General features: G+C 41.1%; 1 pseudogene; it reads right to left on the bottom strand.

Annotated features, from left to right (window-relative positions):
- Nucleotides 1–39,124: 39,124 nt before the first annotated feature.
- Nucleotides 39,125–43,118, bottom strand: LOC148033618 (triose phosphate/phosphate translocator, chloroplastic pseudogene; annotated as a pseudogene).
- Nucleotides 43,119–72,089: the final 28,971 nt, after the last annotated feature.

Genomic DNA, 72,089 nt, shown 5'->3' with positions numbered 1-72,089 from the left:
TAGAATTAGATCTGGGATCAATTGCGACTTGGCAAGATCCTCAAGGGTTTTGTTGTTAGTTTACCCTTTTATCTTGGGTTAGGTTTTATACCCTATTAACCGAAATTAACCAACACCTTAGGTTCCTTAAATTAAGACTGTAAATCCTAGGCAACCTTGTCGCCCTTACTTGATTGGTCGATTTCTTGCTAGATGATAAAAAACTTCCCTAATTTGGCAAATCGGCCTCAAGGGAAGGTGATCTAGCAGGATGACTACTCATCCTCAAGATGGTTTGACTTGAACTTAGGACTTGCCAACCTCGTTCTAAGGAGTGGAAATTCTATTTTGTGATTTAACACAAAACCATGTGACGTCAAAGCTTGTTACTCATCCTCAAGATGGTTTGACTTGAACTTAGGACTTGCCAACCTCGTTCTAAGGAGTGGAAATTCTATTTTGTGATTTAACACAAAACCATGTGACGTCAAAGCTTGTTGCATAGGAGTCACATCTGACTTACGGGATCATCTCTCCCATCAAACGGCGTTCCTTGGTCTAGAAATACGTTTGGTCAAGATTTAGGGTTTGGAAGTCCTCTTGACCCAACCCACTAGGCCGACAACGTTTGGCCTTAAGGTTCTCAAATCGAAAGTCTAGTATAAGGCCAATTTATCCTAGGGTAAAAACCCTAGATCATTATTGTATGGGCGTCTAACTAACCCTAACATTCCATGAATATGGGTAGGATCTTGGGATCGAAAGTCTTGGCTTGGCATCCCAAGTGCGATACTAGGAAAAACTTTTAGCATACTAAACTCTACCTGGCGCATTGGGGTAATCATCGTTTGAGTTACACAATTGCAAGTGAATTACCTAATCGAACTAATTGTCTTGCGACAAGAGGGGATCTTTCCTTAGAAGAGATGAAAATCCTTTTCCTAAGAGATGTAAATAATTGCAAAACATAACATTCCATGCAAATATGCGACTCATAGTGTTTTCCTTTCAATGCAACTATAAAATGTAAAATTACAATTTCTTTTTCTTGCCTAATCTATAATGATAGACAATTCACAGCTAACTCATATAAAAATCTACGTTGAATTTCCTACAAGAACTGTGCTCATAACCCCTCGCTTAATGCATTGAATTCTAGCTTTAATATGAAATTTCATCCATTCCTAAATCCAACTTTGATAAACGAAGTCCATGCATGAATGATATGGAACCATTATTGATTTAATTTGTTCTTCAGCACTTAGCGAACCCAGGATGCAATTAACATTACATGCAATATGCATGGTACATAAATCCCTTCCATGCAATGCAACTGCTTGGACAACATTTTTATGGACGTCAATGATTAATTCTTATGAATCACATTTAGGAAATCATTGCCTAAATGCATTATGCGCTTGTTCTTTCTTGCGAGGAAGACAAGGATGCATTTAAACAATTTCATCTTTTTAACCTATGCAATATACGTTTAGGATTGTGACTTGGAAATGCAAGCAACCCCAAATGCATGAAATGCACTGACTCTTGTAAATCGTCTAAGGAAATAAATTTCGCAATGTAATTTAACTTGACTACGTGAATTAAAGACATGCTTAAATGCATTCTTTTCATGTGAGAATCAATTTTAAAAACTTGGGTATTGAGGTTCGAGGTGTTGTCGACACGCGAACTTGGGTTGGAGGCTCCCGCGTGTGCGCCTCGTGTCTTTAGCTTTGGAGCCATCGATGACATAGATCCGTGACTCTGCAAACTTGTCCTTGCCTTTATGAAATCTCCGAACTCCCTCTAGCCTTTGGGAAATCAGCCTCAAAATTTGCCTACTCCCCCTCATGCATAATTTACCTTTACGAGGAGTAGTTATAAAAACCTAGGGAAAGGCCGTGTGTACAAGCCTTATGGAAGCCTTATTGTTAAGAAGCTTCTGTTCCACAACAAAATGACGTGGAAGGGGGGAATATGATTGGAAAGGGAGGAAGATGAAGATGAAGAAGACGACGATGATGATGGTGGTGAGGACGAAGGTGGCATGGCGTAGCGTGGCAGGCGGCAGAATGGCGTAGGCGGTAGCTCCTCTGACTTCCCCCTCCAAGCTTAAGGGGAAGTTTATATAGGCTTTTAAGGGGGGGGATCCACACACGTGGAGGGAGGCATGATCCCCCCCCCCAACTCCTCTCAACTCCATTTAACTCACTCCCTCTCACACTCCCCTCCCTGCCATGCATCGGCTGAGGGGAGGGGGTTAATAGTAAAAAAATTAGCAAAAAATTTAACATTATTCTTTTGCCTTTCCCGTAAAGGGTGTTCTCGTGCGGCCTTGCGGTCTTCAAGGCGCGGCCTCTTATGCACCATGCGGGTGGAGTTTATTAACGTGTGAGGGTGGAACATTTAGCCCAGGGTTCTTCTAGTTGCGGGCAGATTATTTTAAGCTGCTCTTACGCGGGGCGTGTAGTGGTCAAAATTTATTAATATTTCGTGTGAAAATATTACACCTTGCATGATGGCCAAACAAAGAGTCTGGCAAATGTATTACATGTACCTTCAATCACAAATAATCTAGTTTTTGTTGGCCAAATGGTAGAGCAAGGATTGCGGGTCCAATTCAATGCAAAATGTTGTTTTGTAGAAGACTTTAAATAAGTGCAAGTTGATTGCAAAAGGAAGTAGAGTTGATCACATGTTCACTTTAGATTCTAGAATTTCTACAATGGATGCTGCTATGTATGATGCTAAAGGAAAAGGAGTGGTTGCAGACATTGAAATATGGCATAAACATATTGGACACGTAAATGTGCAAAGGATGAAATTAATGCAATCTCCAAACAATTGGTTGTAAGGTTACCTTTATGTGGAGTTAAAAATTTCATAAAGTCTATGAAGCATGCTAGTTTCATAAGCGAGTGAGACAACCCTTCTCACATGATAGAGAAATGAGTAGAAATATACTTGATGTAGTGCATATAGATGTTTGGGAGCCTACACAAAATGTATCTCTTGATGGCAGCAAATACTTTGTCACATTTATTGATGACTATTTAAGGAAGCTATGGGTATATTTCATGAAGGAAAAGAGTGATGTACTTGAGCACTTAAAATCTTTCAAAGCAGATATTGAACCAGAAACATACTTGAAAGTGAAGTGCTTGAGATAATATGGAGGGGGAGAGCACCTCTCTAATGAGTTTAGTGGCTTCTTGAGGACTCATGAGATGAAGAGGCAATTTACTTGTAGGTATACCCCACAGTGTAATGGGGTTGCAGAAAGAAAAAATAGGCATATTGCAAAAGTTGCATGGGCATTAATGACTGAAAAGAAAATGCCAAAATATTTTTGGTCTAAAGCTATCCATACTGTTGTCTATATTAACTCCCATAGCTTCAATTCATGGGATGACTCCTGAAGATTGCTTTATTGGCAAGAAGTCCAATGTATCACACTTGAAGATATTTGGCTATGTTGCATATGTTCATGTGCCAAATGAGCTATAGAAAATGCTTGATGCAAAGAATAAAAATTGTATTTTTATTGGATACTCTTTAGAGAGTAGAAAGGGTATCATTGTTATAACCCTATCATAGGTGAGTTCAAAGTGAGCAAGGATGTTATTTTATATGAGATGAGTAGTTGGTATGCACCCTTTGGTGATGTATTGGATGATGACAATGATCACGATAGCTATGTGCAGAAAGAAAAGCAAGAATCACGGAGTCTTAGTGGACCAAAAACATCATCTACTAATACACCTACAATGAGCCCTAGACTAAGGAGTAGCCCCACATCTTCAGGTTGATCTATAAGTGTTGCAAGCAAAGAAAAAGGAAAGAAGTGTTGGATGGTAATGATGCATCTACAAGTCATTTGGGATTCGATGGAGATTCTAGTGGTTAAGAGAGTTTGGATGATGATCTTGGTATTCCTTCAGTTCAGGACACCAGGTATATAGAGAGCTCATACATTGAGTGATCTAGTGGTACGAAGGTCTAGCATTGTCAAATACCCTATCAAAAGGTTTGGCTTTGAAGGCTATATAGCTAACCATTATGCTTATACGCTGAAGGTAGTTGAGGATGTTGAGCCCACTTGTTTTGACGATGCTATTGATCATGCTCATTGCATTAGGACTTAAAACATTTTAAAACAACACTCGTAAGAAAATGATTAAGTTGCTAATTATAAGAGGTTTAGAAAAGAAAAACCCTCAAAATTTGGCTACTTGGACGTTATTAATGAGAGAATATGTGATTCAATTAAGAGGTCAAGTATTAAATATCTTCAATATTTCATTGACGTTAAGTGTCACCTTTTCAATCTTATTCTCTTGAAAATTGCAAAATCTTTTATTTTTGAATTTTCACACCAAAAGATGTCGCTCGTTTGTGTTTCTTGACATTCATTTTATGCACCTCTCTTTCCTATGGTTTTTATTTCCTTCTTTGTGATATTGTTGTCCCGTTTAGGGTTCCCTACCAAAATGTTTATGAGCACCTCTTCTAGCAATACAAGAGCAGCCCCACCATGCAAGTATAAACTTACTATTCAGTTAGATCATGTCTATTCATCTTGAAGGAGTGTACACCATCGAGCATTGTTGGACAAGGATGAAGCTAATAGGCTACGATTACAAGGAGAGAAGCATGTAGACTTATGGATGGATGGAAATATTTATCCTCGGGACCCTTCTACAGGTAAGCATCCTCCTTTTTACAATATTCACAACTTCATAAGGTATGTTGGAGATGGTTGTGATGGGATTCTTGGCTATTGCATGAGGTTATATTCTACATCTTTCACATTTACAGAACAAATGCATGAAATGAAGGAAGCACTAACATTGGCACAAAAAACTATTTTTGAGCTCACGGACAAGGTTGATTATCTTGAAAACTCTAATCAGTCATTGCAAGAAAAATTACTGCACTTGAAAGAAACTCTAATAAGGTTTAGATAAAGAAAAAGACCACTTAAAAATATAATGGACTTGTGTAGTCGGGTGAAGAAAAGGAGACTAAATATTGCAAAGAGATGTGTCTCTAATATTTCAGGTATTAATATTTAAGAGAACGATGAGAGGATTAAGCTTATTAAAGAAACCATGATAAAGAAGGACATTATAAGGATTCTTAAATCATCTGAAAATGTAGACTTGAGAAGCCAAACTTCGAAAGAGTTAGGGAAAGATTTAAAAGGAACATTTAAACCATATGAAATATTGGAGATATGTGACAGTATGGGTATCAGTCGTAGAGGTTATCGTACTCTCTCTAAATTGTGGTTTACAAATCTAAAATGTCATTGAATAAGTGCATTTGGTTTGCCTTGGCCTCTTGCAGTTTCAATTGCTAGGACAACTATGAATCGTAGGATTCCAAATGTTTTTGGGGAGTAAATTCATATAGAAAGATCTATGCCCTATGAAAAACATAAAACAAATTCCTTTTTTGAATACAATACATTTAATAATATTTGGATTGATCTTAAAAGATTCCAAATTTCAATGGTCCATATGTATAAATTTACTATCCAAGAATGTTGTGGCATTAAAATTGGATAAAGCACAAATTCAAAAGGGACAAAAGATGGAAAGAGTTAGCATCTCTATCATGAACAGGGCATTGGATTATAATACTAGCAAGGAGCCAGAACAACAATTTAAGATATAATCCAAGATGGAGCTTTGGTGGATTGGTGCAGCCCAAGTACCAACTAAAAGTTATGAAATCTTGAAATTGTTATTCTATCATATAGGTATTCATGATATTATAAAGTCTTAAAGTGAAGGTGAAATGTTGATAGTCCATGGTGTTGGTAGTTTTAATGTTGAATGGCATATGAGCACTGACTTAAAAACTATCAAATGTATGATAGGAGTAAGTAATGGGGCCAACGCAAAATATCATTGTATTTATTGCATAGAGAGTTTGGGATCCAAAGAATGGAGTACTTTGCGGCCAACAAGAAGAGCCCAGACTTGAAACTCTATAGATTTGAGTAAGTTCAAAAACGTGGATGGCTTATGGGATCATATTCTCTCAATCTCTCTAAGGAACATTCATATTTATACATTACATGCAGAGATTAGAATAATTGATAAGTTGCTTAGATTGCATCTTGACTATGCATATTCAATAAAACCAGTACCTTTGTCAGATGACTATATTGATAAATGTGAGGCTTTACTGTCAAAAATGGATTCTCATAGAGGTCAAGTTCACCTAAGAAAGGATCCAAAAGCCTCAGAGAAAAAAAGAGAGGTCTTTGCATATGTCTCTATGGGGGGTGCAAAAGATAAACGATTTCTAAGAAATCATACTAGTAAACAAATGAATGCACTGTGGGAGTGTTGGAGAGAGCTGTGTGCAATCACAACAAATGTGGCTAGCACACCACAAATTGCAGACATATTGACATATTTTTAAAAATACTCAGGGAACAAAAGATAACATCTAACTATTCGGAATAGTACAAACGTTCAATTGTGAATCTTGTTCAAGCAATCAAACAAGCTTGGGGAGAAAAGGATATTACTTTCTACTTGTTAAGATGAACATAAATTTGAACCTTTCTGTTTTGAAAACAAGGTTTAATGATTTAAATTGATTATTGCTTGTTGGGTTGTCACGGCATATTCTTCTTATTCATGGGCCTTTTTTTATGGAAGAGCAAGGGCCCCTAGCAACTTACAATAGCCAAGGTATGGAGAAATCTCACTACCAAGCATGCATGTGTTTCTTTCAGAGCACTAAACATGGAGGATGAGCAAAAAAAACCAATGCCCTTCAGGAGTTATTCAATTGGTTTTTTCAAAGACAACTTCAAATAAAACAATAAATACTATGGAATCTAAAATACCGATACTATTTTCAAAATGTTATATACATGGCTAGCTTTTCAGAGCCTTTACATCCTCTTCCTCCTCGGAAATTTGTCCTCTATAATGTAAAAACTTTCTTCTCTTGTATCGAGCTATGGATTTGATATCTGTTTTGTTTGCTGCTAAAACATAAGATGAGTAATCAAGGAAGTATCCAGCCGTGGAGGCAGAGAAGCCAGGACCATAACCAAATATTTGGATGGCTATTGTCTTTTCCAAAAACATAAATTTATGTGCATTGTATTGCAAACCTGAGTATCCAAGAAGCCTTGTATGTTCTTTAACATAGACAATTGGCAATGAGGCCTCCTCTAAGAAACTGCTATGAAAAATCAATAGAATATTGGGATCAATCCTCGATATGTAATGCCCAAGTGCAACATCCTTTAGGGATCTATTACCAAATCTCAATCCTTTGGCTCTTCCCAAGAAATTATCCTTATCTGCAATCTCCAACTGTAAAAGCAACAAACATAATGAAAAAAATGAAAATATGTATGTGAGTCCACAAAAACAAAAGAATGCATTACATTTGATTTTCATCACTCTCAAGTTTGCTTGGATTCCATAAGTTGATTGATATCTCCTTGATATCCTTGAGCTCCTTTACATATTCTCACTCCTCCCTTCCAAAATTGGAGATTCCAAGCTTCTCTTGAAATTGGTCAAACTCTTTGTTAGCAGCTAGTAACTCTCTCTCAGCATTTTTAACATTGCTTAAACATAAGGATAAAGAATTTGATGCATCTATAAACATATCATCAAACATTTGAGTATCTAATTTAAGTAAGTCCTCCTTGGACTCATTTTCAACATCCACTATGCCTTTTGCATCTACAGACGCCTCTGTAATAACTGCCAAGAAATAATCTTCTATCAAATTGAAAAGATTTTGTAGATCATAAAATAACATGTATTCCTTGTCTTTAATTGGGAAAGTAGGCAAAGATGGAACAACCAAGCTTGAAGGACTGTCAGATGGCTCATCAACCTCTATAGTGGTTTCTTCAATTACAGTCTCTGCTTTAAATTCAGTAACATCCAGGTCCTTTGGAACTAATGCTTCCATTTGGGTGTCTAGTTGCTCCTCAACATCAAATTCATCTATTATCTCTTTAAGAAGGCAACAACTAGATAATTTTGAGGTTTCTTTATGCTTTTCATCAGATTTTAGAGGGTATTTCACAAGGGCAAATACACTGAATGCAGTAGACTTAAGCATAAGTGTGCATGTTTTTGGATGTAAAGAGCATAACTCGCCTTACCTTCCAAAAGGGGTGTGAACATACTCCTTGGAATCCAACTAAACAATAGGATATGCCAGCACTTCAAACTCTGCAAAATCTTCATTGCAAAAGTCCTTTGAGAAATTAAGAACTTGATCAAGATCCCACTTTGGATTGAAAATCTCCCTAGTTGTTGGATAGAATGTAAGGTCAATATTATTTTCTATGAGAAAATCCAAGAGCTTCTTAGAGGCTATAACATCTATAATTTGAGAAAGCCTTGGACCCTCATAGGAGACTTTGAAGCCTTTTCCTTCTTTGAAGCCTTCTTTGAACCTTCACCTATCACTGACATATGAGATACTATTGAAACATCTAAAGCAATTGAATCCTTTGTCATTGTGGGCTAAAGGACTCTTTTCCCCTTTATAGATGTGGAGGTAGATATGTGTGACATTTCTGTTCCTGACATCTTGAATCAAGATCTTTGAACACTTCTTGCCTATACAAATCCGAATATAAAGGTATAGAGCTCTTGAAGTGCAACCCTCTCTCCCTTTTGGAAGATCCATTTGGCATTTACGAGCCTCAAAACTCCACCATCATGCCATTCCAGTTCTAAAGTCGATTGGGATTCTACACACACAACGCAAAACAAAGACACATGTGTGAGAAAACCTTGCAAGAGAAATAAAAACCTTGCGCAAGGTCTTTCCAATACGATGCGAGTAGAGAGAAATGAAAGCCTTGCTATTAACCCTATCGTGTTTTTTTGGTGGAGGATGACGTGAGTGCACGACAAAATGAAAGCCTTGCTATTAACCCTATCTCATTGTTTTGGTGGTGGACGATGCGAGTGGAGACGTGAATACAATGTGATAAAAACCTTGTGCAAGGTTTTTCCAATACAACGTGAGTGGAGAGAAATGAAAGCCTTGCTATTAATCTTATCACATTGTTTTGGTGGAGGATGACGCAAGTGGAGGACGAAATGAAAGCCTTGCTATTAAGACTATCGCATTGTTTTGGTGGTGGGCAACGCGACTGGAGATGTGAATACGAGAAGAGAAAGATAAAAACGTTGTTATTCACCTTATCGCGCTATTTTGGAAATTGCGGAAGAACTTTGCCTTCCTGAACTCGCTTGTTTTTATCTACATTGCCTTGGGGATGGACTTTGGGAATCAGCTCAAGCGTGCATGGAAGGTTACTTTGACAGGGGCGGGGGATGAGGAAGTTCTACGGCGGATCGCGTACGAAATGACGTGCGGGTTAGGAATGATATTGGACGTGGATTATGGATGGAGTACAGAATGTGGGGGCAACAGAGTGGTTGACGTCAAGGGAATGGGATTATGGATGGACGAGTGTTTGTGATTAAGCCTTAAGGGGACGGAGATGGAGACGGGCTTCTGTGATTAGCAAGGGAAAGGAGCCGAGGATAGAGGAAGAAATTTGGCATAGGAGGAAATGGGGAGAAAAAAGGTGTAAAATTTTTTGAGTGGGCTTAAATAGGCACAAGGGAAAGAATAAACTTTCCAGAAAAACCCTAATATCATGGCAAATGAGAACGTGACACGTGGACATCAACAACCCAAGTATATAAGAACTTCTCATTTGGCGGGAGCGCGAATTCAAAACTTGCGTCACCACTACCATTCATCCGACAAAACCTTACGTCACGACTATCGTACGACTGACAGTATTGACGTATCCCATCAATAGAGGTGCCATATGTCTGTGTTGCTCATTCACTCCCGGTTTGTTGAAGCCCCCAATATGAAGCGATTAGAAGAAAGAAGGAAATCAAATTTACCAATTTGCCTTGTATTGGGAAATTTTTTGTGAAGGAAGGAAGACAGGTCCAAGGCCTTATACAAAGCGATAACGTCAATGCAGGGTGTCAAATCTTCTTAATTGTGTTATTGGAAGTCAGGAGTAGGGAGAATGGGTTCAAGGGACAACATCCTTGTGGCTTTGATACGAAGCGATAAGGTCAAAGTTTAGACCTCAGATTAGCACTATCGTGTTGTATTGGGCCAAGCATTATTTCACCTTTCATATCACGCGAGAGGAGCAAGTCACCTTTGTATTTAGCTTCTTGATCATGCCATGTTGGTTTCAATGGCAAGGACAAAACAAACTGCAATGAAGGTATTGGTGAAGAAATATTCTGAAGAAGGTGGTGAGCTAACTGTTGAGGAGACAGTTGAAGAAATTGTTGTCCATGTTACACCAGCTAGTAGTTCAGGTGAATTTCCCTTAGAGAACAAGTCATTTGGTGAGTTTGAGCCCTCAGTTTCTCCTCATTCTTAGCCTACCAAGGAAGCCTTTATGAGGAAAAAGAGAAAGTCAAGATGGTTTTACATGCAAAGGTGTTTTGTAGAGATCAGGAAGGCTCAAAAGTCAACCCGGCACCTCATTCCTAAGGCTGCATTTTTTAGATTGGTCAAGGAGATATCTGATAGGTTGTCCCTTGTTGCTTTTGTGGATGGCCTCAACAAGAGATGGTAACTGTCTTCCCTCCTATGCTTGCAATAGGCAGTAGAGGATTTTTTGATAGATTTTATGAATGATGTTTATATTGCAGCTGCCCATGCACATCAAAATACATTATCAAATTACATTAATGAATAAATACTTTAGTATGGTTAGCAGACTTAGATATAGTTTTGGCAAATTTTTGAATCCTTTTCCATCGATTGATCAAAAGTCATTTGAAATCCTCAATGTTCCACCCAAGAGAAAGCAGAAAGAGCCACCAGCGCCCAAGATTGAAGAGGTTACCCATTTGTATCCTACAAGGGTTGCAAGTGAGCAGGAATTTTTCATGGAGGAGAAAAGGAAAGAGGTAATAGAAAATGTGGATTTGATCTGTCAGAGAAAGATTTTGACTCTTGGCCTAGTGAACTACGAGAGGATGGGAAAAGTGTATGACCAAATGGTCGTGAATGTTTATGTTAGTCCTGAGAAAGAAAACTACCTCAGCATTTCTCCAAAGGATAAGATCCTATTTGAGAAAAAGGATACTCAACTTATAGATTCAATAGTTTATTGTTGTTTGAGGTAAGGTATTTCACTTCTCTTTATTTATAATGAATTTTTCCAAGGGTCCTTATATTGTACTCATTTTCTTATTCAATCTTTACTTTGTATATAGGGCATATGTTGCTTCTCTTAGCATTAATATTGCTAAGAGTATATTTGTTATTGATCCACTTCTCTCAGTGGATTTGTTTTCAAAATTTGATTCAAATATTGCAAGGTTTTTTAAGGACTTCAATAGTGTCACAAACCATTATGTTTTTTATCCATATATTGAAAGGTACTTTCTTCAACATTCTATCTCTTGATGATTTTTCTTTAGGGTTATTATTGCTCACTTGTGTTTTGGTTTGCAAAGGTCACTGGAGCCTAATCTATATCAACATTCCTGCAAGAGATGTCATTTTTATGAATTCTCTTTCAGGAATCCATGGCCAATCAAAGATGAATTGTCAATAAACACTCTTTATTTTATCTTTACTGGATAAAGTTTATAATATTTGCTAATAAGTTAATATGTGCAGTGCTACTAGACTTGTTACTACCCACTTCGACACTAGCTTTGAAAGCATTGCTAATCCTTAGAAACCTTTCAAGTTTCTACTTCAAGAGGTCCCATTGCAAAATGGTGTACATAGTTGTGGCTGGAGAGTGGTTTCAAATACTTCAAGGATAATAGATTCAAAGTTACTAAATGTAGAGGGGGTGAATGTTAGTCTCATATGCTTTATCCTTTTTATAGTGAAATTATCTTGCTACTTCAAATAACTTGTGTGCTTTATTATAGTGCAGAGACTAGAGGCATACATGTGGTGGATATGGGAGAGGTGTATTGAACTAGTTTTGGATAGGGCAATTACACCGATGGACTCAGATTCCCCTCTCCCTATAGCTAAAAATTCCAAAGGACAGGCAACAATGAAGGGCAAAGGCAAGATAATGGCAGCCACCAAGAAAAAGAAGTCTCCAAGGTCCAAACAAAAGGGGCACAAAATGAAGGGCATGTCTAAGCTTTCCCCATTGAAATTCAGTCCATCTTTTTTCCAATCACAGCAGCATTTACCTTGAACTTATATCTAGGAGTAACATTGTCTAGAAACTTCAAGGCGTCTCTTATATCCTTAAGACTCCACTTTGAAGTAATGTTCACCTCTTTTTCTTCTTGTGCAGTGACTTGTAGTGTAAATTTCAATGTCTTACAATAAGTATTTGAATCTAGAGAAACCCAAGCACCCAATCTAAGTTTGTATCTTCTATAATCACAACCTATGATAAGAGATTGTTGAGATATATTATAGGATAAACCCAATGATTGAGGGCACACATTGCGCCTTATAAAGTCACCTTTGTGGTCAGATTCCTTGACTTTCCAACATAGACATAAAATTTTGTCCAAATCTTCCTCTGAAAAATTTATGTTTAGCCATGAAACCTTCGTATGTTGTAAACATGTTGTTTTAAAGCAAGCTACAAAAACATGCAAGGGTAAAAACCACGATAAGTGTACTCTTTTGGAGATCCTTCCAGGAGTCATAGCCTTTTGAATATCTTAAGCAATTTTGATTTTAAAACTCTCCATTGTTGCTGCATCAGGCATCTCCCAATCCAAAGATGAGAGGCTTGGCAACTGCAGATCTTGAAGATATCCATACACACCTACTCTTGAAGGAACCACGTATTGTGCATAATACACAAAAATTCGACTTTCATGAAAAAAATCGTGGTCTGATTAGCATAAGTAATGTCTGCAAATTCTTTATGAATAGCATGGAATGCTTCGCTGAGGCTCTCCACCCACAGGTTGACACTCGAAACTTGTTGATGGAAAGATATCTACAACCAATAATCCATTATTTAGCATATCCTTCAAACAAAACCATATACTCACGTATATTTTACAACTCAAACTTACAGTTTACTTGTTGGGAAAAACATTCTCGTGGAGCCAAGTGCATATCTCTAGCCATGTAAACATGTTGCACCAAAGCAAACCAGCCTTGAGGTGTGGCTTTGAAGGCAAAGATACATCCCTTCCAATGATATATCCCCTTGTTTTGTTTTTTTCACTCTGTGAGAACCCCTGCAAGATGGTAGCATTGTAATCCAATCATTTATAGTAAATGTTTTAGGCTCCCATTCTCCACTTGCCCTCTTGCTATACATGGTGCAAGAGTTTATAGAATGAGAAGGATGTCTTGTGGGACGCCATGTAAAAGACAATGAGTATGCAAAGAAAGAAACCTAAAGAGAGAGGTCAAGTAGACAAATTAAAAATACTACGAGTGCCAAGAATTTTGAAAATTCTCCCGAGACGGACATCTTGTGGATGCCATGTAAAAGACAACGAGTATGCAAACAATGTGCAAAGAAAGAAACCTAAAGAGAGAGGTCAAGGAGATAGATTAAAAATACTACGAGTGCTAATAACATTGAAAATTCTCCCGAGAAGAATGTCTTGTGGATGCCACGTTAAAGACAACGAGTATGAAGATAATGTGTAGAGAAAGAAACCTAAAGAGAGAGGTCAAGGAGACAGATTAAAAATACTACGAGTGCTAAGAACTTTGAAAATTCTCTCAATTCTCAAAATGGTCTTGATTAACTTAACTTTTTCATGTCTTTGTCAGAGGTTTTGTCAACTTTTATTAGTTAATAGGGACCATTGGGACTACCAAAACTTGCCAGGGTTTGAAGATTTTGGCTAAATAGGAGGGGAGAACCACAAAATGAACTCTACTATCTCAAAAGCAGAGGAGACAAGAATACCATATTTTTTTCCACGTGGCAAAATCTCTTTGGCCCTTTCCTTAATCCATGGATTAACAAAAGTGTCGTTTTTAACATTTTTTGGCCCTAATGGGAATGCAACAATGGATAAGGAGATTGCTGCATTAGAAGCCAATAAGACTTGGGATTTGGTATCCTTTCCTAAGGGTAAGAAATCTATTGGCTATAAGTGGTTTTACAAATTCAAGCATGATGCAGATGGTTTTGTTAGCATGTATAAGGCTAGGCTAGTTGTAAAAGGCTATGCTCAAACATATGTCATACATTATGAAGGCACATTCAGTCAAGTTGCTAGGATGGCAGTTGTTAGATGCATGATTGTCTTAGCAGCAGCCAAAGGTTGGATTTTGCAGAAAATGGATGTTAAGAATTCCTTCTTGCATGGTGAATGTCAAGAAGAAGTGTACATGGAGTAGTCAACAAGTTATGAGGATTTAAAGCATCCCACATATGTGTGCAAGCTAAAGAAGGCACTCTATGGGCTGAAGCAAGCACCGAGAGCATGGTCTGATAAGATTGGAGAGTATCTTGTCAATATTGGATTTTGTATTTTTGATTTTGATCACTCACTTTATGTGAGAAGGGGAGATGCAGGTTTGGTCATGATATTCATTTATGTGGATAACTTGATTATTACAGGTGATAGTGACAATGGGATTGATGAAGTTAAAAACTTCTTGAAGAAAAATTTTGAGATAAAGGATTTGGGTGAACTGAGATACTTTCTTAGTATTGAGGTGATCAGGTATGATGATGGTATATGGCTATCCCAAAGGCAATGGGGCTTGGACATGTTATCCAAGTTTGGTATGATAGCATGTAAGCCTCTTTCAATTCCATTGGAGAAAAATGTGAAGTTGAGTGCCGACGTTGGGGATGAGATAGAAGACCCTACTATGTTTAGGAGGATAGTAGGGAGTTTGATTTACATGACTATCACAAGGCAAGACTTGAGCTATGTTGTTGGCCTTGTCAGTCAGTTTATGCAGATATCTAGAAAGCCTCATTTGGATGTAGTTAGACGTATATTGAGGTATATGAAGTCCAATTTACATTATGAACTTTTTTATGAAGCAAGTAAGGATGTATAGGCCTTTGGATACACAGATGCAGATTGGGCTGGTAGCATGTTAGATAGAAAATTTACTAGTGGATTCATGTTTTCCCTTGGTAGTGCAACAGTTACATGAAGCAACAAAAAGTAACCTAGAGTTTATTTATCGAGTACAGAAGCTGAGTAAAGAGGGGTTTCTGAGGCAACATGTGAGGTGGTATGGCTAAAAAAGTTATTAGGTGATTTGGATATGTAGGGAGATGGTCCAGCTGTCTTTCATTGTCACAACATGAGCAACATACAACTAGCTAGGAATCCAATGTTCCATGCTAGGACAAAACACATTGAGGTGCACTACCACTTTGTGAGAGTGAATATACTTGTAGAAGAGATTGACTTGGTATATGTTTGGACACATGATCAAATAGCTGATATACTTGTAGAAGAGATTGACTTGGTAACTACACTATGAGTGGTCCTTTCAGCCCATAAAGCAAAGGGTAACATTCTTGGCCACTCTTTCATCTTGCCCTTGCATGAATTTTCTAATGCCTTAATGATAGGCTGATGAACCCTTTCACTTTTTCAATTTTCTTCAGGGTTATAGGCTAAAGATAAAGACATCTTGATATTCAATCGTGAAAAGAAGTCTTGAGCCTCATCTATATCTAGTTCTCCTCTATCAACACCACTTTACCAACACAACCATACCTGCAAAAGACTTCTTCCAATAAGAACCTACAAATTGCTTGAGTAGTATTTATACTAAGAGCTCAACCTTCCACTTTATTTCTCAAGTCTTCTTGTGTAAGCACAAGGTGTCTCATATTCCATAAATCTATAGGCATAGTAACCAAATCAACTACCCATTTGTAATGCATAGACGATGGATAAGTTGGTTGCAGCCCATCCCTATGCTTTACCATGGAATACATCTGATTCCATATAATGCTCCACATATTTATACATGTTCTGTCAATACTTCTCTTTGATCTTGGAAAATGTGCCCCAAACTCCTATGTGCCCAGCCCATAAACTTTCATGAAACTCTTGCATCACTTGTTGTTGAGAAGCCCTATCTCCAAATACACATACTGGAGCTCCTCTCTTTTTCTTTCCATGCTTCATTAAATATCCGTCTTTCAAGAAAAACCCATAAGCTTTTCTCTTAATCCCTTTGAATTCAGTTTTAGATCACTCAACCTTCTTTGTCATGAGGCTGAGATATTGACATATTTTGAGTAAATCATCCTCATACAAATCTTTCGAATTTTGTGTTCTCAGTGAAGCATAACACTCGTGATGCTTTCTCTCTATTTCCCATCTCTTTTCCATGGTTGTAAGCTCTTTTCTTATAGCTAAAATCCCTGTTACAATTGTTGTACCTACTGTATTTGCTATTATGATAGTTGTACATGCATTAATGATAGTTGTACTTATTTTTTTCAGATCTCTACCTATAGTAACAATTGCATACTCATTCCCTAGTTGCTTCATAAATTCGTTTTTAGTGCCTATCACATCCTCATTTTCATCTTCCATCAACTCCTCTTCATCTTTAAACCTTGCTCATGAAAGCATGTCAGCCTTGGGGTTTTCTCTAGCCTGAAATATGCTCCAAATCGGGTAAGTGACTTTCTATATGCAATCTACCATAACATGGAAATATCGAGAGTTGACCAATTTACTATCATGCCCAATAGAGCTACATAATCAGTCTCTACCACTGCATGAGCTCCCATAAAATACTCCTTATCACACTTAAGGGTTGTCACTACATCCCAAAGCTCTCTTTTGACTTGAGAATACCACCATTGCCATTCATTTAGGAACTTTGCTCCAAACAAATAGCATACATATTCCCATCATCATCATTCTCACCCATTACCGAACCAATGCCCCTTGGGCTTGTATCCACTGTGAGAATAATAGGCTGCCCATTCTCATAATTTACTCTCTTTAGTGTTGGGGCTGAAATAAACAATCTCTTTAACTTCAAAAGTGCCTTCATATGCTATTTATCCAGCAAAACTTTAACCATTTTCTCATGAGCTGATATAAACTTTCAACCACATGAGTAAAATGCGAAATCCATATCAAGTAAAAGACACATACACCCAAAAATCTTCTTACCTTGGATACATTTGAACATGTCTCTCACATCCTGCTGATGGCATCAATCGTTACTCGTGAGGGCTTTCTTCCATATGGTCCACACATATACCCAACAACTAATACTTCCTACACTCCAAAAGTTGACTTTTCTCCCAACAGAGTCAAATGCACTCCTTCAAGACAACTCAAAATCCTATCACAATCAAAAATATGATCAATCCACAAACCTTCTACATCCCTACTCATTCAACTCTTCATTCTTCTCATGGATATCACATCCTTTTATCGACACATCACCAAGAAAGGGTAAGGTTAAGTGAGGGATAAACTCTCTCAACCAATCCAAGTGGTGTCTTCATGGTAGTGATATCCCGGCCTTCTAATGCAAGCTGGAACTAATCATATCTTGAATATAAATCTCCCATAGAGTAAATTGCCTTGCCTCAAAATGCTTCTTCAAATTCACCCACTATCAGGCTAGATCCAACATTCCTTATGGTGACCTTATTAAGTAGTTTTAAATCTTGTATAAACCTCAAAGAACTATTCTTCTTTTGAATAGTAAACCCCCAATTTGAAATGGAGCTAAAGAAGGCTCCAAAATCTACATCTAATCTTCTCGTTCAATAGCTCCAATAGCTTAGGAAAATACGTTTGAGATACTAGAATATGCTTTGAATTCCATGGCACATGAGGTATTGTAAAGATCACCATAGGTGTAACTATGGTAACAGATCAACACTTCCAATTTCATCTGGCTAAAATGCAAAGGATTTCCCATGCCTTGCCAACATCTATAAGAAACATCCCATGCCTTCCCAACATCTTCAAGAAACAAGATCTTTTTGCAGGTAAAATAAAGCTTGTATCATTAATTTTTAGCTTTTGTAAAGTTTCAATTGTAAATTTATGTACTACTCCATGTGGATCTCGCAAACTAGGTTGTTGAGACACTTTTTAAGCCAACCCATTAGTTTTCAAGAGGAAAAGGCAATGCCATAGGCTTAACCTTCTTTGCAACTATTTTGTACTTTGTATCCATCCTTTCTTTAGCCTTGTTTTGAAACCCATAACATTCATGCTTAGCAAACTCTTCAATGACTTCATACATCTCTAAAGTGTCAACATAAGTAACCTCTTTTTCTACCCTATTTTTTAGTACTGATTGCTATAAACATTTCAGCCACTGTATGAACATCAACCAGCCCTTAAAATGGCCATGAAATACCTTCATTTGCAAAAATCAAACCATATGTCTTAAACTCTTTTTTAGCCCATCCTACATATTTCTTTTCAGCCCTGCACATGGCTGAAATATTCTTAAAATTGCCAAGACTACATGCTGTCCATTTATACAATCCAAACAAAAATAGAGTTTCCCCTTCCTTGGAGGCATAATTATCTTCCTAGAGGCAGTGCCATATCCTTCACTTACAATAGTGCTATCTAAAACCCCTTAAACTCTCATGCATTAGGTGGGATAGGATTATCCTGCAACCTATCTTGATTGTGGGGATGATTCACACCAACAATGAGAAATTGTACCACCTTTGTATTGTCTTTACTCCGAACCTAAGTATATGAAGAACCATCATCCAAGGCTTTTGTTTCCAACCTTAATTGCAAAATATAGGGCTACCCCAAAATCATGAGATAACTACATGAATCCTTTACGAAAAAATGATATTCATCCCTAACATCTCCAATATCCATGGGTACATTCCGACAAGCTGCATAAAGATCCCTTAATGAATTGTTTGTTGCCGACATGTGCCATCCCGAATCTACATCAATTGGCCAACCTCCATTCTCATACAAGCTGTGTGAGATAACATTGATTTTGGAACCATGATCCAAGTGAGCTATGCAAGGCGTCTCTCTTTCTCTCACTTTAACAATTGTCTCTGTTGTAGCATGAGCCCAATGCATTCATGAATAATGACTGCTTGGAATAAAATGAGTATCTTCTTCTTCATGTACTTGTTGATGAACATTGCCATTATACATAGCCTTCTCTCTATGCTTCTTGTTGCCTTATAATAATAATTTCAACCACAAGCTTACTATCTACACTTCCATTTAACCCATTTTCAACATCAGTTTACTCCAAATCAACATTACATGCATCATCATACTCCCTTTGAAGTTGTTTCTCTATGTCTTTGTCAATTCTTGCAAAACATCACCATCAAACTATCTTTTTCATTTCAATATATCAATGATTGCATCATGAAATTCACGCTTCATGATTCCAATAACTTTGCCAAGTGTGATTTCTACTCTACTACCAAGTATGCGATCTTCCAGGACCTTTTTAAGGTTTGCGGTGGCAGTCTCAAGATCCAATTATTTTAACCTGTAATCGGATTGCTTGCCCCTTTTCTTCCCTTCTTATTTCTTCTCTTAAGATTCATCCTCCATAACATGCTCAGGTATGGATTTTTCAGCCTCTTTCTGTTCTCCATTTCACTTTGTGTTATGCATTTAGATAGGCCTGAAGAGGAAGAACCAATAGTGTCATCATCTCTTTTTTTCCACAGTAGCTTCTTGATTATGAACCTCAGCCAAATAAGCATAGGCTGAAAATGAATTCACAGGTGCACTCCATCTTGCTCTCCCTCATATACTGTAGCTTGCATAAGCTAATTCAAACTTTTTTTTTTGCATTTTTCCATGCAATCTAATGCTTGTATCCAAACATGAGATTTTGCTTCAGCCATACCTCCTTTACAAGCTTCTTTGGTCCTTTCAATTCTCAACCCATATGTGGCTGCATCTATGGCAACAAATGTTGTCCCTTTTGTCATCTCTTCCAACCATTTCAGCATGCCACCATTTCCAAAATTGGGCTCTATTAAATTGGAAGACCAATTTATGTTACATGTATTTTTCCATCTTTTCAAAAGACTAACCTTTTCCTTCTTCGCTTCACAGTATATTGTATAGTTTCACTTTTCATGATGTAAACTATCACACCAAATGCATCTCCTTTTATATCCTCCTTTGTACGGTCTTTGGATTGTTCCCCGGCCCTTCTCTTTTACCTTAACATCCAAATTTTCGACCTTTGCATAGATTTTTGTCAAATTCAGCCTCAAATCATGCATACCTTTAATTGGTTCATCCACAACATCACCTTTCAGAGCTCGACCAACAGGTATAGCCAGTTGTTCTACCATAGCCACAGGCACCTTTGCTGCAATTTTAGCACCCTTCTGAGTACTGGCAAGTGTGGTGTCTCTAGCCTGCTATCTCTTTACCAACATATGCACTGCCTTGATTACATTAGCCCAATCTAATTGCAGCCCCGTTCTAGAAGAGGTGTCTTCTAAACAATCAGTTAGCTTCTCCTACAAGATAGGATTTGCAACCTTCATAAACAAATCAATTTTTTGATTTTCCAATGATTGATGCTCATCGGCATCCAAGTGCATATACCGACTTTCAAATTCATGGAGCAAAGTTGTAGTAGTAGTCAACTCTCTATTGGGATTTTCAATCCAATCTATAAATTTCTTTTTAGTTACCAATCCTGCATCTTTCAAGAAAAACTCTTCTCTCAAAGCTTTCTTAAAAGCTTCCCAATCAGCATGTCTTCTATGTACCTCATCACACCATGCTTTCTAGACTATCTCAGAGACTCACGTACCCACAACCATATGGTCAACCCTACTTTGAGAATAGACCACCAAACTTCCCTAGAAGGGGAGCCCCACTGGCTCTCCTAGCAACCTAATGATGCTAGGCCGATGCTACTAGGCCGCCCATCCGTAGGATGGAAATAAATCCTACATGCATCCCTAGACCATCTGGACCCTACATGACCCACCCACCACCGAGTGATACTCTAGTCCACTATGTGGATGAGCCTAGGAGCAACAATGATGAGCCCTATGTAAACCCATATGTGTTGTATGATGAGGAAGGCAAGGCAATCCTTATTGATTACCCACCAATGCCTATAATGGCATTCCGTAGGGGCAGAGCCAAAGGCCTAAGAGCACAAATCCAAGAGCCAAGATTTGCGGTTACCCAAGACACATTTCTTCAAGCTTCCCTGAGAGGTAGCAAGCAAATAGAGATAAGGTGGACCTGAGATACGCTGAGTGTGGAATCTCTCATCTCTTTGTCAATTTCCCTAGGAAGGTCATCGACTAATTCAAAAAATGAGCCATTAATTCCATTGGGGTTGTTTGGCGTCGAGACACTCGATGGGGAGGCCATGTCGATCCCATTGCATGTCATGACCCGTGCGTAGACGAAGCAGGCCGGCATATCATTGCTAGGGGCTAGCAACCTTGACACAACCTCAATTGCAAAGAAGAGTCAAAGACGAAGGAATAAAAGCCCAGATGCTATGGCCACCCTCAAAACCAAAAGTGCCACAACACTACCTATGGGGAGGAAAGTCATTGACAGAGAGGAAGAAATGTCGGCCCCAGGGATGGCTGAAAATGGAAGTGCTAAGGTCATGGAGTACCCCATTCAGAAGCACCAACTTGAAGCCATCAAGAAGAAGGTAAAAGAGTGGTTTAAGGAGTTCCAAAAGCACCTAAAGGACGCTAAGCCCATACTAGAAGACGAGATGGATGATCTCTCAAGCGTAAGCACACCAATCTCTCTTCGGCACAACCAAGATCAGGGGAGGCAATGGCACTGCAAGCTCAGCCACCTAGACAAAGGATAAATGCTTTGGGCCAGCAAAATAGTCAAGGCCATTGGCCAAGAACAGCATACTTAGGAGAGAGGCTAGTGACTAGCAGTCTCCTCAATACACTGGTGACCACCTCGATAACTCTAAGCTTAGGCAACCTGCTTAGGTAGCATCCAACACGATGGCTAAAGATGGAATAGTGGATCAAAGACCCAAATGAGCCAATTACCACAAACTTACCTGAGCACGATGCAAAAACTTAAATACTGAGTCTAACGTTGCACTCCATGCCTAAATCCTTGCACATCAATGATTTTTGGGAAGGCACGAAAATGCATGCAATCCTCCTAGTCCTAGCTCTGGGGGGGGATGTCATAAGAAAGGGAATTGTAGACACAAGGACATGAGTGAGTGTGCTAAGCCATACAATACTCCAAACCTGGGGTAACCCACCAGTTGATACTACTAGTTTTAGCATCACACTGGCTAATAGAATAAAGGTGAAACCATGTGCAGTGTTGAAAAATTGGCTAGTGAATATTGTAGGAATCCAATTCTCGATTGACTTTATAGCCATGAAGGGAAAGGAATAAAACATCCTGCTATGCCAACCCTAGATGTGCGACGTGAGAGTGGTAGAAGACTTGGGCAACGGTCGTATCTTCTTAGGCAATTGAATGGAGGCTGTAAGAGTAGGGATAGACACTTGGAAGACTATGCCAGTCAACCTATATGTCATCTCCACCATGCTAAAGGGCGATAGACGGACTAGGGGATCCTATGGGGTCCTTACCAAGTATATCATGTGCCCTAAGGATGAGCAAGACTTGATGCATGTTCTTGCTACCATCGACCTACTATTCTCAGACACTGAAGAGTATGAACATGCCATCAAGGCACCTGACAAGCTCAAGGACATGCCATCAATACCAGTTTGCATGATGACTGAAAGCCTACGTGTGGAAGACTTTGGCCCTGTTGCATTCCAAGTCCCAAACAATAGACAAGAGCTCATAGAGATACTAGGGTACTTGATCCACAAGTTGGCTAGCAATTCAGCAACAAATCTTGGGCCACTCCAAGAACTCTTGGATGAGCCCGAATGGCGATGGTCCAAAGTGCATGATTTAAACTTAAGATACAATTGGGTCTTAATCCTCGACCAGCAAGGAGGGATATGTTAGAACTTGGAGAAGGATGAGCAACTAGACAAAGACAATTCTGATGACAAATATGAGGACTGTTGTTCCTTCAGTGATGAGAGAAAAAGGGGAATCAATGTCCACGCACAAGTAGCCACTATCACTAAGATAGATGGAGAGGATGAGGAAGCAATTACCTAAGCATGACAATCGCTGCTAAGCACACATGCACCATCAACGCATTGATCAATGATGGCATTGATTTTAATATCTTAGCCCATGACCATTGGACCCAAATTGCAAAGCTGCAATTACAACGGCCCACTAATGCTAAGCTTAGCCCTTATTGCAACCAACCCTACACACTTTTGGGAAAGTGCAAGGTTGCAATTTCTATCGAGTCTGAAAGCATGCCGATAATCTTCTATGTGTTGCCCAACACTAAAGATGCACGCACAAAGTCATTGTTAGGATGAACTTTTAAGAAGCAAGCTCATTGCAATGTCGACTATGAATCATAGTGCATCCATCTAGCCATGGATAACATCTGCATAGTTACAATTTTTAACAAGGGCAGTGTGACTCCTTTTAAGTCTGTAAAGCCACCAGTAGAGAAACCCACCGTCAAGACTAAGGAGGGGGGTCATGACTCGCCACAACCTGCCAAGTCTCAATGCCACCAACCCATGAACCCAACGTTGAAGCCCATGAACCCGAGTTCAAATGGGTACCTAAGCAGCACGTACCGCCACCTAGGAACAAAAACCCACGGCCTTGCAAGGCTAATGGACCACACCCAAAACCTAGGAGGCCAAGTAGAACCTATTAAAAAGGATGCCCTCTCAAGTCACGATGGGTCCCCAAGACCTTATTGCAAGCACAAGGCTACTACAAGGGTAACGCCTGGATTTGGCTACCTAAATCCAAATCAAACCAAAATCTTGATCAAACACCACCCTTGAGATTGGCCATGCAAAGCAGTGAATCAGAGATACTCGTGCAACAAAATAATCGGGCCACCAAATCCATGGAACCACCAAATCCTAGCTCAACAATGCCTAAACTAATCCATCGCCCACAATTACATTCTGCTATAGACCAAACACCCAAATCTAGCGCTGATGATACCCCTCAAATCTCCAACACATCCACTAGTACGACACCTGAAACTACAACCACACCCATTGAGCTTGAGGCCCAACTACAATGTAAGGAGCAAACCAAGCTCTAGTCAGTAACTACTAAAATCTCTAGTTCTGTCAATCCTCGACCACCTACCGGGCTTAGACCCTCTTATGAGCAATTATCGATTCTAACCCTGCCAACCAACTTAGCTAAAAATACTTGAGATGACTTGGTTACTTGCCTCCATAACTGGAATGCTACTTTCATGACATTGGATCAAAGCTACGATGACTAGACTTAGGCCTCTTGGATGAACCTTTGGCAATGGGAATATGGATACTCCCTTGTTCTTGGGAAGAATCAAAATTCATGTTTGTCAAAGATTCTAAAGAGCATATGTGAAGCTAATGGCCATCGAGGTCTCCCATGAACAAGTACAGCAACAATGCCTCATCATTACGTATGACAAGTGCGCAACTTGGGCCAATAATCAAGAAATAGAAGACTTGAAATAGCCTGTAGCCCTTGCAACTCCCCTTTCTTGAAAAAATGGTACACCCTTTGCCTCCAATGGGAGCTTGAGGGATGTCACGTCATATCAAATTTTGAGCAATGACGCGCAAACAAAACATCGGAGTATGACCCAAATTATGTGGCTCCAATCTCTTATAGGGTATTAATGACCATTCGTGACCGACCCATGAAAGAACATATTCAGGGACACCCCTACTTAAATCGCATCCTCACCTAGGAAGATCTCCACATTGCTACCCGCATGGGCTCCAATGACTTCTTGCTTGATGTCCTTACCTGTATCACCCACCTCGGTATCCGACCTCTTGCATGGACCAGTATGCTCACATGGGATATAATCCAAAATTTTATGCTTGGCTCATGTAAAAGTAAAATACTATACCCATGCACAGAATAGCCTCAGTCCTCTAGCTTCAAATCCTAGGAAGGATCCCAAAGTGGACGGGTAAGGCAAAAGTAAGGCAATGGTTGGGGTGAGATAAATCAAACCAAAGATAAGGAAAAAATAAGGCAACGGTCGGGGTGAGATAAATCAAACCAAACACACAAAGAAAACAATAAAGGAAAGGCACACGTTAGTAGGGGGGAAACAACTTGTGAATTAAAGCCCAATAAAATTTGAAATCAACAGATTAATTGGAAGAAAATTCAGTTCCCACACTCGTGCAATTCAGTTCAACAAATATGTAATCGTTCCCTTCTGTGTGTGATTATTATGAATAACACTAATGGCAAATATGGTTTCATGACATGCCAAGAAAAGGCTGGCAAATTGCCCTTTTCCAACAAGGAACAAGCAAAGTATGGCTTTTCAGTGGAGACATGTGCCTTCAATCAGTTCAAGTTATGACATATCTTCAACCTAGAATATGTGGCCATTGAAGAACAGGCTGTGAGGCAGATCATCGAGCAATGCAACTTGCAAAAATACGTGGAAGCAATAGGCCAAGGGGTAGACTGCTTCCACTATGCGGAATTTTTTAGAACCTTCCACAGGAACCGCGAAACAATAATTGTGCATGAGGTAGAGGAAATTCATCGGTGGGTGTAGATTGAGCTGACCCCGAAGCTGGTAGAAAAGGCCTTGGGCTTGGTGAGAAAAGTAGAGAGGAAGGAAATGAGAGATGTATATGCATTGCTAGGAATAAACAAGGTAAGGGTCCACACCAACAACGGCATCAACTTGATGGATATTCCTGAAATCCAAATCCAAGCCAAGATGGTGCACGTATTATTCTCTAGTCAAAGATACAACACCATCATGAGCCGCATCAACATCCCCCTACTAGAGAGCATCACAACAAGGGTGCTCGATGATGTGAACCTCAACGATTTTGTGAGGAATACCATTGAGACCTCGACAAAATCTCTAGCAATGGGAGGATACCCCACCATGGGGGAATCCCCTACCACCAAAGCTAAAATAAAAGCTTCATCATCAAAGGTTGCAACCACTGGATTCAGTGGGGTCCTCATTGCAATCATCAGGGAAGTCTTGGGGCAAGGGTAGGAGGAAATAGAAGAGGGAGTGGATGAAACACCAAACAAGTCACCACCTCACAAAGAACAGGAGGTACAATCCAGTGAAAGGACACTGAGTGAAGAAGAAGAAATCATGGAAGAAGAAGAGAAAACTAGCTGAAGAAAGGCCAAGAAGATGAAGAAGAAAATTGCACAAGAATAGTAGGAAAAGCAGAGTAAGAAAAAAGAGAAAGTGGACCTGCAAAAGGCTCTAAGGGAATCCAAAAATATCGAGGAGGAAACAAAGAGGAAGTAGGAAGAGGAGGAGGAGGAGTTTAGAAAAAAGGAGGATGACATGGCCCTCGCCATACACAAGTCCATTAAGCAGTAGTTCAACCAAGGTGAGCCTAAAGAACTTGTGAGCCCCATAGAGATGAAAGGCTGGCTCAAGCACCCATGTGTCGCCAGAGTTTGTACCACCTACAGTACAAGAAGGCAAGGGAAAAAACCCAATCACCCCCACTCAAGATGCCCATCACCACCACTACCATCTCCACTCCTAGTTCTACGACCTAGGTCGACGCCAACAACTTAATAGCTTTGGTCCAATACTTTGTGAATAAAGAATTTGTCCAAGGAGCAAGAGAAGGAACGCCCCTAGTAGGAACCAAAAGACCAAGTGTAGTAGATGCCGAGTCGAGGCAGAACCCGAAGAGGCAAAGGGTAACAAGCTCCACAACCTCCACCCCTACAACAAAGAGGCCACCCGTAGAGCACGACGAATATGTCAAGGAGCTTTTCTCTCAACTAGATAAAGCCAAGGAGGAGACAAGAATAGTGGTTGGCTGAGCTGGAAGCTGAGAAAGAGGTGATGGCGGCCTTTCAATTGGAAAAACCACAACAAGTTACCACATACCAAAAAGATATTAGCAAGCTAAGGACCACCCTCAGCCCTAAGGAGGATGAGTAGAAAACCTAGAGACAATAGCTCAAAGAGAAAGCCCAAGAACTTGTGACACTACAACACAAATATAAGGCCTTAATACTACAACACCAGGACTTGGAAGCTCAACTACAAAGAGTTCAATTAGGCATGTTAGAGCTGGCAGAGAAATAATTAGAAAGGAAACAAGAACAGGAAGACCATCACCAACAGGTCGAAGTCCTCATAATTAGGGTATTCTTGGAAATCCATGATCAGGAAAGGCTAGAGAGAGAAATTCAACACTTAGAAAAAGAAAAGGAGAAGCTCACCCACAAAGAGAAAGAGTAGAAATCCATCATAACATCCCTAGCATGTAGGCACGGGGAGAGCTCCGAGGGGGGATGATGGAGAAAACAAAGGAGTGGGAAATCCACAATGAAGAAAGAATTGAAGCCTTGGCACACCGTCTCACTCAAATAGAAAATGAAAAAATACTTGTTAAAAGCAAAGTAGAGGCTTTTTCCCAAGTGAGTTTCCAAATGTAGCAACGAGCCTTCTTGGATACTCTTGTGGATGTCACCCAGGAAGAGGAGGGAGAATCTATAGAGCCCATCAAAAGGAAACTAGGAATGGCTCGTAGAGCACTGAAAGCAGGATTGCAAATGCCATCACAACCTAGTGGAATAGGCCCAAGCCTAGAAGAGCAACGGCACTATCTCTTCTTGGCAAGCCTAACTTTGTAGGATGTGGACGCACTTGGGTTCATTGAAAAAGAACAACCACAAAAGGAAGGCAGGCCATGAAGAAGCACAACAAGATGGGGAGTGGATCCCACCACCTTCCTCACCACAACCAGAGCCCCCTCAAGAACAGGATGCTACAGTAGATAGGAGGGCATAACCGAAAAAGAAGAGAGCCAGCATGCTAGATCAAGCACACAAAAGGGAAAAAGCACAACCTCCCGCAATTCCACACCCTCTCATCCCACTAAAAAGGGATTGCTCACCCATGAACTAGAATACAGAGCTATCTTTTTGGGAGGAGTGGAAAAATCTCTGCCAACCCTTTGATTTTACCTTCCAATACCTAACGGCTTTGTGCAAAGTGCTATCCACCAAAGTGGTAAAGGAAGTAATTGCCATGGGAAGGAGGCTTGGTGACGGATGGCTCGCTGAAAGAGAGAATACTCCAACGACTTGGGGGAAAGAATCCCTAGATTACTAGGAGAACAAGATTGAGGAGATGCCCCACATGGTGAAAGGCTACGAGTCCCAACCTAAGTGGAGAAGAAGAGTCTGGAATGAAAATGTGGATGCGTGAATGTCATTTTGTGGCTCCCTACCCTTTGAATGAAATGACCAAACCTACCTACCATATCCTCGGAGGGTTGGAGTAGATTTTGACCCTGACATGCATGGCCGATACAACTTCCCAAAGATCTACAACATCAACACCACAAAACCAGAGGAAGCACTCACTTTCTCGAAATAAGATCTATGGGACTCCATGGCCCATTTCTTGATGGAATTCTCCTCTTGCCCAGGCCCTGCCTTTGTAACAACATGTAATTATATTAGATTACTTAGGACTCTCCTCAGGCAACCCCCCACACTAGCAGAGTACCATCTCCGCCTCTCTTTTTTGACATTAGCGTGGGAATAGATGGATGTGCCATGACTCAGGTAATGTCGTGTGCTACTTTACTCCCATCATTTTGCATGGCCCTCCATGAGGACATGAACGATAGCCAATTCACCAACTATATCCATCCATTTTTTTCCACCACCCCTCTCCTTGTTATACTAGGCAAATAAGGGTACATGCTCAGTAGGAACTTCCTTAGTAAATCATTAAAGCCCCCTACCTCCCCATCCCATGCTCAAGAACCCATAGAATAAAAACCCTATCTTGTACTACACCACCCAAGCCAAGAAACTGTTTATTCCAAAAATAAAAAAGGCAAGAAATGGGAAGACACACCACTCAAAAATTGCTAATTATATGTAGCTACTAGTCACTACACCTAGGAGTTCTCAAGTTAGGTGCATCTGGTGGATTCGGTCGGCTGTCGGCTCCATCCCTAACCCTAGCCTCATTTTGATTCTCCGCTTCACAAGGAGAGTATGAGTGGCTGGAGGTACAACAAACTCAGTGTCTAGCATGGTTGGTGTAAAGCAAGGTTGTTCCCTCTCTCCTCTACTATTTGGATTGTACATTGATGAGATTTCTAATTACATACAAAGATGGCATGTGGTATGGGAGCCAGCTTGGCTGGGGTATTGATACCAATTTTGTTATATGCAGATGATATGGTGCTCATCTCAAATTCACCCGAGGGACTAAAATGACATCTAGATGCATTGCATGTGTTCTCTAAAGATAAAGGTCTCAGGTTAATCTTGGAAAGACTAAAATTATGGTCTGTAACACCTCGGCAGCTTGGGTGACACGTTCAGAGCATCACTTTATGTATGATGGTCAACCTGTGGAAATGATTAGACAATATGTATAAGTTGGGGTCACTTTCATAGGGCCACTGTTTTCATGGAAGGAAACTTCAAAGGCTAGGCTTGCACGGTGTCGTGCCACTACGTGGACACACTGTGAAAAAATCTGGAGTACATCATCGTCTAACTTTCTTATTGATCTAGAGAGTCAATGTCATCTGAGTCATTAGTGCTAGTGTCTGTGACATGGATGATTTCAAAATACTAGATTGTTGAATAATTTTAGCCTATTTTTTATATTATTTATTATAAATATCCTAAAAAGCTAGGAAAACTTCTAGACTAGGATGGTATGTAAAAATAAAGTTGCTTTTTAAGCTAGTTTTGGATTTTTCATGAAAAATAAAGATGGGTGAAATTGCGAGTGTTGCGATCGCAATTGAAAATCTGAAAACAACACTTTGAATTGAAAGAAGAAGAAGGAGTGAACTGGGAGATTCTAGACCAGGTGTCCTAGAGGTGCCCTGTGACATTCCTATAGAAATTACACAGCGCAGTGAACAGAATCTAAGAAAGAGATAGAGATAGAGAGTACACAACAAATAAGAGGAGAATTAGAAATTTTCTTTAGCTCCAAATAACTAATACAAAGATGGCTTTGTCCACCCATGTGCTTTCACTATGAAGCTTAGATGGAAATCTAGACAAAAGATAGGTGAAGAGCTTAAGGCTAGCTTAAACAATTCTGACTGGGTGATAGATGATCGATGAGTGTGAAGGGGTTTAGCTTTTATGGCCCATGAAGTCCGTTAGGTCAGCCCGACCTACCATATGAGCCTCCACTAGTTGTCCCCCAGACCCCAAAATAGGGGCCCCTTTTAACTCCCTTACCTCGCAACTTTGATGCAATGTGCCTTGAGTTGCTACCAGCTTAACTACTCAGTCCAACCCAAAGATTAGACCCACAATGGTCACCTTTTTGCCATCCGGGCACATAGACCTCATCTGACATACAAGTCAGGACTCAACCAATATCCAGGCTCACATTTGGCTTCTCCTCAACTTTGAGCAACATGGATCATTGGTGGCACCTTATGAGGGTGGAGCATTGAGCATATCTAACACCCTCCCTCAATGTCTACACGTAGGTCAACTATATGTCCACCCATAGGTGAACTATCTCCTCAGCCCAATGCCAAGTCTCTGAAGATGAACTTGAATCAGATCCTTCGTAAGTCCTTTGGTGAAGATATCTACTCCATTCTCCTCTATTGGACAATAGACCAATTCCACTATCCCATCCTTTGTCAAATCATGCACATAGTGATACTGGATCTCTATATGTTTGGTGTGCGTATGAAACACTAGATTTTTGGCAATGGCAATGCAACTTTGATTGTCACATCTCAGCATAGTTGATTCTTCATCCTGCACTCCCATATGCCATAGGATCCTTCTCAACCATACTATTTCACATGCAACAAAATAAGCTACCTTGTACTCTACTTCGATAGAAGACAATGCCACTGTTGGTTGCTTCTTACTAATCCAAAAGAAAATTCTTGAACCCAAAGAGAAACAATAACCAGAAATTGATTTCCTAGAATCATTGTCTCCTACCCAATCTGAGTCACAACAATGCCCCACAAGAGAAGTTTTGAAACTGTATGTGATACCATAGTCAAGAGTTTCCTTCAAGTATCCGAGCATCTGCATCCGAAGCCTTCCAATGACTCTCATGAGGTTTGTTTAAGAACCTACTCAAAACACCAATAGCAAAACTGATATCTGGTCAGGTGTTACACAAGTAGATCCATCCTCCTGTACCTCCTAATGTCTGCTAGTGCTGATGTATCCTCAACAAACAACTTTGCATTCACCTCTATAGGTGTAGCTATCTCCTTGCACTCGATCATGCCAAATGCTTTTAAGATCTCCCATGCATACTTCTTTTGAGAGATAATGATCTTTCTTGGCTCTTGCCAGACTTCAATTCCCAAAAAATAGTGCAGCAAGCCCAAGCCTGTCATTTCAAACTCAGAACTCAAAGCCTTTCAAGTTTGGTTGATCATATCTTCATAGTCACCTGTAATAAGAAGGTCGTCCACATATAGAACAATCACTACAGACTTTTCACCATCCCTGTAAACATACAAGTTAGCATCTGAGGCACATCTTTTGAAGTTTAAGCTTAAAAAGAACTTATCTATCTACTGGTACCTTGCTCTAGGGGCTTGTTTCAGTCCATACAATGCCTTTTTCAGCTTCCACACTTTGTTCTCAGAATGGGGGTCCTCAAACCCTGGTGGTTGAACCACATACACCTCCTCCTTGAGGTCAACATTTAAGAATGTTGACTTAACATCCATTTGGTAAACTAGCCACTACTTGTGGGTGGCCACTGCAAGTATTGTGCGAATAGTGGTCATTCTGGAAGTTGGGGCAAATGACTCTTGAAAATCAAACCCTTCAACCTATGAAAATCCTTGTGCAACCAGTCTAGATTTGTACTTTTCCAAGGTACCATCAGCCAATAGCCTTCCGCTTTGCTAGATCCACTAGCTCCCAACTATCATACTTCATTATGTTGTCATACTAGACTTGCATAGCTACCTTCCATGCTGGATTTGCAAGTGCTTATTCTAAGTCAGTTGGCTCCTTTACTTCTCCCATAGTCTCAGCCATCAAGGCCATATTGACTATGTGAGTAGAAGCCCTCCTTTGCTCCTCTATTCTCTAAGACCTCCTTAGTTCGTCTACCTTCTCCTCAACAAATGTGGGCATAGGATTATTTTGGTCATAGACCTGCTTCACCCAACATGGCAATGATTTTTTTGGTGGAGTGATGTCAGGTTGATGAAATTTTTCCTCATCATCTGACGATGATGCTTCCTCCTTCTTAAGGATAGGGACTGCTCTTGGGACAAGTTCATATTGGACTACTTCTTTGCTTGATGATAAAGTGAAATAACTTGCCTTCTTCTCCTCCACTATATGTAGCTGCTCCTTGAACACCACATCACAGCTCGCAATGATCTTATTTGCCTCTTGGTCATATAATTTGTAAGCCTTCTGCTCATCACTATAACACAAGAATATACATTTTCTGCTTTTTGGTTGTAACTTGTTTCTCTTCTCATCTGAAATATGTGCATAACATTCACATCCAAAAATTTTGAAGTGTGAGATAGATGGTTTCTTACTAGTGTAAGCTTCATGAGGTGTTTTTCCCTTGACAGCCTTTATGTAGCTCCGATTTAAAATGTAGACTGCAGTATTAGCAGCTTCAACCCAAAAATGGTTAGGCAATCCCTTGCCCTTTAGCATGCATCTTGCCATCTCCACAATGGTGTGATTCTTGCATTCCACAACACTGTTCTGATGAGGTGTGTGAGGCATTATCAATTGATGCTTGATCCCTTTTCTTTTGCAAAAGTCTTCAAAATCCTTTGAGTTGAACTCACCACCACCATTTGTTCTAAATTTCTTCACACTTTTCCCTGTTTCATTCTCAACTAGTTTTAGCCATTCTTTAAACTTACCAAAAGATTGAGCCTTATCACAAAGGAAGTACACCCACATCTTCCTACTGTAGTCATTGACAATCTTACCACACAAGTCAACATGCACCAACTCTAGAAAAGCCTATGCTCTATTCTTGCTTTCTTGTGGAAATTCCTTTCTCTGTTGCTTGCCCATCATACAAGCTTCACATGGTTCCTTCAATTCAGTCATTGCAAGTAGGTGAGCAACCATACCTTGCTTGTCCATCTCCTTCAATAGTGCAAATCTTATGTGTCCAAACCTTTGATGCCAAAGCTTACTTATGCCCACTCCAGGAGTGGCTGTAAGAGCACTTAGCTCATATAGGTTGTTCCTTCTTTATCCTTTGCTGACAACTTTGCCATCACTGTCAAGAATTTTTACACTTGTCTTCTTGAACCTCACTTCATGACCAATATCAATTATGGTAGCAATTGATAACTTATTTCTCCTAATTTCGGGAACATACAATACATTTGAAAGCTTTTTGGCATCACCATTTGCTGCAACAAATGAAATAGTACCTATGCTCGCATCAGGGAATTTTGCATCATTTCCAATCGTTACAATGATGGATTCTTGTAGAGGTTGCATAGAACTGTATAGACCTTTCTTGTTGGTCATGTGACAGGAGGCCCCACTATCAAACACCCATGAGTCAGTGGTAGATTCTTCTTGCACCAAGGAGTACACCTCCTTAATGGTCGCCATGAATAATGCCAACTCTACTTCAGTCGTATTGGCTATCTCTTTCCCTTCACTTTTAAGGGTACCATTCTTTTCATTTGTCTTCTTGACACAACAATCTGCAATTGCATGTCCTTTCATATTGCAGTAGAAACACTCTCCATGAAACTTCTTCTTACCACCCTTCTTCTTTTTGGCGCCATCATTTTTGGTGGAGGAACCACCTTTGCCCTTTGCATTGGCAGAGAATGCAACATCTCTATTGTTGCTTCCTTCTCGGGCTTTTAGCCTTAACTCCTCCTCCAACAATAATGCACAAAACTCTTCAAAACTCAAAGCTTGAGGTCTCACTTGAGTGTTAAGGGTAGTTACTAGTCCATCGAACTTTTGTGGATAAATCTGAAGACACCTCCTTGCTAGCTCCTCACTAGTCTCTTGTATCCCAACACCAACCATCTAGTCACGCAGATTCTTTATCTGAGTGATGAATGATTCGGATATCTCTCCTTCAGGAAACTTCTCCACTCCTAGTTGATCTCTAAGTTTTGAATCCTTGTTTGGTTTCACGTTTCATATTGACTCCTCAGTACATTCCAAGCCTCTAATTCTTTGGTTGTATGTTGAATCAAAGTCAGAACATTATCAGAACAACTTGTAACTAAGGCACACAATGCATCTACATTCCTTCGTTTCCAAGCTCGTACAAGATCTGCATTTTGAGAAATCATCACACTAGGATTTGATGGGTTGGGGGTGGGATATGGTTCTGCATCAGTCCCCAGCATAGTCTCCAAAAGCTCATAAGAATCAAGGATAGTTGTAATTTTCAACTTCCACAAGGTATAGTTTCTACCATCTAACTTGCCTTCACTAAAGGTTGGTGGACAAATCCTCAGTGTTTTAATAGCTAGTACAACAGCACCACCTCCTACACTACTTCCTATAACTTAAAAATTTTATTTAATTAAAAATTTATGCTTTAAAAAAAATTCGTAAATCTGATATTTTTCTCGGATTGACAAGGACCATAGCCACCCTTCATGAAAGCTACAATGTGAACGAGAGTTATGAGCCATATTAATCATTAGTGTTAATATGTATAGTATGGATGGTCCAAAAACATTAGATTTTGGGAAAAACTAGTATATTCTAGATATTTTAGATATTATCCTAAAAAGATATGGAGATTTCTAGAACTAGATGTCATTTAAAAGAAAAGACATGATATTTTAGTCAGATTTGGAGATTTTATAAAAAGAAATAAATAAAGAGAGAGATTGGTGAAATCACGCGCACTGCGATTGCAATCTACAGGCAGTAGATAGCACTTCGAATAGGGAGAGAAAGGAGTGATCCGAAAGCTTTCTAATCAAGTGTTTTGGGGTTTTACCCCCCTTTTGGAGCCAATGGAACCATCAAATTTATGAGTTAAGAATCAAATAGCTAGTTTTTCCAAGAGTTCCTCCACCAAGAACTCTTGTTCTCAGCCACATCCCCTCTTCTCTAATTCATTTTAAATATGAGGCATGGGGGAGGCACAATGAAGCATAAGGAGACCTCGAGCGGCTGTGAGACAGAGGTAAAGAGAAGGATACCCCTCCAAGATATTTTGAGAGAGAGCTTGAGAGAGAGAAGAGTTACCCTAAGAGGCTGCAAGGGATAGAGTTAGCTCAATTCCCTCTATCTCGATCCTCAACTTAGCCATCTTCCCTTATGCTCTCCCATCTCGAATCTATTCTGCCTTCATGGCCTATTTATAAATATCCTAATTTGTGAATTTTTCTTGAATAAAACATAACCCTTTTCTATTCAATTTGTAAGTAACCCCTTTATATGGCACCCTTCTATATGTAAAAAAAGTATAAAAATGGTGTTTTAAAAACCCATTATTTTGAACTCACGTTATATATACTTACATTCATGAGTGACCCCCCTCCCCCCCCCCCCCCCCCCCCCGAGCTCCAAGCGAAGAATGTTGTGTGGGGATGGCAATCATACAACCAACAATGAAGCTTAGATCAAAGGTATCACTTTCAATCCAACTATGGTTTCGATTATAAGTAACGTATTTCTAAATTGATAGATGCTTGCTTTGATTTTCTCATGAGATACATTAGGCCCATGCTATGATGTACGAGAATAGGTAATGGGAAGGGATAAGTCTCTTCTCACATATTTGAAAGATGGAGTTTGCAAAGTGCATGTATCAAGGGAAGTTAATTGCACTTAGTTGTGTATGGCTTATTCGTTGATAGAGCCATTGGTCAAGAGTTATAAATAGCATAATCATAAAAATAATAACATATTCCTATCATTGTTGCTCCCTAGCGACTTGCCAATTCAAGTCTCTTAGTATTTGGTGATTGGATTCTTGCCCACTGTTAGATGTCTAGGGCCTCCTCCTACTAGTGGGTTCATTTAGCTTACTTATTTTGCATAAATTCCTTATTATTTAAAACAATCCTCAATGTTACGGGCTTTCGATGCTAGTGGTGTGCTCCTCAAAGTGTGCTATGTAAAATGAGGCTTTTAGCTTCTCTAGTGCATGTCAAATGTTCAATTGATGTAGTGTGAAAATTCAATGAAAACAATACTATGCCACATATGCTTTTCCTGATCCTTTCATGTGTTTAACAACCGCTCTAAGAGGTTCATTCTAGTCTCTATGGTGTCCTAGATGTGTGGTCTAAGGGATAGCAAGTTCAGTCAGTTAGTCCGGTTTCCATCGGGATAAGCAACTAATGGTCAATTTTCATAGCTGTTTCTGGACTATCATGTTATGATTCGTGAGTCTAGTGTCCCTATGAGCCATTCTACATGTTTGGAGGCCTACGAGTATATCGTCTAGATTGGGCTTAGCCTTTGGCTGCCCTAGGGCGGGTCCAATTTGCCAAAATTTGACTTATATGTAGTCTATCAGAGTAACAGTGTCTGAATGACAATGTCTGAGTGTGTGACTTAGGCCAGCCGAGTGTGAGCAATCCAAATAAATGGATGATTGGCCATCCGAGGCTGAATAGGTGAACATCCAAGTGGACAATTTTGGGGTATCCGAATTCGGCCATCCAAGGCCGCTGTCCAAGTGTGTGACTTAGGCCAGCCGAGTGTGAGCAATCCGAATAAATGGATGCTTGGCCATCCGAGGCCAAATAGGTGAACATCCAAGTGGACAATTTTGGGGTATCCAAGTGTGTGACTTAGGCCAGCCGAGTGTGAGCAATCCGAATAAATGGATGCTTGGCCATCCAAGGCCGAATAGGTGAACATCCAAGTGGATAGTTTTGGGGTATCCGAATTCGGCCATCCAAGGCCGTTGTCCAAGGCCAAGGGTAGTTGTTGTCTGAAGTTGAGTGGTTGTCTGAGGCCGGGTAATGTTGTCTGAGTCCAAGTCTAAGACAAACTAGTACGGTTTTTATAACTGGACTAGGGACTCAAACTATTCAAGCTATTGGTAAGAATCTAACAACTATGGATTCATCCCAATGTGGCACCATAAGTTTCAGAATTACAAAAATCTTGCTAAATCTCACACATGTCTTGATCAATCTTTCATCTAGTATCCTAGGAGAAATCATCCAATAGGAGGGCACACTCAGAGCTTATTTACAGAGCTGGAAGGGGTGATGGTGAAGATTTCCAAGTACCAAATGGTTTACCAGCCATATAGCGCTCTCTCTCTCTCTCTCTCTCTCTCTCTCTCTCTCTCTCTCTCTCTCTCTCTCTCTCTCTCTCTCTCTCAAGCTATCTCTTGATTGAATGCACACAAATGAGCTCTTTCCCCCTCTTCGTAGCCTCTTAAACTCCTTCTCTCTTGCCCTATTACTTACCCCTTCTCTCTCTTTGTTGTATTAACGCCCCGAAGCTCTCTTTTCCCTGTTTTGGGTCTACTTTTTACAACAAAAACCCTACTCTATATTTCTCTATTTTCCTTATTTTTGCCTCACCTAAATGCATCAAGATCACAAAAAACCACTTACAATAACCCAATCTAATTACCTAAATTCAAAAACCAAGAAAAATTACTTGCAAAGAAGATTGACTCCCTTGCTTCCTACCTACCTCAAGCACTGGTTCGAGGCAAACCCCACTTCAATGTTCGATTCAAAGTGCGCAAGTACTCAAAGCTTGAATCAGTTAGTCTTGTGGAAAATGAAACCAAAATGTGAGAGTTCTCACTCAACCTCCAAGACCCATGGACCACTTATTACTTCAAGCCTTTTAAGCTAAGTGCAATGGCTACCTCTCATATAGCCATGTGTGCTCTCACACCTAAAAGTGTAGTGAGCTTATCCTCATGCTTGATCAAGTTGCCTCCTTCCAAAAGCTCTCCAGTAGCTCCATAATCCAATATATAGTCTCAAGCAAGCGTGATCCTCATGCTCCAAGGCCCAAGCTCCATAGCCATGTGCAAGAGAAGAGAGGAGAAAAGAAGAAAAGAGAAGAAGAAGAGAGGAGAAGGTGGAGATCCTCTCCACCACGGTTCCTCACCCTCACACACTCTCTCCCTCACACTTCCTCCTCAAGTAAGCAAGAACAAGAAGAAGAAAAAGAGAAGGAGGAGATCTAGTTTTGGCCATATATAAGAGTGAGCTTATTCATTCACTTTTTTCCTTTTATACAAGTCCTAATCCCTCTTGAGCACCCATTGCTTTTTTACATGACCGGCCATTTTAGCCTAGGTTCTCTTTCCCTATTCCCTTGCTTTTTGCATTTTTCCTTCACCCATGATTGTCTACATTTAGAAATTACTTAGAAGAATACCTGGCACTCTTTTACAAAGATTTAGAGTGTTCTTTTATATTTAAAATGTGGCTTTTCTCTTTTGCGCTTGCCATGAACTTTAAGGTTGCCCTTGCACTTTTGTCCTTTTCTCCTTCTATTTCTTTGGCCAATGGCATTTTTTCACTTTGTCCTACGTCTTCTTATTTTTTTTCTTTCTTTCTTTGCACTAGGATTTTCATTGCACAATATCATGAAATTCGAGGATATGTTGAGAAACACGGACCTAGAACTAGATCGGCTATGGTGGACGTAAGAAAACACACGATACATTATCAAAATGAGGAATTGTAACTCAAGTGAATTAGGTTCCAAGATAGATTATCTTGGATCATAAACACAATCTTGAGTGACTCAATTTGATAGTACCATTACCTTGAAATGAGTGTCAAGTACATGCCTTTATAGCTTTTTGGATAGTACCACTTTTCTTCTTCTGTACTCATGGGATTTTGGACATCTCTTCCTAGAGCTTCTAGAGCATACATATTTGTCATATCTCTCATACAAAACCACTTATGAGCAAGCCTCTATGGGCATACATATCAAAAATCATTTTCTATTCTCAACACCTCCCCTCAAATGATGAGTTTCTACACCTATTGGCATTTGCCCTCCCTACATGTGGACATGAATCAAGAGTCTAGCAATTTGGAAACCTTAGTCAGGTCAAGCTTGAAACTTTACATTTTTGGTAGGGTTTGTTACATCCACTATGGGAAGCAGATCCACTAAGGGAATTCAAGATCCACTATCGGAAATATCCACTTTGGGAAAACATGATCCACGATAGATTTTTTTTTGCAAAACGTTTTGTTTGTAGTAGCGGAAATTTCTTTATCTTCTTCTTGCTTTAAGACATTGCTAAAAGCATGAGTGAGAGGTGCAACTCTTTCCAAAGTGTTTGTTGCCAAAAGATGATAGAACAATCACAAGTTTTGTCATACCAACTTTAGCAAAGGCATAAGCAAATCCATCCTGCATTAAGGCAAGGCCCTCAATCAATATTGTTGGTGGTATACACAAAAATACTATGATTGAAATATATGCATAGAGGTTTGTGCAGTCCCATCCTTGTCATTGCTTTCTTGGAGTACACACTTGACAGCCTCTAATTTTTTTAGCAAAAAGACTAAAAGCATGTGGCTTTACATCAATAAATTATTCACTTTATCAAATATGTTTGTGTTATTGCATCTAAGTTGCACCTCATTGATATATATTTTTACCATTGTAAATGCTTGGCTTGGAGTTATAAAAGCCATTGAATATGTTGTTTTATTTTACAACCTTAGGAATCTTACCTAGAATGCATGCAACACATGAGGCTCCAACTTTAGTCCTTATGTATGCTCAAAATATTTGATTTAATAAAGGTGTAAGGGGTGCAATTGGGGTTCTTGGGAAAAAGTGGTTGAGAAGGTTGGAGCACGGGAGATTTTGGTGCCTCTTTAACTTCTTTCTTCCCTCTTTTCCAAACTCTCTTTGTCCATCCTTCTTCTTGCTCTACCGTTCTGCAGAAAACTATGGATTCTTGGTCTGTGAGCTTGAAAGAGGAGCCTCTTGACATTGTTTCTTGATTAGTAAGGGTGTGTCTTGGGTATTTTGTGTGTGTGTATTCATGGCAAGAGAGTTGTTTTTTGCAAGTTTCATGGTGAGGAGCAAAGCTCCAAGCATACACTTTGCTGCTTGGTACCTTGGTTCTGTGCCTCTTGGTAAGTTGGGTGAGAGCCAATCATTTTTGGTTTTGTTGCCACGACCAAGCTAGCCATGGATTCTGCAAAGTGAAGAGTAGGTGTTGAAGATCTTTGAAACAGCAACAAGAAGCTACATGCATATCTGTTTCTCACAATCTCTATTTTACTAGCAACTCTACAAATTGAGGATCAGGCTTCTTGTGGATGAGGGGAGGAGGAAGAAAGAAGAGCCATCTTGGAGGAGAGGCTAGCAAAGATGAATGTGGAGAAGGATACCAGATGTCTTTGGAAATCCCCATTTCATGGGCGAGTTATTTTTACTACAGCACTTGAAGTATTAGAAGAAAAAAAGATTAATGAAAGCAGAAGAAGAAGGGATGGAGGAAGTTGCTATAGTGAAGTATAACACATGATTCAACGACTCCCTATCTTTTCTCTTTCACTCAACGCATCAATCGTAATTCAGATCAGGACCATTGGCGCTCCATTTCTATCCCTCTCCCCTTTCATCTTTGAGGCCATGGCCATCTGTTCTACTCTCGCATTTCCTGTAGATTTATAGCATATTGTTATTTCCTTCACACTCTCCTCCAAACGGCGCCTTGCTTATGAAGATGGGGACAGGGCTGAAACTATGTGCAATCTAGTGACTTCTGGCACAATGGGTCCTTCAAGCACTTTTGGGTTCATAACTTACAAGAATATGGATTCGGCGTAGATAGCTCTGAAGGAGCAAAGAAAAAGAATTGATGGAAGGCCCACATCACAAATGAAGAAGTACGAAGAGATTCATACTACTAATTGAATAGGTGTCCTTCTTCTTCTCTTTGATTCGATGATCAAAGTGCTTCATCATCATTTGGCCAAAGGGGAAGGCAATTGTAGCACTAGAGCTATGGTGACTGGCTGAAGATAAATATCAATATGGGTCCCAGACTTTTGCGGACATGTCGGTTCTCTTCCGGTGACTTGCCGGTTGTTTAATTTTTTATATTTATTTGAATAATTAATTTGGATGATGGAGCTCTGTCATCATCCTCTCACGCAGGTGCATGGTTCTGAGCGTCTGCCTGTGATCAAGAGGGTGCAGGGTTCAAAACCTGGGAGTTAGTCAGGGAGAGACCAAACCTCATTTTAGGGGCCTTTTTAATCTCTGGGACCCATAATTACCTAGTACAGGCAGAATTCGTCAAGATCTGTGGGGCCCGTGCTGATATATATCCACAACCATTGTGACCTACTTGAAATCCATGCCTGAAGCTAGCAATTACACCATTTACATGGGCCTTGACAAATGAGAGAACGAGGAGCTTATCAAGTATGGCCTGCCCGAAGACATCTGGTTTCATGTTGACAAGTTATCTTCAGCTCATGTTTATCTGAGGCTACACAAAGGCCAGTACAATGACAGATCTTGGCAAACTTTGTTGCCTCCTCACACTCTCATTCGTGGCGTTGTTGCAAACGAGAAGAGATAGAAAAGGAGAAGATAAGGTTCAATTTAAAAACCTAAGGTTGAACATCAATTTCCCTATCCTTTATTATGAATTAATATGGAAATCATAATGCAAAAGCAAAAATCTAAGCCTAAGTAATAATTCCAAGGTTCCTTTTAACTTATCTTTCTAAAGACACGGGTGGAAGTACTTTAAAGATAAATTTGATGAAGTGGGAGTGCTAATTTGAAGTTTTTTTGCGGGTTTTCACCTTTTTGGTGTCAAATTGGTGGATTTTCAATATCTTTTTTTCACGTAGATAGTGTGTCTCCCAAAATCAAATGATTATGGTATTCATCGTTATCAATGTGTTAGTCAATGATGGGTGTTTGGAACTAAGGCAAAATATTGATATGAAGAGATAGTGGCTATTGAAGAGGTGGAAAAATGATCCACAGAAGTGAGAAGAAAAGAGAAGAAGGATATTCAGAAGTTTTTCTTGATGCTTACAATGGAAGTGTACTATGGTTCTTTGGTTAATGAGGATGCTTCACCATTGTTCGTGGGAGGAATGATAGCCTTCGATTTTGTCATCAAAAAGGCTAAAAGCATGTGGCTTTACATCGAAAAATTATTCACTTTATCAAATATGTTTGTGCTATTGCATCTAAGTTGTACTTCATTGATATATATTTTTAGCATTGTAAATTCTTGGCTTGGAGTTATAAAAGCCATTGAATATGTTATTTTATTTTACAACCTTAGGAATCTTTCCTAGAATACATGCAACACATAAGGCTCCAACCTTAGTCTTCATGTATGCTCAAAATATTTGATTTAATAAAGGTGTAAGGGGTGTAATTGGGGTTCTTGGGAAAACGTAGTTGAGGACGTTGGAGCACAACAGATTGTGGTGCCTATGTAACTTCTTTCTTCCCTCTTTTCCAAACTCTCTTTGTCCATCCTTCTTCTTGCTCTACATTTGTGCAGAAAACTATGGAATCTTGGTGTTTGAGCTTGAAAGAGAAGCCTCATGATCGTGTTTCTTGATCAATGAGGGTGTGACTTGGGTCTTTTGTGTGTGTGTATTCATGGGAAGAGAGGTGCTTTTGCAAGTTTCATGGTAAGGAGCAAATCTCCAAGCATATACTTTGCTGCTCGATACCCTCGTTCTCTTCTTCTTGGTATGTTGGGTGAGAGGGATGAGAGCGTGTCAACAATACTGTAGGTAAATTCAATATTAGAAGTCATTGCATTGAGAAACCCAGTCCATTTGAAAGATAATTCTATCAAAGAAGCCATTGACACACCAAGTGAAACTGGAGCCAGAGACAACCATAGATTGAAGGGAATCTATTGGCATAGACCAATTTGAGAAGCAGCAGCATAGAAGAAAGGTTCCAAATCTTTAATGGTATGTGTGAATGATACAGTCCCCCAATAGCTACAAATGAGATGTTGCTCATCACGTGCCTTAGAGCATGGCAGAAGGAGATTGGAACTAGTGCTGGGTATCTTTTCAAAAACCCTTTTGGACTTCTAGTTCGGCTAGGAATGAAAAGCCCATGCCTTCTGCATCTACTGCTAGCCATACACACAGGTGATGTAGTTGTCCTATGTTTTCCTCTTCGTAGTAAGAGTAGAGGTGTGCCATGGCCTAAGCCTACCCCATAAGTTGATATACTTAGGGGTACTGAAAGTAATGGTTTCCTGCACATCTAAGAACCCAAAGAAAAGCAAACTAATTTCATGGTATTCAACCTGTCATAAGGAGTACACAAAGTGCTATTACTGAACGAGTAGTAGAGTGTCAACAAGTCTTTTCTACTCATGGCCTATCCGAAGCCAATCCTTCTTGGAATATCACCACTTTTCACCTCGAGCCACCACTCCTACAAGCTCATATAAGACAGTATAGGATATGATGGGGAACTAATCCTTAATGGGCTCTAGCAATCAGATAGCAATGTCACGGAGCCAATGTCAAGCTTGGCATTGGCTCCATGAGCAAGCTCCTCGGAATTGTAGATGGTTTCAAAAGGTCCCCCAATCTGAGTCTTCACATCATACGTCCCGCGGTTGCATGTCAGGCTAGTCAAACCATGATGAATGCATAGTTATTATCTATGATCAAGGCTTGCAGTTTTCTCCTTGCTTTGTCAACTATGTGCAAATACTCATCGCTCTATGACAACAAGATAAACCTTTCCCATTTACAGAATGTTGATGAGTAGCTCATGTTGATGCTTTGCAGATAAGAGAAAGCTTCCCTACCCATATGTTTCCTTCATCAGCATCTTGATGACTTCTCCTCACATACATGCACTGTTGTTGCTGCTGACCCCACTCCTAAAAACATGCCGTGCTTAGCCCAATGATCATGCTGTAGCATGCTCTACGAGCAACTCTATTATTTCAATTTGGAAAATCAATTGCCTAGATAATCATAATGATGGCCTAAATAAATTGAGATGGAAAAAGGATTTTGATGGCATGTATAAGGAGAAAAATCCAAATAGGAAGGATTTAAAGTATGCAAAGAAGAAGTAAGATGCGTCCACTAGCTATTTAGCTTAGCCATGGCTCTGATACCATGTTGAGAAACATGGACCTAGAACTAGATCGGCTATGGTGGATGCAAGTCAAACACACGATATATTATCAGAATGAGAAATTGTAACTCAAGTGAATTCCAAGATAGATTAGCTCGGACTCATAAATAAAATCTTGAGTGACTCAAATTGGTGGTACCACTAACTTGAAATGAGTGTCAAGTACATGCCTTTATAGCTTTTTGGATAGTACCACTTTTCTTCTCTATGCTTATGGGATTTTGGACATCTCTTCCTAGAGCCTCTAAAGCATACATCTTTGTCATATCTCTCATACAAAACCACTTATAGGAAAGCCTCTATGGGCATACATATCAGACATCATTTGCTATTCTCAGCAGGATAGACTTGCACAATGAAGACATCCAACTTCCTACTTCGTTCAACTTCTATATTGATGATAAAATACACATTGTTATTTGCATTGTTAATCTTGATTTACATTCACATGATCAAACGAATTGTTTGCATCACTTTATCTCTAATTATTCTCTCAATGCCTGCCAGGTCCCAATAAGAAAAGAAAAGAGCTTTGTATGTAAAGAGATAGCAAATAATGTTGTGCATCTGCATTGCCATTGGCAGCCTAATAGAGCTACCTTTGGGGACATCATGCTTCTAGTTGCAAGATTCAAGGATATACACCTAAAATCTGTGAAAGAAAGATACATGTCATCATCGCCTAAGAATTCCATCGACATTCATAATCACAAAATGAAGCTAGCCTCACTCCTATAAAGAGATACAATCGGTATAATGACAGTGGACAGAGATAGACAAAGGTAGAGAGTGCGACACAAAAATAGATCAAAAGTTGTACATATATAAAGTAGAATAGAGGCTGAAGTTTAGCCATCATAATTCGAATTTGGATAGTACATTCCCTAGATCTCAACACTTATTTTGTATCTAAAATCATTCCATAGTTCTGTCCAAGACTATCTTTACTCGTGGTTTTCTCTATTTGAGGGTACCAAAATTGGTAGTTTTTGGTACTTCCTTAGTACCATTATTGTCTATCTCACTATACCACTATTGATAGTTTTGTCACTTCCGAGTACCAAATTTGATAGTCCTGGAGTGCCTTTCTATGGCATCTTGGTAATTTTTGTATATGATAAATAGGTTCATAAATGCATGTTCCTTGTGCCCCATTTGAATAGTCTCTCATATCAGTGTGTACTAGTCTACTTTGGGCTCTGAGAAAATCACATTAGAGCTAACTATCATTGAGAATGGTATCAAATTTGAATAGCCTACATTTGGTGGATCACAACCAAGCAATAGAGGGACCATTGCCCCAAAGAGATACCTCTCTTGTGCAATGGTGACCCATACAACATTCACTCCATATAAGGGTCAACACCAATGTAATATTCCCACCCGTGAATATTGACGTCCCACACACGACGTAAACCTTGTGCAAAGGTTATCTCTTGCATTGAAATTATTGGCAGTGTAATGTGTGACCCGCACGTGAGAAATGGGGTCCTCCGCATTGGTAAATCAAAACCGGAAGTTCAAAACCGCAAGTCTCACAAAAACACCCTCTTGGGAGGGGCAATTTGAATAATTCAAGGCAAATTTATTTTTTTTAATTACCCCTCCCCTCAGCCGTTGCATGGCAGGGGGAGAGGAAGTGGGAGAAGAAGGCGTAGTCGTGGAGTGCATGGGGACAAGGAGGAAGGCATGAAAACTCCACGTGTGTGGAGTTCTCCCCCCCCCCCCTCAATGGCTATATAACCTCCCCCTTAGGCAGTGGGGGGAGGGAGGAACGAAGGGGGAGAAAGGAGAGGCTTTGCCATGCCGTGCTACAGCCGTCGTCACCAACGCCATGCAATCCGCCTACAGCGCCAGGCTGCCGCCCATATCCCCTGCCAACATCGTCATCAATCCTCTCTTCTCCAATCATTACATTCCTCCTCCCACGTAATTCTGTTGAAGCAAAATCTTCTTAGAAGCTTCTTGAGAAGCTTCTAAGGTTGGGCTCCCATAAGCCCCATTTCCACGAGCCTTCCCGGTTTCTTAAAATTGTGTTTTGTGAAGGAATTTCCTGTGCAAGAGGGAGTAGGCAGATCTTGAGGGTGAGTTGCGAAGCTTGGAGTGAGTTCGGAGATCGTGTAAAAGCAAGAACAAATCACGGAATTCAAGTCATCAACGATGGCTCCAAAGCCAAAGTCGCAAGGCGCACGCGCGGAAGTTTTGAACCCAAATTTACACATGGACATCACTGCAAGTCCTCATAATCAGGTTCTTGGAAGTTAAATTCCGCGTTGGGCATGCTTAAAATTCATAGGAAAGTTATGAATATGAATTACTTATTCATCTTACGAGCTTAGTCACATGTTTCCCTTTTCATGCATTTCGAAAGTGACAAGCCTAAACGCATATTGCATAGGTTAAAAGGATGAAAAATTCACCCTTGCCTCCCTTACAACAAAGAACAAGCGTATATTGCATTTAGGTAATAACTTCCTTGTGATTCGCATGAGGAAAAATCATTAACATCTGTTAGATGTTGTCCAAAGAATTGCATAGCATGGAAATGAAACCATGGACTTGCATGTTGCATGCAAAGATGCTTGTAAAATGGATTAAGTCATCAATAGTCTTATAATATTCGTCATGCATGAACTTCATTCATCGAAGTTATATCTAGTAAAGCTTGCTTGTCACATATTTGTCATGCATGAACTGCATTCAACGAAGTTGCATCTAGAAAAGGTTGCATGTCATATCAAAGCCTGAAATTCGATTGCATTAAATGAAATGTAGTAGGCAAAACTCTTGATGTAAATCTATGTAGAATTTATGCAAGTTATTTCCCAAGTTGTCAAACATTTTGATTTTAGGAAGGGAAAGAAATTAGCTATTACAAATCTTATAATTGCATAGAAGTAATGACTCGCATATTTACACATATTGTGATGTCTTGCAACTATTTTACACCTTTAGAACAAGTTTAGCATATTTAAGAAAAGATCGCTTCTTGTCGCGAGACAAGTAGACTGATTTGGCTAGATTACTTGTAAGGGTATAACCCTCAAGGGATTCGTATGAGCATAACTAGTTAGTACAACGAACACCCCAGTGCTAGCTAGGGTTTAGCACGTTTAGAAATTCTGCCTAGTATCGCACTTGGACGCCAAGTCGAGACCTTCAAACCCAAAGGTCCTACCCACATTCACAGAATGTTTGGGTTAATTGGACGCCCATACAATAACGATCTAGGGTTTCTACCCTAAGGACCGAATGACCTAATACTAAAATTCCTAGGACCGTGGCCCAATATAATTAGGAATGGGTTGGGTAAGAAGACACCCTAAACCCTGCTACTCGGCTGAAGGTAATTCCGTGACCAGAAAACGCCATTCAATGGGTGAAATGATCCCGTGGAATAGATGCAACACATGTGCAAAAAGTTGCAACATCGCATAGACTTGTGATTTGTTCACAAGAGAGTTTTGCCAATCCTTGGAATGAGGTTGGCAGGTTCTTGCGCAAGTTTAACTTGCAAGGGGATGGTTAGTCATCCTGTTACATCGCCCTCATTAGGGGAAAGTTGCCAGGTTAAGGGAAGTTAGGTATTCGCTCGGACGCAAATGATTAATCAATAAATTAAGGCGACATGGCCGCCTGGATTTACTATTAATAAAACCTAAGGCATTGGTTAAGTTGGGTTAACAGGATATGACCCTAACCCAAGGACGATAGGAATCTTGCCAAGTTGCAATTGATTCCGGATCGAATGCGGGATGCATTCGGAGAGAAGGAGTCACTCCTTAACAGTATGCCAAATAAACAACCACTGGAATTGATTGTGCTTGTAACAGTTTAGAAAGCACTGTTTGCATTGTTTGCTCAATGAACTAAAGGATGAAAAGATATCTAAATACTTCAGGTTGAAGGCCTGAAGGGAGAGGCAGCTTCAGTTACCCCCGACTGCCTGCGTGACCCTAACCAAGGGGGTTGTTGACCGCGCCGGGAACGTGGACCGAACCCGCCGTGAGAGGTCTCTCCGTTGAGTTCTACTTGGAGCAGGAGGACGCTTGGGTGCCAGGGGGCTCTGGCCGTAAATCCCTCGCCTTCCGGGCCCTGCACAAGAGGCTAACGTGACTCGGGATTGGATCTCGAGGCCCGCATACTAGTCTACGGGCGGAAACTTGGAATAGTAATCCCTGGTGGATTACTGGATAGCCTTCGGGCGGATTATGAACAAGCCTACGGGCGGAACTCCTTGTATTTCAAAGATAAAAGGATAAAATGATAATAAAGAAGTTGTTTGACATTGTTTTCTTTATGTCCTGTGATAAGATTACGTGAAGGAACCACTGCTTAACAGGATTAATCAAGGAAGCTGTTTGTTATATGTCAAATTAATGTGGTAGGTAATTACATAACTAAAACAAACCGAGGAAAGTGCGGAGGATGGACCATGGGTCCGTCCTATGGATGGGTGGTCCCGGTTAGCCGGGAACTTTTCTCAAAATCTTGGACGAACAGAAGGATGATCATCATCACCGAAACAAGTAACGAGAACGATGGTTTAGAATTACCTATTACCCGATTCACGCTGTTTTAGGGGAACGGAATGGGACTATGCCTTATGGCAGAGAGGTCGAGCCTTGCATCCCTCTCGTTTCCCATTCTCCTTGAACCAAGTGCAGCATGAATCCGCTTCAGGCCGGGCGTTTCTGCGTAAAGTAGTTCGATCGGGCCTGACGCTAGTTACTGCTAGCTAATGACCAAACAAGAAAACCTAAATTCAGGTCGATCCTAAGTGGGAACGGCCAGGATACTTCTGCTACGTGGCAGACGCGGGAAGACCTAGATCGCAAGTCCCGTAACATTCCATGGGAGTGCCGGGTAGAGCTTTCTAGACATCCTTTCCGATGGACTGCTAAGACGTGTCCGGGATGATTCTAGGGGACACGTTACAGTTGGTATCAGAGCAAACCAACAAAGGATTTGTTTTTAGAAAATTTTACGAAGTAAAGAAAATGCTACTGTCCCAAACATTTCCTTACTTCAATGCTGTCTTGCAGAATTATGAAGCATGGAACAAGTTCTTAGTGTTCCGAGTCATGTTTATGACCGCGATGCATTCCACGGATTATCGACAAAGGGTTGAGATGATGAACATCCTAGACCGCATTTACAATCCACCGCCTGTGTACGCGGAATGGAGATGGAAGGGTGTTACAGGGATCTATTACATAACAGCCTATCAACCTGCGTACCTTCAAATTAACTTGAAGAGAATCAAGTGGATGGAGGATTTGAAGATCGTAAAGCTGTTCGTCTTTGTTGAGGCTCACGCAAACGCGACCCTACAGGTTGGAGGTCGAAGGGTTAACCAGAATAAGTATGTGTACGGGGAAGTGATTCAAAGAATCCCCGCCGACCGAATCAAGGTTTTGGGGCATCATGAGAAGAATGGATATCAAAGGAAAAGATACCCCAATCTTCCAATGAACTATCGATTCCTGAAAATCGATGACCCCAATCCGTACTACTACTCAGTTCCTGTAGCTGAATGCAATAATATCTTATTCTCTTCGAATTAATGTATCAACTTGTTCCATCGCCCCAAGAAATAATTATACCTCGAAAGGGCTATGTTGATATGAATGGAATAAAACTTTTTTTTCCGATTGTCTTGACTATGAATATTGATAAAGAAGTAAAGTGATTTGGTCACTTGGCTGAAGGAATACGTGGACGTAGCTTCTGAAGAGTTAACAAAACTCTCGCTTCAAAGTGAAGTAGATCATGAGATCAAGCTAGTAATAGGAGCTACGCCAATTGCGAAGAGACCCTATAGAATGTCTATACCGGAAGCAATTGAGCTGAAAGGAACAACTCAAGCAACTACTAGATTAGGGCTACATCCGTCCTAGCAGTTCACCTTGGGAAGCACCAGTACTGTTCCAGAAAAAGAAAGATGGAACACTTCGACTATGTATTGATTACAGTGGGTCGAATCAATCAACAGTCAAGAACAAGTATCCTATTCCTAGAATAGATGAGCTTCTTGACCACCTTCAAGGTGCAAAGATCTTCTCCAAAATTGATCTCAGGTCAGGTTATTATCAAATCAGGATCAAGGATGAAGATATTCCAAAAACGGCCTTCAATACAAGATATGGGCACTTTGAATTCTTAGTTATGTCATTCGGGCTTACAAATGCACCTGCCACCTTCAATAGATTAATGCAGGATATTTTTAGACCATATCTTGATGATTTCATGCTTGTCTTCTTCGATGACACTTTAGTCTATTCTAAATAGGAAGAAGATCATGAACCGCAACTTCGGATTGTCCTTGAGACAATGAGGTCTCATAAGCTGTATGCAAAAATGAAGAAGTGTGCGTTCTTCAAGCGTCAGATTGAATATCTAGGATTCATAGTATCATCAGAAGGAATATCAGTAGACCCAGCCAAAGTCAGAGATGTGCTTGAATGGCCAATACCAGTATCCGTCAAAGAGATACGTAGTTTTCTTGGCTTGACAGGATGGTATAGGGTCTTTATCAAAAACTATGCTTTGATTGCAGCACCTCTTACCGACTTACTAAAAAAGCAAACTTCTATTACATGGTCAACTCCCGAACAAAATAGCTTCGACCAATTGAAGCAATGTTTGGTATCAGCACCTATTCTGAAACTTCCTGACCTCAATAAGGAGTTCGAGGTAGTAACTGATGCCAGCATCCTTGCCTTGGGGTGTGTTCTTATGCAGGAAGGTCATCCAGTAGCATACTCTTCAAGGAAATTGAAGAGTCACGAAAAGAATTATGCCACGCATGATCTGGAGTTATTAGCTGTCATCCATGCTCTAAAGCTTTGGAGACACTACCTGTTGGGTAACAAGTTTACTCTAGTAACCGATCATAAGAGTCTCAAATGGATTTTTACCCAGAACGAGCTCAACATGAGGCAACGTCGATGGATTGAAGTATTGGAGGAATATGATTTTGAAATCAAGTATCGACCAGGGAAAGAGAATGTAGTTGCCGATGCACTCAGTCGCAAGGCATTCCTAAATTCCCTAATCTTGCAGAATCCATCAATAGCTAGATCTCTAGCTACAAAGGTATCTATGCCAAGCAACCCTATTTTCAAACTAGCTAGAGAGGAAGCATGCCATGATCTGGCCTATCAAAGGATGCTAAGGGAAATCTCTATCGAGGACCAGGAACAAAAGCTAGAGGCTAAGTATCATGAATTCTCTGTCAATAATGGACATGTCTACTATAGAATGAGAGCATGTATACCGGCAAGCCAGTTACTTAAACAGAAGATATTGTGCGAAGCTCATGATTTCACTTTCTCGGGACATCAAAGCTGCGAAGGATAGACAGAAGGCATACACGGATTTGAAGTGTCAAAGTAGAATATTTGAGGAAGGAGACATGGTCTTCATTCACGTATGCCCAAAGAAGAGTTCTCTATCCTTAGGAGATTGCAGGAAGCTAAGTCCAAGGTATTGTGGACCATACAAGATCCTCGAGTGCTTAAGACCTAATGCTTATAGACTGCAACTCCCTGAAAACCTAAAGGTTCATAATGTATTCCATATCAGTCTATTGAGGAATGAAGTATGTACCTAACCCTAACCATGTACTTGATGACCAACATATTGTAATGCCTAGTCAAGGAGTCCTTGAACTAAGACCGGAAAAGATTTTAGATGTCAGGAAGAGACAGTTAAGATCTAGAACCTTGAAGGAATGCCTCGTCCAGTGGAAAGATTACCCCGAAGAGGATGCTACCTGGATGGATGAAAGCTCTCTCAATCATCAATATCCCCAGTTTATCTCGAGATGAGGACATCTCGATTCTTCTAAGGGGGAGAGAATGTAATATTCCCACCCGTGAATATTGACGTCCCGCACACGACGTAAACCTTGTGCAAAGGTTATCTCTTGCATTGAAATTATTGGCAGTGTAATGTGTGACCCACACGCGAGAAATGGGGTCCTCCGCATTGGTAAATCAAAACCGGAAGTTCAAAACCGCAAGTCTCACAAAAACACCCTCTTGGGAGGGGCAATTTGAATAATTCAAGGCAATTTTCTTAAAAAAAATTACCCCTCCCCTCAGCCGTTGCATGGCAGGGGGAGAGGAAGTGGGAGAAGAAGGCATAGTCGTGGAGTGCATGGGGAGAAGGAGGAAGGCATGAAAACTCCACGTGTGTGGAGTTCCCCCCCCCCCCCCCCCCCCTCAATGGCTATATAACCTCCCCCTTAGGCAGTGGGGGGAGGGAGGAACGAAGGGGGAGAAAGGAGAGGCTTTGCCATGCCGTGCTACAGCCGTCGTCACCAACGCCATGCAGTCCGCCTACAGCGCCAGGCTGCCGCCCATATCCCCTGCCAACATCGTCATCAATCCTCTCTTCTCCAATCATTACATTCCTCCTCCCACGTAATTCTGTTGAAGCAAAAGCTTCTTAGAAGCTTCTTGAGAAGCTTCTAAGGTTGGGCTCCCATAAGCCCCGTTTCCACGAGCCTTCCCGGTTTCTTAAAATTGTGTTTTGTGAAGGAATTTCCTGTGCAAGAGGGAGTAGGCAGATCTTGAGGGTGAGTTGCGAAGCTTGGAGTGAGTTCGGAGATCGTGTAAAAGCAAGAACAAATCACGGAATTCAAGTCATCAACGATGGCTCCAAAGCCAAAGTCGCAAGGCGCACGCGCGGAAGTTTTGAACCCAAATTTACACATGGACATCACTGCAAGTCCTCATAATCAGGTTCTTGGAAGTTAAATTCCGCGTTGGGCATGCTTAAAATTCATAGGAAAGTTATGAATATGAATTACTTATTCATCTTACGAGCTTAGTCACATGTTTCCCTTTTCATGCATTTCGAAAGTGACAAGCCTAAACGCATATTGCATAGGTTAAAAGGATGAAAAATTCACCCTTGCCTCCCTTACAACAAAGAACAAGCGTATATTGCATTTAGGTAATAACTTCCTTGTGATTCGCATGAGGAAAAATCATTAACATCTGTTAGATGTTGTCCAAAGAATTGCATAGCATGGAAATGAAACCATGGACTTGCATGTTGCATGCAAAGATGCTTGTAAAATGGATTAAGTCATCAATAGTCTTATAATATTCGTCATGCATGAACTTCATTCATCGAAGTTATATCTAGTAAAGCTTGCTTGTCACATATTTGTCATGCATGAACTGCATTCAACGAAGTTGCATCTAGAAAAGGTTGCATGTCATATCAAAGCCTGAAATTCGATTGCATTAAATGAAATGTAGTAGGCAAAACTCTTGATGTAAATCTATGTAGAATTTATGCAAGTTATTTCCCAAGTTGTCAAACATTTTGATTTTAGGAAGGGAAAGAAATTAGCTATTACAAATCTTATAATTGCATAGAAGTAATGACTCGCATATTTACACATATTGTGATGTCTTGCAACTATTTTACACCTTTAGAACAAGTTTAGCATATTTAAGAAAAGATCGCTTCTTGTCGCGAGACAAGTAGACTGATTTGGCTAGATTACTTGTAAGGGTATAACCCTCAAGGGATTCGTATGAGCATAACTAGTTAGTACAACGAACACCCCAGTGCTAGCTAGGGTTTAGCACGTTTAGAAATTCTGCCTAGTATCGCACTTGGACGCCAAGTCGAGACCTTCAAACCCAAAGGTCCTACCCACATTCACAGAATGTTTGGGTTAATTGGACGCCCATACAATAACGATCTAGGGTTTTTACCCTAAGGACCGAATGACCTAATACTAAAATTCCTAGGACCGTGGCCCAATATAATTAGGAATGGGTTGGGTAAGAAGACACCCTAAACCCTGCTACTCGGCTGAAGGTAATTCCGTGACCAGAAAACGCCATTCAATGGGTGAAATGATCCCGTGGAATAGATGCAACACATGTGCAAAAAGTTGCAACATCGCATAGACTTGTGATTTGTTCACAAGAGAGTTTTGCCAATCCTTGGAATGAGGTTGGCAGGTTCTTGCGCAAGTTTAACTTGCAAGGGGATGGTTAGTCATCCTGTTACATCGCCCTCATTAGGGGAAAGTTGCCAGGTTAAGGGAAGTTAGGTATTCGCTCGGACGCAAATGATTAATCAATAAATTAAGGCGACATGGCCGCCTGGATTTACTATTAATAAAACCTAAGGCATTGGTTAAGTTGGGTTAACAGGATATGACCCTAACCCAAGGACGATAGGAACCTTGCCAAGTTGCAATTGATTCCGGATCGAATGCGGGATGCATTCGGAGAGAAGGAGTCACTCCTTAACAGTATGCCAAATAAACAACCACTGGAATTGATTGTGCTTGTAACAGTTTAGAAAGCACTGTTTGCATTGTTTGCTCAATGAACTAAAGGATGAAAAGATATCTAAATACTTCAGGTTGAAGGCCTGAAGGGAGAGGCAGCTTCAGTTACCCCCGACTGCCTGCGTGACCCTAACCAAGGGGGTTGTTGACCGCGCCGGGAACGTGGACCGAACCCGCCGTGAGAGGTCTCTCCGTTGAGTTCTACTTGGAGCAGGAGGACGCTTGGGTGCCAGGGGGGGCTCTGGCCGTAAATCCCTCGCCTTCCGGGCCCTGCACAAGAGGCTAACGTGACTCGGGATTGGATCTCGAGGCCCGCATACTAGTCTACGGGCGGAAACTTGGAATAGTAATCCCTAGTGGATTACTGGATAGCCTTCGGGCGGATTATGAACAAGCCTACGGGCGGAACTCCTTGTATTTCAAAGATAAAAGGATAAAATGATAATAAAGAAGTTGTTTGACATTTTTTTCTTTATGTCCTGTGATAAGATTACGTGAAGGAACCAGTGCTTAACAGGATTAATCAAGGAAGCTGTTTGTTATATGTCAAATTAATGTGGTAGGTAATTACATAACTAAAACAAACCGAGGAAAGTGCGGAGGATGGACCATGGGTCCGTCCTATGGATGGGTGGTCCCGGTTAGCCGGGAACTTTTCTCAAAATCTTGGACGAACATAAGGATGATCATCATCACCGAAACAAGTAACGAGAACGATGGTTTAGAATTACCTATTACCCGATTCACGCTGTTTTAGGGGAACGGAATGGGACTATGCCTTATGGCAGAGAGGTCGAGCCTTGCATCCCTCTCATTTCCCATTCTCCTTGAACCAAGTGCAGCATGAATCCGCTTCAGGCCGGGCGTTTCTGCGTAAAGTAGTTCGATCGGGCCTGACGCTAGTTACTGCTAGCTAATGACCAAACAAGAAAACCTAAATTCAGGTCGATCCTAAGTGGGAACGGCCAGGATACTTCCGCTACGTGGCAGACGTGGGAAGACCTAGATCGCAAGTCCCGTAACATTCCATGGGAGTGCCGGGCGGAGCTTTCTAGACATCCTTTCCGATGGACTGCTAAGACGTGTCCAGGATGATTCTAGGGGACACGTTACAACCAAGAGAAGTGGGGGCCCTTCAGCCTAAGGAGGGGCCTTCTTCTCTTAATGGTGACCCTCAAGGGATTCATCATACATGATAAACACCTTAATAAACTCAACTATAATCAAAATGAATTATAGTTTTCACAAGTATAGACACAAGTATTTTCCTTAAAAATAAAGGTAAATGTTTCACACGCTTTTGTACTCAAGAAATACCATACCATCAAATAAATGTTAGAGTAGCAAGTACAACAATAAGTGTGAGAAATTTTCCTTTTTTTTTCTTGTTGCCTTTCCTTTTCCATTTACAAATTTTCAAATATATATAAAAAATTTACAATCCAAAGGCCTTGAAGACCAGGTTCAAGGGTCTCCTCAAGGCTAGGGGTTGAATCTTCGAGAGAGTGGGCTCAACTAGGTTATCCGCAAGGGCTGTGTGGTTGTGGCTAGGGCTAGGAGGGTTGACATGCTTCCTCCATATCTCACCAAAGAGCTTCCAATATATGTGGTTCCCTCTCCACCACTTGCAACCTGTTCTCTATAGCTTATCCTGATTCAATCCATTGATGATCTTCTTCCATGGCCTCCTCATGACATTATATGTTATATTTCATCTCTTCTAGAGCCTTGACTTGCTCTTGTTTCTACTCATGTCTCCTTTGCAATCTCTCTCTCACAAACTCATCTCTCTACAACACCTCCTTCTTGTGGTGCTCAACAATTGCAAATGCAAAAATTGAATGGCACTGACTTTGAATTTATTGAATTCAAACTCTGAGTAGTTCCCTATATCAATATCTTACACCAAAGAAGAAATTACAAAATATGAGCTTCCATTGGAAAAACAAGCTTGCATCATAAAAACCACTCACATTTTGAGGAATGTGTATAACCTTTAGAAAGAGAAGCATGGGGTTGAGGCACATTCTCCATATAGAAGTGACGTCTCTATAGTCCTATTGTCGAACCTACACAATCCTTATCTTAAAATTATATAAAAGGCTTCTTACATAAAGAATACCCTCCATACAGGCCACAAGTTTGTGCCCAACCCTAGAGACACAAGTGAAGCTAGTTTAGGCTCGATATCTTCAAAGAGAAAGAGCCAAATCTTAAAGGAGAGATGTAGATACTTACTTTTGAGCACTTCTATGGTAGCCCCTGCTAGCATTATTTATAACATAACAAATGTTTTGTTACACATCGTACAATATTAGAATCGAGTGATAGCTATTCAATCATCAAAGAAGATATATCACCAAAAAAAGATAAAAGAACTAGGTATATACAATAAGAAATGCTACTTAATCAAGCACTTACTTCTGATGGTACAAAATGAAGTTAGTTTGCACATCATCACTTGGGATGTTACTCAACTGCTTCAAAGTGTCCATCCATGAGACTTTTTTGTCTTGTAGGGGACATGATAATAGAGCGTCAAGTTAATATATGGATCTCTTGATCTTTCATAGTAGTAGTGATATTACATCATTATCAAACATGAGGGGCATGAAGATAGATTATTAAGGCAACATACCAACAAGATCAATGATTGATATGCCTAGAAAAACAATAGCAAAAACTTACTATTGAAGGGCAAGAAGGATGGAGTTTATCAACTTCTTGTCATGATTACGGTGAGCAAGCACTCCAATGTCCATCATGTCTAGCTCCACAACGTTTTGTTGCTCTCTCAAATGCATAAATACCATGGAGGGGGGCACTACCTCTACCATTGCCACCAAGCACTCATTGAGGGATGAGGTTGACCTCATTATCAAAGGGAATATCATCCTCTATCAGAACCAATGGATATCAAAGAGCTGAAGTGGAGACAAAGGTGCAATAAGGTACTAGTGAGAGGAGGGGCCAATCACAAGTTGGGACCCAATACTCATCTAGGATGATTGGGGGAGATGGGGCTTTGCCTAAAGGGACTCATCCTTGGGGGGGCTCATCTATGGAGAGGTTGGCCTAAAGGGGCTCCTCCTTAGGGGGCTCGGCATGGAGAGGCTCGTTCTTGGGGGGCTCAAAATGGAGGGGCTCATCATGGAGGGCTTGAGGGATTTGATGTGGTAGTGTTGGGGCTTGTGGGCATGAAGAGGTCAATGTGATGGGGCACTATCTACAGTGGCTTGGGGGGCCATCCTTGAGGGGATCATCCTGGAGGGCCTCGAGAGGTAGGACCTAGAGGGGCTCAGAGTGGTGCTACAAGACCTAGAGGGGCTCGAAGGCTATGACCTAGAAGGGCTCTTGAAGTGGTCATGCAAGATCTGGAGGGGCTTGAGGATTGGGACCTAGAGGGGTTGGAGTGGTGCGACTCATCTTAGAGGGCCTAAAGGGGCTCAGCATGATGGGAATTAGGATGGCTAGATGCTCTTAGACCAGTGGAGATACATCCAGGTCTCATCCACTTGTTGGGATGCTACTCTTTCCCTCTATAAGCATATGTCTCTCTCATTCGCGAGGACGGGGAATCTCATCCTAGATCATTAATAGTTAAAAGGCTAGATGCCAATAATTTCCCACATTGGTTGGTTTGAGATATCAACAGGATCTAGTAGTTTGTTTGCAGCTACAATTGGCACAAGCTATTGAAATCTCTCAGTATGACAGTCATCTATGACCATAGGTTACAAGAAAATACGCATCCTTGAAAAAATCCATGAGAAAGTCATCTACTCATAAAGAGATAGAATTGCAGATACACTCCATCTCACATCAATACCCTATTCCTCACAGATTTTATGAACCAACCTTTTGAAGTGTAGGCATGGTATTGGGTCATCACTAAGGGATGGAGGCTTTCTCTGGCAGTGGGTAGCCATACATCACTTGGTGGTGACCCTCAAGGATTATTACAGAGGATGAGGGCCACCACCATGCCACATAGCTTCCTCTCATGGATTGCAGCTAAGCACAAATTGGTGGTGATCCCAAAGACGTTGAATGAGGGCCATGTTAGATATGATCAATGCCCCACCCTCATTAGGTGCTACCAATGATCCATGGTGCTCAAAGTTGTAAGGCCCCCATTATGAGGAGAAGCCAAATGTGAGCCCGGACATTGGTTGAGTCCTGACTTGTATATCAGATGAGGTCTATGTGACCGGATGGCAAAAAGGTGACTGTTGTGGGTCTAATCTTTGGGTTAGACGGAGTGGTTAAGCTGGTAGCAACTCGAGGCACATTGCATTGAGTTGCGTGGTAAGGGAGTTAAAAGGGGCCCCTATTGTGGGGTCCGGGGGCCGCGGAAGCGGCCCCTGGCTGGGGGGTCCCAGGGGGGCCAGCGGCCCCCCTGGCGGGGGTCCGGGGGCAGCGCCCCCGGCCCGATGGTAAAGGGAATATTCCCTGGAATATTCCCTGGCCGACTAGTGGAGGCTCATATGGTAGGTCGGTCAGCAGGCCGACCTAACGACCTTCGCGGGCTATAAAAGCTAAACCCCTTCGCAGCCATCTTACACTCATCTTTCACCCAGTCAGAGTTGTTGTTCCAGCTAGCCTTAAGCTCTTCACCTATCTTCTGTCTAGATCGCCATCTAAGCTTCACACAGTGGAAGCGCACGGGTGGACAGAGCCATCTTTGTATCAGTTGTTTGGAGTTAAAGAATTTTACTGATTCTCCTCTTATCTGTTGTGTACTCTCTATCTCTTTCTCAGATTCTGTTCGCTGCGCCGTGTAATATTTTACATGGTATCAGAGCCCAGGGGGCTCTAGAGATCGGAGAGAGTGCAAGAGGCAAAGGCTTCAACAGCAAAGAGAAACGATGTCGACTCCGGGAAGCAGTTCTGGCGCATCAGGAAGCGGTGCAGGAGGTGGTGCTGCTGTACCGGCTATTCAAACACTGAGGATTCGTCCACCAACCTTCAGCGAAGGCAAGTTAGATGGTACAAACTACACCTTGTGGAAGTTCAAAATTACTACTATCCTTGATTCTTATGAGCTTCTGGAGACTGTGCTGGGGACTGACGCAGAACCACAGCCTACCCCCGACCCATCAAATCCTAGTGTGATGATTCCTCCGAATGCAGATCTTCTACGAGCTTGGAAACGAAGGAATGCAGATGCATTGTGTGCCTTAGTTACAAGCTGTTCTGACAGTGTTTTGACTCTGATTCAACATACAACCAAAGCGTCAGAGGCTTGGAATGTACTAAGGAGTCAGTATGAAACACGAAACCAAACAAGGATTCAAAACTTGGAGAATCAACTAGCAGCGGAGAAGTTTGCTGAAGGAGAGACGGTTGAAGCATTCATCACTCGGATTAAGAATCTGCGCGACCAGATGGCTGGCGCTGGGATACAAAAGACTAGCGAAGAGCTAGCTCGGAGGTGTCTTCGGATTTGTCCACAAAAGTTTGATGGACTAGTAACTGCCCTTAATACTCAGGTGAGACCTCAAGCTTTGACTTTTGAGGAGTTTTGTGCATTATTAATGGAGGAGGAGTTGAGGCTGAAAGCCCGAGAAGGAAGCAACAATGGAGATGCTGCATTCTCTGCCAATGCAAAAGGCAAAGGTGTTTCCTCCACCAAAAATGATGGTGACAAAAAGAAGAAGGGCGGCAAGAAGAAGTTTCAAGGAGAGTGCTTCTACTGTAAGAAGAAAGGACATGCAATTGCAGATTGTCGTGTCAAGAAGGCAGATGAAAAGAATGGTACCCTTAAAAGTAAAGGGAAAGAGACAGCCAATACGGCTGAAGCAGAGTTGGAATTATTCATGGCGACCATTGAGGAAGTGTGCTCCTCGGCGCAAGAAGAATCTACCACTGACTCTTGGGTGTTGGATAGTGGGGCCTCCCGTCACATGACCAACAAGAAAGGTCTATACAGTTCTATGCAGCCTCTACAAGAATCCATCACTGTGACGGTTGGAAATGATGCTAAATGCCCTGCTGCGGGCACAGGTACTATTTCTTTTGTTGCTGCAAATGGTGAAGTCAAAAAGCTTTCAAATGTGTTGTATGTTCCCGAAATCAGAAGAAATCTCTTATCAGTTGCTGCCATAACTGATCTTGGTCATGAAGTAAGGTTCAAGAAGACAGGTGCAGAAATTATTGATAGTGCTGGCACAATTGTTGGCAAAGGAGAAAGGAGGAACAACCTGTATGAGCTAAGTGCTCTTACAGCCACCGCTGGAGTGGGCACAAGTAAGCTTTGGCATGAAAGGTTTGGACACATCGGATTTGCAGTATTGAAGGAGATGCAAAAGCAAGGTATGGTTGCTCACCTACCTACAATAGCTGAATTGAAGGAACCATGTGAAGCTTGTATGATGGGCAAGCAACAGAGAAAGGCATTTCCACAAGAAAGCAAGAATAGAGCACATGCTCCTCTAGAGTTGGTGCATGCTGACTTGTGTGGTAAGATGCCTACACAGGCCTTGGGGGGATCTTCTTATTTTATGTTGATTGTCGATGACTACAGTAGGAAGATGTGGGTGTACTTCCTTCGTGATAAGGCTCAAGCTTTTGGTAAGTTTAAAGAATGGCTAATACTTGTTGAGAATGAAACAGGGAAAAGTGTGAAGAAATTTAGAACAGATGGTGGTGGTGAGTTCAACTCAAAGGAGTTTGAAGGCTTTTGCAAGAGCAAAGGGATCAAGCGTCAATTGACGACGCCTCACACACCTCAGCAGAATGGTGTTGTGGAACGCAGGAATCGTACCATTGTGGAGATGGCAAGATGCATGCTAAAGGGCAAGGGATTGCCTAACCATTTTTGGGCTGAAGCTGTTAATACTGCAGTCTACATTCTAAATCGGAGCTACACAAAGGCTCTCAAGGGAAAAACACCTCATGAGGCTTACACTGGTAAGAAACCATCTGTTTCACATTTCAGAATTTTTGGATGTGAATGTTATGCACATGTTCCAGATGAGAAGAGAAACAAGTTACAACCAAAAAGCAGAAAATGTATCTTCTTGGGTTATAGTGATGAGCAGAAGGCTTACAAGTTATATGACCAAGAGGCAAAGAAGATCATCGCGAGCCGTGATGTGGTGTTCAAGGAGGAGCCGCATACAGTGGAGGAGGAGAAGGCAAGGTCTTCCACTTTATCATCAAGCGAAGAAGTAGTCCACTATGAACCTGTCCCGAGAGCTATCCCTATCCTTAAGGAGGAGGAAGCATCATCTTCAGATGATGAGGAAAAAGTTCACCAACCTGACATCACCCCACCGGAAAAGCCATTGCCGCGCTGGGTGAAGCAGCTCTATGACCACAATAATCCTATGCCTGCATCTGTTGAGGAGAAGGCAGACGGACCAAGGAGGTCTCAGAGAATAGAGGAGCAAAGGAGGGCTTCTGCTCACATAGTCAACATGGCCTTGATGGTTGAGATTATGAGAGAAGTAAAGGAGCCAACTGACTTAGAAGAAGCACTTGCAGATCCATCATGGAAGGCTGCTATGCAGGCGGAGTATGACAGCATAATGAAGAATGACACTTGGGAGCTAGTGGATCGGCCAGCAAAGCGGAAGATTATTGGCACCAAGTGGATCTGGAAGGTAAAGTACAAGGCTGATGGTACCTTAGAAAAGTACAAAGCTAGACTGGTTGCCCAAGGATTTTCACAAGTTGAAGGGTTTGATTTTCAAGAGTCATTTGCCCCAACTGCCAGAATGACCACTATTCGCACGGTACTTGCAGTGGCTGCCCACAAGAAGTGGCCAGTGTACCAAATGGATGTTAAGTCAGCGTTCTTAAATGGTGACCTCAAGGAGGAGGTGTACGTGGCTCAGCCACTAGGGTTTGAGGCCCCCCATTCTGAGAACAAAGTGTGTAAACTGAAGAAGGCATTGTATGGGCTGAAACAAGCCCCCAGAGCATGGTACCAACGGATAGATAGGTTCTTTTTAAACCTAAACTTCAAAAGATGTGCCTCAGATGCTAACTTGTATGTTTACAGGGATGGTAAAAAGTCTGCAGTGATTGTCCTATATGTGGACGACCTTCTTATTACAGGTGACTATGAAGATATGATCAACCAAACTCGAAAGGCTTTGAGTTTTGAGTTTGAAATGACAGACTTGGGCTTGCTGCACTATTGTTTGGGGATTGAAGTCTGGCAAGAGCCAGGAAAGATCTTCATCTCTCAGAAGAAGTATGCATGGGAGATCTTGAAGGCATTTGGCATGACCGAGTGCAAGGAGATAGCTACACCTATGGAGGTGAATGTAAAGTTATCCGTTGAGGATACATCAGCACTAGCAGACATTGGGAGGTATAGGAGGTTGGTCGGCAGTCTAATCTACTTGTGTAACACCAGACCAGATATCAGTTTTGCTGTTGGTGTTTTGAGCAGGTTCTCAAACAAACCTCATGAGAGTCATTGGAAGGCTGGGATGCGGGTGCTCAGATACTTGAAGAAAACTCTTGACTATGGTATCACATACAGTTTCGGAACTTCTCTTGTGGGGAACTGTGACTCAGATTGGGCAGGAGACATTGATTCCAGGAAGTCAGTTTCTGGTTATTGTTTCTCTTTGGGTTCAGGAATTTTCTCTTGGATTAGTAAGAAGCAACCAACAGTGGCATTGTCTTCTACCGAAGCAGAGTACAAGGCAGCTTGTTTTGCTGCATGTGAGGCCGTATGGTTGAGAAGGATTCTATGGCATATGGGAGTGCAGGATGAAGAACCAACTGTGCTGAGATGTGACAATCAGAGTTGCATCGCCATTGCCAAAAATCCAGTGTTTCATGCACGCACCAAACATATAGAGATCCAGTATCACTATGTGCGTGATTTGATGGAGGATGGGATAGTGGAATTGGTCTACTGTCCAACAGAGGAGAATGGAGCAGATATCTTCACCAAAGCACTTACGAAGGATCTGCTTCAAGTTCATCTTCAGAGACTCGGCATTGGGCCGAGGAGATAGTTCACCTATGGGTGGACATTGAGGGGGGGTGTTAGATATGATCAATGCCCCACCCTCATTAGGTGCTACCAATGATCCATGGTGCTCAAAGTTGTAAGGCCCCCATTATGAGGAGAAGCCAAATGTGAGCCCGGACATTGGTTGAGTCCTGACTTGTATATCAGATGAGGTCTATGTGACCGGATGGCAAAAAGGTGACTGTTGTGGGTCTAATCTTTGGGTTAGACGGAGTGGTTAAGCTGGTAGCAACTCGAGGCACATTGCATTGAGTTGCGTGGTAAGGGAGTTAAAAGGGGCCCCTATTGTGGGGTCCGGGGGCCGCGGAAGCGGCCCCTGGCTGGGGGGTCCCAGGGGGGCCAGCGGCCCCCCTGGCGGGGGTCCGGGGGCAGCGCCCCCGGCCCGATGGTAAAGGGAATATTCCCTGGAATATTCCCTGGCCGACTAGTGGAGGCTCATATGGTAGGTCGGTCAGCAGGCCGACCTAACGACCTTCGCGGGCTATAAAAGCTAAACCCCTTCGCAGCCATCTTACACTCATCTTTCACCCAGTCAGAGTTGTTGTTCCAGCTAGCCTTAAGCTCTTCACCTATCTTCTGTCTAGATCGCCATCTAAGCTTCACACAGTGGAAGCGCACGGGTGGACAGAGCCATCTTTGTATCAGTTGTTTGGAGTTAAAGAATTTTACTGATTCTCCTCTTATCTGTTGTGTACTCTCTATCTCTTTCTCAGATTCTGTTCGCTGCGCCGTGTAATATTTTACAGGCCACCACCTAGCCAAGGGAGGCTTCTCCTAGCAATGTGTTACAAGGGAGTCTTTGGCCACTAGCAATGGCTGGCCATGCACTGCTTGGTGGGGACCATCGAAGTCAATAACAAGGGATGAGGGCCACCATCATGCAATGGAGGCATCTAGTGGTGGCAAATGGGTTGTCACTGCTTGCTTGGTGGTATCCTTGAAAGACTGTCCATCAAAGCAAAACCCTATTACAAGAACTCTTTACTACAAAGTGAAGGAAGTGGAAAATGAGGTATCAAGAGAAAAAGCGCAAGGCAAAAAAAAAAGGAAAAGGCACCCTACAAGAGAGTTGGCCCACGAGGAGTAGAAGACACAACTATAAGTAAGAAGGCACACATTTAAATATAAATGCGCAACCAAAACCTCTATAAATGAGAGCTAGGCTCCCTCTTGTGCAATTTGTAATGATGAATGGGTGGTAAGACTAAGCTCGAAATAAAGGAGGACAATGGGAAAAAAGGCCTAGCCGGCCATGTAAGAAAAAGGGGGTAAGGGGATGATTGCCCAAAAGGGAGTGTAAGTGAGTGAGGGAGTGAGTGCATGATAGTGAGGGATCTTGGAGGTGAAGCTCTCCACCATCTCCTCCTTTCTTCTTCTTCTTTTTTGTTCTCTCATCTCATGCGTGGCTATGGAGGATGGATCTTGGAGGAAGAGGCTTGAGGATGCTTGAGCTTGCATCATGAATCGTGGAGCTATCGGAGTGCTCAAGGGAGGAAGAAACTCAATCGGGCATCAAGGTAAGCTCACTACACTCATAGAGAGGGATAGCATGTTGGCTATGTGAGAGGTAGCCATTAGTGCTCGCTTGAAACGCTTGAACAATAAGTGGTCTGTGGATCTTGGCGGTTGAGCTTGAGCTTGCTTCTATATTTTGGTTCCATTGTCAGGACCAATAAACTCAAGCTTGAGTTCTTGCGTCCTTCTAGTCGAGCATCAAAGTAAGGGTTTCATCCCCGAATCAGAGCTTGAGGTAGATAGGAGATTTTGGGTTTTAATCCATGCTACAGGCATTTTTGGTTTTTGATGACTGGTTGATTAGAAGAATTCAATTCAGGTACCTTGCTTTTGTTTTTTGTCTCATTTAGAGTAGGATAGGAAGGAGAAATCAGAGTGGGAAGCTTATAGTTTAGTACTATAAAATAGTCCTATATAGGGCAATAACACGTAAAATGGGAGAAAGAGAGGGCTTAGATGTCTCAAAGTCGCAAGTGGAGTGATTGGGAGGGCTGAGGTGCTCACTAGCTAGGGTTAAGGTCCTGGGTGACCAAGGAAAACCTCATTTGCACTCTTGGTTTTGAGAGAGAGAGAGAGAGAGAGAGCTTACGAGGCACAGGACTACGTCAAATTGATCAGGGCATGTCGAAGATTTTGTTGAGATTCAAGTATAGAACGCTTTTGGTCTACACACCTCCTTGATTCATGGAAGTCTTGGTAGCAACTAGCAACATGTAAGGGAAGATTTTTGGCAAAAACATGATCAACATGTGCTTCAACTGATGAAATCGGACGCTTACCGCAGTGTTCGATTCCCAGAATCTGTGAAATACGCGGAATCTAGAGCATGGCAGATGCGGAAGCTATGGAGGTTGAAAGAGGAAAAAGAAACTCATGAAGACATTGACCCTGACTAGGACAAATTGTTACACAAGTGAATTAGGTTCCAAGATTGAGACTTGGACTCATAAACACAATCTTCTGTATTGACAGTGACATGATACTTTACTGGAAAGAAAAGAGTACTATCATTGCATTAGAAAAAGAGTGCACGTACAATGCTTTATAGGAATTGAGTGGTGGTACTTTCTCCTACTTTGCATATGGGATTCTAGTCCTGAGCCCTCACTGTTTCTCACAAAGGGACTAAAGTAGGTGTGATTGCAAATATCTCAACACCCCTCCTCAATCACAACCAAAAGTACAAAGTGTGTAGAGGCTTTAGTGAAAGCAACACCTGCAAAGTGTGGGCACACCATAAACATGGCAAAAACACCAGAGGCTATTGCAAAAAAGGCTAAGTGTGGGTACCAAAAACATGATGGACATCTAGAGGCTATAGTAGGGACCTCACAAAGTGTAGAGAGGCTGTAGTACAAGGATAACTGAGGAGTTTACAAGTTTATGTTTGATGCATTAGGGCTAGGAAATACAAAACTAAAAAAGTCTATTTGAATAGAAGGATTGATGAGGTTTGTCCTTCTCCTGGTGGTCTTCTTCTTCTTATTCTTCTTTCTTTGCTCCATTTTCTTCTTCTTCTTTGACTGCAACTAGATAGGCCTTTTGGGACCTCTTTCTGGCATGGCAGAACTTCTCGGTGTGTCCAGTCCTTTTGCAGAAGTCACAGAAGAGCTGATCCTTCTTGCCTTTGTACCTATTGCCAACACATAATGCATGCTCATCTCTAGAGGTACTTGGTTTTTCCTTAGTTTTTAGCTTCTTTTCCTCCTCTAACAGTGATGCTTGGATTGTCAAGATTGTGGGAGAGAAGGAAGGAGTCTCACTTGTAGCTTTCTCACTTACACAATGGGGGAATACGCACAAAGGTGGAGGCTGAAAATAGTTTTCCTCTTCTTAGTTGTGTAAGCCAAAAGAAATCTAGTACAAAGAAATATAAGAAACCTATATATGGGTTTCAAACCAAACTCAACTAACTAAGGTGGCATACTAACTGAGCCACGAACTAGAGTAGATAAGGATAGCTGTCATCTAGCTATTATTCATGGGTGGTGTACCAATCGCATCTGCAGCTAACAAGTCGGTGACATAAATGCACAATGGTCACCCTGGCATATCACGAGTGGAGCTTGATATCTCAACACTCCCCCTCGAGCTCAATCCCAATTCCTGCACACCAAGCAGGTCTCTGAACTTGCGCAGCTTCTCTGCACCCAATGCCTTCATGAATATGTCAGCTACCTAATCCTCTATGCTGACATAAACTAGATCAATAAGACCTAGTAAAACCCTCTCCCACACATAGTGATAATGCACCTCAATGTGCTTTGTTCTAGCATGATAGGCTGGGTTATTTACCAAGTGTATACTGCTCATGTTGTCACAATAAATGACAACTAGCCCATCTGTAGGCTTATGCATATCATAAAGTAGCTTATGCAACCAAGCTACCTCACATGCAGCCATTATTGTACCCCTATACTCAGCCTCTGTGCTTGACAAGGCAACTGTAGGCTATTTCTTGCTGCTCCAAGTGACTACAGCACTCCCAAAAGAAAACACATATCCACTGGTAGATCATCTATCAGAAATACTACCAGCCCAATCAGCATCAGTGTATCCATGCAACTGTATCTGAACCCAGTCTCATAAAATAGTCCACACTGCAATGTGGACTTCACATACCTGAGTATGCGTCTAGCCACATCCAAATGCGGTTTCCTTGGAGCCTTCATAAACTAACTTACCAATCCAACAGCATAGCTCAAATCTGGCCTAGTAATAGTCATATAAATCAAACTTCCTACTATGCGTCTGAACATAGTAGGGTCTTCAAGAAGCTCACCTGCATCTGCGCTCAGCTTCACATTCTGCTCCAAAGGAACTAAAATAGGCTTACAACCTGTCATCTTATATTTGGACAACATGTCCAATCCATACTGCCTCTGCAAGAGCCGTATCCCACTTGGTGATCTAATCACCTCAATGCCCAAGAAATAACGCAGCTCTCCCAAATCCTTCATCTCAAACTTCTGCTTCAATAGAATTTTCACATGAAGAATATCTTCATCACTATCACCTGTCATAATCAAATCATCAACATAAATGACAAGTAGCATAATACCTTTCTCTGTTTTTCTCACATAAAGTGAGAAATCTGCCTTAGAAATCTGAAAGTCAATAGTGATAAGATACTGTCCTATCTTGTCAAACCATGCTCTAGGTGCTTGCTTCAAGCCATACAAGGCTTTCTTCAACCTACAAACAAACTTAGGATGAATAGCATACACATAACCTAGTGGCTGCTCCATATAGACCTCTTCTTGCAAATCACCATGCAAGAAGGCATTCTTTATATCCATCTGATGTAAAGACCATCCCTTTGATGTAGCCATAGCAATGACTACTCTTATGGTTGCCATCCTTGCAACCGTACTGAATGTTTCTTCATAATCAATGCCATATGTTTGTGCATACCCCTTGACTACTTATCTTGCCTTGTATCTATTCATAGAACCATCTGCATTGTGTTTCACCTTATAGACCCACTTACAACCAATTTCATTCTTATCTTTAGGCAAAGGTACCGATTCCCATGTAGCATTTGCTTCCAAGGCATCCATTTCTTCATCCATGGCTTTCTCCCATTTTTATTTTCCCATGGCTTGCTCAAAAGAAGTGGATTCTGGTTCCTGTATCACTTTGACTATATAGGCATAGTGAATGGCTGTAAATTCATCATATTTCAGCCTATCCATAGGATACCTAGCTCTAGTAGACCTACGCAAAGTAGGTTCACTCCCAGGTGCTCTCAAAACATCCCTGGTCTTCCTTACTCTAGGTGTAACAATAGAAAGAATACCTAACTCATCATCAATGTTGTGTTCTGAGCCACTGGATTCACCATCCATATAAGAGTGACCTGCATTCACATCAAACATGGGCTGATCTACCTTCTCTTTTCCTTTTCGTGAAACCTGCATACCACTATCTGCATTGTTTTGAGGAGATTCTCCTGATCTCAATCTGCCTGTCCATGGCGAAGAATGTGAACCATTGCTAGAGGACACTCCAGGTCCACTAATATTTTGTGACTGCTGATGTGAATTCTGTGCAGCATTACCATTTTGTGCATCTACATCATCAATCACATTTACTGGTTTATACTAGCTACTCATCTCATAAAAAACAACATCTCTGCTCACTGTAAACTTACGAGTAGAAGGGTTATAGCATCTATACCCTTTCTGCTCTGCAGAGAGTAACCAATAAAGATGCACTTCTCAGCTTTTGGATCCAACTTGGATCTCAACTCATCTGGCACATAAACATAGGCAATGCAACCAAAAATATTCAAATTAGAAATATCTAGTTTCCTACCAGTATACCTCTCCTCTGGATTCATCTCATGTATTGCTGTAGTGGGAGTCATGTTCATTATGTAGACTGCTGTAGCAACTACTTTAGCCCAGTAAAAATCTGGCAAGTCTTTTTCATTGAGCATGGCATGAGATACCTCTCCAATATGCTTGTTTTTCCTTTTTGCAATTCCATTGTGTTGTGGGGTATGACTGCATGAATATTGCTGCTTTATGCCATGCTCATGCAAGAACCTTGCAAACTCATTTGAGAGGTACTCTCCCCCTCCATCTGACCTTAGACATTTTATTTGTAGACCTATTTCTTTTTCAACCATAGCTTTAAGAGTTTTGAAATGTCCAAACACTTTACTTCTCTTTTTCATAAAATACACCCAAACTTTTCTGCTATAGTCATCAATAAAAGTGACAAAATAATGATAGCCTCCAATAGATGCAGCTTTAGTAGTCCACACATCAGAGTGGATTAATTCCAATGGCTTCTTACTCTCTTGAACATGTCTAGGAAATGGTTTCCTTGCCTGTTTTCCAAATTGACAGGCTTCACATACCTTATGCATTTCTGCAACCTTGAATTTAGGCAATCCTGCAACAATATTTTGGGCTTGTATTGATTTAAGACGCTGTACATTAACATGACCAATGCATTTATGCTAGATATCAATATCTGCAACTACACCAGTCCCATGTGCAAACATTGCTGCACTCAATTCAGGCATGTCTGCATCCAATGTAAACATTCTGCCCTTCTTCTTTCCTTTTGCTATCAAGCGACCTTTATTTTTCATATCCTCAACAAAGCATCCATGAGAATTAAATTTGACATGCAAGCCCTACTCAACCATTTGACCAACAGAAACCAGGTTCTTGGTGATATTCGGGACATGAAATACATCCGACACGTTTTTCTTTTTCCCATCCTGCATAGACAAATGAATTTTTCCAATTTGCACAATAGGATGTGCAGTATCATCACCAGTCTCCACAAATCCTGGTTTTTCCATTTTCCTTGCATCCTGTATCTATTCTACATGACCTCTCATGTGGTTTGATGCACCTGAGTCAACATACCACACATCATTGCTTTCTTCTGCACTTGTCACAGAATTGGTCATGTGCTGCACCATAAACAAATGCTCATTTCTATCATCACCCTGTCTACTAGAAGATGCATAATTCCCTTGTTGCAATTTTCCATTCATGATGTCATTCTGCTTTTTATAGCAGTCTTTAGCCATATGACCCATTTTACCACAATAGTAGCATTCAACATTGTTGTTTGCATTTTGGCCTCTTTGCCATCCACCACGACCTCTTTGGCTTCCCCTGCCTCTAGAGTTATCACGTCCTCCTCCATAGGACTAGTTTTCTTGAGTTTGCTGCAAATTCTGATTTCTACCACAGCCTCCTCTACCTCTGCCTCTACCTCTTCCAACATTTGAGTAGAAAACAACTTCTTTTGAAGTTCCTCCTGAAGAAGATGCACCACCATTTCTCTACTCCTCAAAAATTAGAAGAGCAATCAACTCCTCAAAATTAGAAAATCTTTCATGGACGGAAATTGATGTTCGGAACTGTGCATAATCCTTTCCTAGACCATTCAAGGTCACAGAAACTAAATCATCATCTTCCACTGGCAACCCAATGGAAGCAAGTGCATCTGCAATCTTCTTCACCTTCATGTGGTAGTCATTGATGCTCATACTTTCTCTTTGCACATTGTGTAACTCTTGCTTGAGCTGCATTTTCCTGGCTTGCGTATTTGTGTTATACATTTTTGAAAAGTATCACATGCCTCCTTTGGTGTACTTGCATCCTGAATATGCACAATCATAGAGTCTGAAATACTGATAAACAGCCTGTACATAGCTTTTTTGGCTCTCTCATGCCATCCTTTAAATGCTTGCATTTGTTGTTGATTGGGAACATCAGGAAGAACTGGTTCTTCTTTGTTTCCTACAACGAATTCCCAATATCCTTTTCCCATAAGGAAATTCGTCATTCTAAACTTCAATGCTTGGAAGTTGTTCTTGTCAAGCTTTTCAGTGACAATCTTTGAAAGAGAATTAGACGCCATTACGGAACACTGCAAAAAATTTTGTCACTGCAAAAAACACAGCTTCAGCCTCACAAGGGCAAATCTGCAAAACTGACAAAAGTGGTATTTGACCACACAATCACTTCCTAGTGACGATTTTGCATCAATAGACAACAAGGATGATTTTGTAACTCCCAATGTCTCTGCGCACAGACATATGATGCAATTTCTACGGTAACTTTTCACCACCGACCTGTAGAACAGTGGTCACATAGCAAAAAAAGGGCCTTTTCCTGAGTGCGTGCGGAAAACTTCCGCCTCCAAAACAAGCCCCGAAATGGTCTCGAATCAAAAAAACAGGGCAATTCAGGGCAAAAGCCCTGTCACGCAGCATATACTACCCTCTTGCTACACTGCGAAGGGCGTCTCAATCTGAGACAATGAACTCTTGCACTTTCCAGCTGTGCTACCTATAGAGACTTGCTCCCAAACTCAAAAAATGAAAGCAACACTGGTCCTCTAACCAGAATGCCGCGAACTTGGTTTTCTTTCTTGAGCTCCTTACCATGAACCAGGCTCTAATACCATGTCAAGATTGTGGGAGAGAAGAAAGGAGTCTCACTTGTAGCTTTCTCACTTACACAATGGGGGAATACACACAAAGGTGGAGGCTGAAAACAATTTTCCTCTTCTTAGTTGTGTAAGCCAAAAGAACTCTAGTACAAAGAAATAGAAGAACCCTATATATAGGTTTCAA

Source organism: Lygodium microphyllum, chromosome 7, assembly GCF_053477565.2.
Source record: "Lygodium microphyllum isolate KBCC chromosome 7, Lygodium_microphyllum_v1.1.10, whole genome shotgun sequence".
Taxonomy (NCBI): domain Eukaryota; kingdom Viridiplantae; phylum Streptophyta; class Polypodiopsida; order Schizaeales; family Lygodiaceae; genus Lygodium; species Lygodium microphyllum.
The sequence above is the reverse complement of the archived record's forward strand: the minus strand, read 5'-3'. Positions and strand labels throughout refer to the sequence as shown.